Raw genomic sequence first — 61379 nt, forward strand, 5'->3', positions numbered from 1 at the left:
GTTGTGCATCTACGCTAAGGACAGCTTATTTTTAGTCACCATTCCAATACTGCATTCATAGTAGCATTCACAACTCTGTTCTGTAAGGTTGTTGGGCTTTTTCCAGCAAAGCTGGCTTTGAATCTTGGAGTGATTGGCGGAGTCATTATTCAACACTATTCACAGTTGAAAAGCTCAAGAGACACAGAAAAAGTCTAGGGCATGTAATCAAGGATTAATTGTTGCCAGCTTTCGAAGAAAGGAAAGGGTGATTAAAAAAAAAAAAAAAAAGAACAGGAATACAAAAACAGTTGTTTGAAAACAGAATGGAGAATCTCCGGGGAAAATTATTATTTCTGTAGCTGTTTAAAGTGTCACTGCGTTTACAAGTGAGTCCTTACAAGGAGTAGCGGTTCCCCAGCGTCCGAAAAGGCAGCGCAGGTACTATCTATTGCCAACCCAGTTCCTCAAAATCTCCGAGCTTTATTTGATGATGCTTCTTAAAAAGTTTCAAGAGCTTTCAGGTCTCAATCCAGCTATAGTACTGGGTTAAGAAGGTTAATCAGAATCAGCTGTGCAAAATAGTCCTTTTGTGTACCAAAAAACCAACCAACCACCCTCTTGTTCCAATATAAAAATACTGCGAGACACCAGTAACAGAAATATTCTCTCTCCCCTTCCTGGCCTTAATTTGGAGCCATATATACTCCTAAGTACCTTAGGCAAATCAGTACCTGTGCAGTAATTACTTTGCTTCTGTAATCACACATACAATTCAGTCCCCTTGTCTTTTCTGTGTGCTAGCCTCTGCTGAAAGTGAGCGGCCTAAATCTTAAAGACCAAACGACGTTATAAACTGAGCTACGCAGAAATGCATAGTAAACATAATTTGACGAATGTTTAGACATGAAGGAGAGTCTCTGCGGTTTGTAGCTCATAGTGAAAGGTTGGGGGGGGGGGGCGGGCAGCAAAACCAGCATGTAAGTCAATCACAAGTTTCTTAACTACGATCTGCATATTTTTTACAACTATTAAAAACCTAAGTTTAAAAATGCTTGGATCTTTACAAAAATGTCTCTAAATTCAATTTTATTACCACATTCACATGTAGTATATGCATCAGTTTATATTTAGGATTCAGCGGTCACTTACCAAAAAGTGTGCTAGGAATAATGGTCAGGAGTCGGTCCAAGGGCCTGATCTTCCGACTTGCGCTAGTAGTGACAGAAAAGCCCGAAGACCAACAGGGACGATAAATATCCATAGGAGATTTCCCCCGATTACTTCATAAACTCTAGACTACATCTTAGTGGCATGAGGAAGACAAACCATACCTGACCTACGAAGGTCACATTGCTTTCAGATTTTAGTGGGGTATCTAAACAATGGTTTATAATTTCGTTTTTAAGTACACCACAGGCTTAATCCTGCACGCACTGAACTTGCATGAATTTAAATATGGATGTGAATAAATAGCGCAGTACCTAGTACGTGTTCCAGCCTGATCTGTTACTTTTTGCAGAACCCTCGCTTTACACTGCACATGGAGTTTATTTTTGCTCGTTTTAGCATTGAGGATATTGCTCTGGTTTTCCACAAAGAGGGGTGTTTGGAAACAGCCCTAAATCGCACACTGAAGGATTCCTGTTTTGTAAACAGGTGCTCCACAAAAGCAAACGGGCCCATCAGTTGCTTATGACCACGCTTCTAACTCCTGTAATGGCCTTCTTGAAGAAGGGGATTCATCTTTCAGGGGAACCTGGAACCAACAGACTAGGAATACACCATACTGGACATAATTTAGGTGAAATAATCTGCTTTACAGTTTTTTGTTTGTTTGTTGGTTGGTTTATTTATTCTCTTCAGATTAAGGAAAAAAAATGGCTCCCTGGCAGCAGTGGAGTTAAAACTATTTCCAACGACACCACCAGGGGTTATTCTCACTCACTCTTTTAATGTCAGACAAAGAAATGATCAAATACTCCTGCGTCTAGAACACATACTGCTCAGGTAATCACAGCTTAACCCTTTAAGAACAAAGTATGATTCAAAATCCTGGCGGACGTGTTCTGGTGTAATTAAACAGCTGTAAAAGTTTGGCTCGGCGTCGCGAGGCCGTACCTGCTCTAGCCAGCGTGGTCAGGCGCGGGACCCCCTCAGCCAGGTGCACCGGGCTGCGCAGCTTGGGGATCACACTTGGACGTCACCGCGCCAGGTGCCGGGGAAGCAAAAGCGGGAATAAATAATGCTTCGGCGCTAAGCAGAAGTACATCTCATCTTCAGAGCACCCATGTCTGCCTTCGTCTTTGCGGAGTAAGACTCATACACCCTGGGTGAAATGAGTTTGAGTTCCTTGCTAGAGAGGAATCTCTATCTTGTAATAAAAAGGCTGCTCATTTCTTGAAGATTTCTGATCTAGTAGAACGTGGTAATTTTACAAATGCATTACAGTCTCTCTGGCTAAACAAGTTAACACCTGGGACGTGCACAGGGGGAAGTCTTTTCAAATATTTCGCTCCCATATATGCTTGGAACCATTGGTGAAAGTTTGATGTCCATGCCATTTTAATTGACAATTTTGAAACAACAACAAAAAAACCCCAAAGTCACACACACATTATGGACTATTTACCTGCTAATTCTTTCTTTCATTGAAGCTGCTCCTGCATTACAAAAGCATAATAAAAATCCCCATACTGGTAAGAACTAGTAAACATTTTTCTTCATTTGCATAAACAAGAAAACCCAAACAAATAAAAAGGCCGAGGATTGTCCCTGGCCAAGAACTGGTTAATGAAAACGTATTTGTCTTTCAGCCAAACAATACTGTTAATGTTAAAGTAGTGAAAATGCTTTGCTTTAAAAATGTGCTTTTTCAGTTCACAGAGAATAGTAGTGTAAAAATAAATCATCCATGAAGTATATTCTGATTTTTAATTTTATCCCTTGATAGATCAGTTGTTTCAAAATCCCCTAACAACCAAGGGAAAAAAAAAAAAAGTTACAGGCTTCACACTTTAAAAGATTGTCGATTGTGTAGACCAAATGTTGCTAACCCATAGAAAGATTTATGGGCGACTTCTGTCACGACCTGAAAACTCTGGATTCTATTAACATGAAGTCAGTATCTTTATAGTAGTCTACAAGCTCGGTAAGGCATTTCACCGCTTTCTCGCACTTTGCTTTTCTCTGGCAAAACCAGCTGTGATCACTCAGCAGGTCCTAAAGAACTAAGTCACAAAAAAGGAACAGATTTTTATATTTCCAGGTGACAAGAATGAACAAATACCATGATTTGGGCAATCACTTAAAAGCACATTAGTGCCCATTTCACTACACTTTACACTGGATGATCACGTTACTTTAGGACTTAAAAATTAAACAACCCAAAACCTATTCGAAGGAGGTTAGCAAGGGAGGGAGGGGGAAAGGAATCCACACGGCGTTCGAGTTTGGCAAAACCAACCTGCTTTACTCTTCAGCTACACTGAGCAGTAAAGAGCGAAGTGTATTCAGCACAAGGCTGATGACTTGATCATTTGCACGCTACAATTAAACCTGCATTTTCATGGATATGCTCTGTTTTTAGGAGGTGGTGAGAGTTTGAATTTATTATTAAGGAAACCAAAACATTTCACTTAATTGTTTAACATGCGAGATTTTCATGAGGGAACGAAGATCAGTTACATTTCCAACAGGATTTCAAAACTACATTTTGCCTATTCAACTCTAAAAACTAAGCTGAATAGAAGGCTGAAAGGTTTAAAAGACTAATCAAAGTAACAGAAGTGAGAAAGACAATAACAATACAGTACCTAAAAATGGGTAATTCACACATTTTTGACATTTATGTCTTGCATAGACAAATACTTATTCATTTTTTCTCCCAAGACAACTCAGCTTCAGAAAATAAATCTTAAATCAACTTTAATTACAATTAAATGCATGTGTTCCAATTTTTCAAAATACCAGGGTGTTTTGAGTTTTTGTTTGTTTGTTTAAGTGCTACAAGTCTAATGGTTTTATGAAGCTATCATCCCTTGGAAAGGCTTTGTTTCATCCTTTGGGCTGTCAGGTTCATAGAGTCGGGAAACTGAACTGCCTTCTAATTCTTTTTCCATGTGATTAAAGAAACAAATAGATATATTATTCATGCATTAAGTCTTTGTGGCCCTACTGCACTAGAATGTCCATAAACCTGAAGCAACTTTTAAAGCACAGGAACTGGGAACTCGAATTCCTCAGTGTAGGTCTGCCTTCTGGCCATATTTTGAACATCAAAACGGTATGTGGTGGACACCAGGTCAACACGAATCCCTGCACTTCTAAGCTCTTCGTCCATACCCTGGTTTCCACCGGAAGAAAACCTAGGTATGCAGGCAAGATAAAGTTGAGGGGTCTCCAAAAGGTTCCTGATAGTGATCAAGGACCAGAACAAGGTAAATGCAGCCTGACGTGCCACCTCATGGAGTCTCCCTGAAGTCAGCAGGACTCCACTTTGACCCAGTCTCCAGATCTAGGAAACTCTCTGCAGAGCCAGAGCCATGCCTGTCGATTCTACATGTTTTCCAACATGATTATTTCTTTGGAACAGTCATTTAAAAATATATCCTGATCAATTTGGAATTGATTTACTAAAACGCAATGTTTCGAAAGTTAAAAAACAACAGGAAATTGCATTGCCTGTTACAGCAATCTTGGAAAAACTGGACTGAGAACCCTGTTTTGGGTTACTGATCTAGATTACGTTGAAAAAAATTTAAAAGGTTCAATAATCATAATTGCAGAAGAATTACATTGATTTTAAAAACAAATTAGTTCTATTGCATATGAACGTGACTTTAATTGGGGGTGGGGAAGAGGAATTATAGATGGGTTTGAAGTCAGGTCCCCTATAAAGAGTTTTTAACTAATGTAAACGTGTACCTTTCCTGAATAGTGATGCTTTGCTTAAACCAACAATCCCTCTTACACAGCAAAAAAGGAAGGACACTACTTTTTCTTTTTTTTTTTTTTTTTTTTTTTCAAATTGTGAGAAGAAAAAGCACTTCTGTGCAATTCATACCCACTACAGAATTCTCACTGACAAGGTTTGAGTTCCGTATGTTAAGCAATACCTTTGATTACATTGGTAAAGCCTTTTCAGTTTTAAGAATTCATGTCCCTTATGTTTTTATGTTTCTAATTTGACAGTAAAACTATTCCATATTCTCCCTTCCACTGTAAATTCTGTAAACTTCACTTTCCAGGTATTGATAAACTAGCTGAAAACAAGGTCGCAAATGTTTCAGAAGAATAAAACTTTGGCTGCACGTAAGGTGGGGGGAATAAAAAAGCTAACCAGATAACAGTTTCTTTCTGAAAAATAAACTTTCAGAAGTTTGCAAACCCTGATGCCTGGTTGTTTCCCATTGAGTTCCAAGTGGCACATAAACTACATATGCCTGAACCCTCTTCCGGCCAGCTGTATAGATATTAAAGTGTTTTAATACCCTCTCTCTTTTTAAGATCTCAGTTCTCATAGTTTTGAAGTGTGGGCAAATGCCCATTGCCACATTAACTCCAAACCACAGAAGGTTTTTGCCCATTTTGGTTTACCCTTCCTTTCACTGCTGGCTACTAGCCACCCCAACAGATCTGCCGGCTGAGCTGCTTCCTAGACTACCTTCAAGCCGGCTGGGGAAGGCTCTGCTGGGAGATCTGAAGCAGCAACAACTGGTCAGGGACGGAAAGGAGATGAAGAGAAAGGGCCTGTTCCTCCAGCATAGGTTGATTTGGAAAAGCACGTATTTGTCCATAGGCCTGTACACACTGAGAAGTAGACTATTCATCTGCCTCTAACGCACTGTTAAATAGGAACAAGGGTATCTGAATAAAAACCTCAAACAAAGCAACAAATATAACCTACTATATAATGGAAACTGTGGGGGTGATGAAGCACTTACAGAGTGAAATCAAAACCTAAGAAAAATACTGAATCTGTTTCTCAGTTTTAGTCATCTCAGTTATCCTTTGTAAGAGCAGTAGGTCGAATGTTTCCAAAGCAGCATGAAGTTGTACACGATATCGGTCTTATTTATATGTTTTGGGGTCAAACTGGATTTGACAATAGCCTTTGAGACAGTTATGCTGTGTCACAGCTCTCCTAATTAAATCTTCCATTATTCATTTACTATGTTCTTTAACAAACATGGCGCATTAGTGGCAAAGCAGAGAAATTAAAAGAAAACAAATTCTTTAGAAATTACTACTCCAGCTAGAGTAGATCATTACAGCATTTGAACTAAGAAGCAAGATCCTCGGATAGGAATAAGCAAAAGATCATAGCAGAAACATCACTTGCGTTGAGTAAAACCCAACACCAATTCTTCAAAACAGCTACTAGTCATTGAAAACTAGTATTATTCTCCGTGTATGTATGCCAATGCTACTGACAGTTCTTTCTGAAATTTTTTTTCATACCAACTTATAATTGCCTTGGAAGACAATCTTTAAAGACCAGCTTCCAACCAATTCAGCATGTCAAAAAGTACATGCGTTAATCCTACTGAAATCAATATGACCTAAGCACATGCCTGAGTGTTTTGTGAAGCAGAAATTGAGTATTCAATTAAATATTTGCATCTGTCAAAGGGCTTTGCTCAAATACAATGTCTAAAGATTCTAAAAGTTAACATCTTTCTCCCTGTCGCGTTAGAAATGCGACTAGATTTGGTCTAAATCAGAAGGAAGTTCTGGCTTTGACCTAACCCAACATTGTGACAAATGGACAGGGGGAAAAGAGGATGTTGATCTTACCATGAGACTTTTGGAGTCTGTTATTTGTACTTAACAATGGGAAATACAAAGTTCCAAAAGTAAGTGTTCATGGATAGACAGACACAGACTCCAAACTTCCAAACTTAGGGGAAAAAAAGAAATGAACTGTTACCACAAAAAAAAAAAAAAAAAAAAAAAAGAGGCATTTTCATAACTAGCTCTTCATTTTTAAATGACACACAAGGATTTTCTACTCTAATAAAGCCTGCTGTATATTCTGGTAGTAACCTTCAGATTTGAAGAAATTTTATATAAATCCATAAGTTATATTTCTTTTTGTATTAGGGGAAAATATTTCAAATGCAATAAAATAGCAGAGTGACAGCAGAATTCATGACTGTATAATAGGCAACTTTTCATTTTTCAGATTCAGTTGTACAAACTATAAACTGTTAAATTTCTCTAATAACTGGAAAAGTTGTGGGTATTTGAATTTACTTACCTGAATACTCATTTAGCAAATATCTTCAGATACAAGTCTAGATACAGAGTTAATGTAATTTGACTATTAGTTTACACATAATATAAATCAATGTTTGACAATATCAAAACCCCATCAAACAGTGGGCCCTTCTTATGCTATTATCAAATATAGTATATCACTGTGGGATAGCTGAGAATCATAGAATGCTAGCATAGGCTTGTTTATTAAATTTGGTCAGCTTTCAGACCTTCCAAATAGGAATACTAAACATTTATTTTTCCCCTCTGGAAATTCTTTTTTTTTTTTTTTTTTTTCCCCTCTTGCTTAATACAGTCATCATCCCAATTCCTAGTGAATTTATAAAAATATTTTTTATCCAATAACCCCGGCAAGGTAAAAATAGGAGTTTTTATAGCAAATGATAAACAGGCTCACGGACTATGAGAGAAACTAAACTTATTTAAATTGCCATACATTCGCTACTGAATCACACATCAACATTTTCTTTTTATGTGTGTTGCTGTCCACCTCAGACTAGCAGTTTTTAAGGTGCAGAAGCATCTTTCAAATATATGCATCTAACTTAATGGTCAAGTTCCACACACTAGTGTCACATGCTTTAAATTTACATCACCTGCCCATCAAGAGCTGTGTTAAATAACAGCACTCATTGAAACTGCATCATTCTTTAGAAATTGCAGCACTTCCAATTCATAGAACAAAGGGGTGCTAATGTGGTTCTTTATATTACTGGATATAATTTTCTGAAATAAAAGGAAAAAAAATGAAAAAACACATTTGAAAGAAGTTGCTGCACCTGCAAAAACACTCTTTAAGCTTACTATGAAATACAAAAAAGTGCACCCTTCTATATCTACATATAAAACATATTAGAAATAAAACTTGTGTAAAATGTTTGCTGTGCAAACTATAAAAACAGTCAGTCAGTCCATTCTTTTTCCTAAACATTTTGTCACACTCTCTTGCTTCCTACTGCAGAGAATCGCTGTTATCCAAGACCAGCCCACTGATATTTGTTGTTGAGAGATCTCCTCCATCATCTTCACCGCTGTCTACAGACTCATCCTCACTTTGCCCTGCCATCATAACTTGCTGAACAGCCAAAGTAGCACCATCGGATGACAAAGACTGGAGACTGTCTACATTCATGTTGACTGGAGCTGTAATTGTTACGACAGCACCTGCAGAAGCACAATTGTAGTACTTTAGCATCTTTCTTGGTTTCTAATTTTAAGTAATACCTATTTATATATAACAGAGTTTGTTTCTAATCAACAGGAAGAAAACCTAAGGAACTAAATTAAAATAAAAGCTAAGTTGTCAAACACTTAAATATCAGAAAATGCCAGAATTAAGTTGGCCAGAAGTCTTAAACTTAGCTGTGTTATGGACACCCATTACAGCAATTCTCCAATCAAGTCATCACAAGACCATTTCTGCAAAGCATTCCGGCCTAATTAATTGCAAAAAAAATGGAGTGTTTACACAGAGATTCAAGGTGACTTAAATAGATAAAGCTGTTGTCAGATCCAGCAGAGGTTGAGGGAAAAGTTGCTACAAACTGGAAAAGAATAAAGCAGCAGGTGGTAGGTCAGAAAGGATGGTCCTGAGATTAAGGCAGTTATTTATCTTTCTTAAATTGAGTCTATTTGTTTGATCTGATGCTAAGGAAGTTACTTCAGTCCAAGTCTTTGGAGGCTCCATTACATTTCTCTGCTTCTCAATGCTCAACTTGAAACACACGAGGCATATAGAATTGCAGACGCTCAGTCCCTCTAGCAACAGTGAAAGGAATGTGAAGAGGATGGAGAGTCATGAAACTGAAACTGCAGTCCAACACTGCTAATCAAACCGAATGCAACTGACATGCATACACACACTGAGGGAACTTAGTTGCACATCTAATCTTTGTTCTGTTGTTTCATAACTTCTGAAACAAAAGCAACAGTCTCTCAACATAAATTCCAATTGAATAACCCCCAAAACACAGAAAAATTTTAAGGAGGGAAAGATTGACACATTTCTGTTATGTTTTTCCAGATTAAACACACATTTATATTGAAATATCAGAAAGTTCCCCTCCCTCCAAAGGCATCAAACCCTTCACTTTCCTGTTACAGAGGAATTAACCTTATAATCTGTGGTTTAGCCAGTTCTCCTTACCATCTGACATTGTGAGCTCGTTAGATTGCTGCTGAGCAACTCCTGAGGCAATGGAGTCAGGCCAGAACCTCTGAACCGGTCGGTTCTGAGCTGTTTTCTTCTTTGTTTTCGGAGTTTCAGAACAACTGGAATCCAGCATCGGCTGAAGAATTCGCCTTCTAGCATTGATAAACCTAAACACAAGCAAAGACAAGAAGTACTTATGAGCAGTTGGCTGTAAATTCTTTCTCTCTCAGACTCACAAAGTATGCAGCGTGAAAACAGAAAATTAGGACTATAAAATCTTCTCCCTACCAGCTTGGCTTTACATTCTTTTTAACGTGTAAAACTGCTCCTAGAATACTGGCATCCTTTGATTTTGGCAAACTAGCTAAGAAAGTACTTCTATCATTTTGCTGCTAGCAGCACTTTCCCCCCCCACCTCAGATGGGGAAATTCTCCAGACAGCATGACAGATGTACATTTCAAGATCTTATTAAAAACTAAGCACCAGAAAACTTGCTGACAGCACAGCTCAGAAAGCTGATACTCCTCTCATTAGGGTTCACCTAAAATCTAGCCCCTGCCTAACCTAGTTTGTTTGGTCTGGTTTCATTTACTTCCTTAAGCTCCCACATTACTTATTTTCCAGGCTCCCTTGCTTTCCGAGGTCTGGATCCTGATCCAGGAGACAATAGCAAACACATTTTTCTGATCTTTCCCAATTCTTTTTCATTCCCTGATTTTCACTTGTTTACTTTAGCATGCTAATTGCTGCCCTTCCCTTTTCTGCTAGTGAACAAGAAAATATTTAAACCACATCTCACTTGGCTACCAGCAGTTAACTGAATCAATTTCAACATAGCTAGCTGTGGCAAGGAGCCACAACTCCTTGCCAGCCACAGCTGACTGAGGATAGCATCCCTTGCTAAATCTGACAAAACACATCCAGGACCCATCTTTACCTGCAATGGAAGGAAGCAGGGTGCAGCTGGCAGGCCCGCATGGTGTAATGCAGTGCTTTGCAGAGACATTAGTTGGTTCCCAGTACCACAGAGCTCCATTACTACTGTGTCACACAGGCAGAGTTACACTGTTCCACTTTTGGAACCAGTGTACTGCCACTATCTTGAGTATCTCCCCACTGGACCCCTCTGCAGCAATGCAGCCAGCATCATCTTTGAAATCTGAGGAAGATCCCTGTTGGACTTAGCTGCAATAATTTTAGGAACCAATCCCATAAGCAGAATAGGATGCATGTCAGCACCCTCACACCTCTCTTCTGCAGGGACAGGTGTATTATCTTAAACCTCTAGTGAAGATAAGACATGCTAAAACATGTTGAACCATGAACTAGGGTAGCTGAAGTACTGACACTCTCCATGACTGCTGAGAGGACAGCATCCTTTGAGACAAGAGCAGAATGAATGTCTGTTGACAGTAACTTCTTAAACATTTGCAACCATGATTACCAGAGAACACTTTTCAGAGCTTCAGGTCACTAAACGCCTTTAAATTTCAATTGCTTTACTTGCAGAATAGACATGAGAGTACTTCCATCTCTTTCAGCAATAGAACAGAATGTAATTCCTTAACGTTGCAAAGTTTTCTGAAGTCCTTACATAATTTAAATGGCACAAGTATTATTATACCTTACTAAAAAATAATATGATTGTGTATCAGTGTATAATTCTTGTATTTTTTATACATATTTTGTAACATATGTAGAACAGTAAGTTCAACTCAAGAGTGTAACTTGGACATCTGAACAATTTCTCTATGTTGTAAGCATGTGGAGACAATGACAGATATTTAAGTAAGAGTTTTTGCTCTTACCAGTTGTTAACCTGGAGTAGTGTCAGATTTGTTTGTGCTGCAATCTGTTTCTTCTCATCCTCTGTTGGATATGGATGCTAAATAGGACAAAAAAACAAACAAGAAAGGCATAAGCTTGTTTCATCTCCTCATCAAAAATAAGGACTCCTTTATTACAACCGATTAAAGCTGCTAGATTAAGACCATCTGACTTGTTAAAAACCAGACTTCAGAAACCTCACAAACTTTTATAGATAAAAATCATTTAACAAAGAGTGCTTTACTACACAAAAATGATTTCATCTGTGAAAATGTATATGATACCATTAAACCGCTGATGTGTAATTCAGAAGAAAAAGCTTCTCATGGCTGACAGTCTTTATTAAACAGCGTGATCCCTGGGCAACACAGCATGTGATAAGATCTGATTAGTTATGCTGTCTAAAGGCAATGTCATATGAGAGTACTGACAAGCATTTTCTAGTTACATAAAGCTACTCTGAACTAAACAGATGAAGAGAGTGTACATAACGTAAGAAGTGTACATGCAGTTTCCCTGTATCATTTGTCTGTTGTAAAATAGTTGTAAAAGACAAAATATCAATCAACTAAACATTGTGATATAACTTGAGACCCATTTTTCCTTTCAAGATAAGTATTTATGCAAAGGAAAGACGTTCTATTGAAAGTACAAGTAGAAAGCACAAGCCCAAGTGTTACCACACTTGGTACACATCAGAAGGACTGTTGGAAAGGAGATAAAGCCAGGAAATTCAAAATTCTCCTCTACAAAAAAAACCCCACAAACCACAGATGGAACTATTTTCCCTTGTGCCATGAACCAGGGTGTAGAGAGCATTAAGTTCTCCACACAATGAAATGAAGAAAGATCCCTTTTAACAATGTTTATTGAGATCATGAGGTACAAATGTAACATCCTTATTAAAATAATAATAAAATCAACTGACATTAGACTGTGGAACTACTCCAAATGACTTCAGGGAAAACTGAACTGAGATTACACAAATGACAACAGAATAAATTCACCTTCTTTATGAAGCAAAATCATAAGAGACCACATGAAAGAGTTACATAAAAACCTGTGACTCCTGATCATGTCCAGTCCTTACCCCTATGTGCTGAAAAAGCCAAGATCTCATCACATTTGTAGCGTGCTTGGGAAGAACTCCTCTCTTATTTTTTGATGAGCCATCATCTTGATGCAAGATGCCTAGATCTTGGTTTAATTGCAACTGAAGCTGCACATATAATTTTAGAAGAAATAAGGCAGTTAACATAGTAATAGCAGTATTCTGTATCAATGTATGAATAACTCGTTTATAGAAGGAATGAAAAGAAATTAGGCTTGAGGCATGCTGATTATAAAAAGCTACTTTATTTGTTAGGGAAGACTTACAATAGCAGCTTTCCTACAATAGCATTCCAAAATGTCTTTATCCAAGGAAAATGCTGTATTGGATTTCTATAGTTTTCACATTTCATGTAACTTCTGTTGTAAGAATTACAGCTGTTATCAGGCTGTGTATGTGATCCTGTGACAACAGCCAAATGCTGATTTACTATAATTTAGATTAAAATCCACCTATGATCCACTGTACTAATGATTAGTAATCCACTGTACTAATCTACACTGCCCTAGGGACCCGATTGCCTTGTCTCCCTGTGTAGTCATTTGCACATGTGAAGAGCAATTGAAAAACACAATGCTGAATATACTCACTGTGTGCAAACAAACAACTATGGAAGCTGTAAAATAGTACTGATTTAAGACTTAAACAAAGGACTTAAAGTAAAATGAATTATTATACTAGAGTTGCAAACAAAGATGCTAAAGGTCCTGCTAAATAAATTCATCTAAATTCTCAAAGAGCAAGAAAGTATATACAGTAGAACCCTTAATTCACTTTACAACTCTTACTATTTTCCTAAAGGTTCATATTTATTTCTCACTTTTGCTTTCTTTTTCACTTCCTATGGAGACATCAAATCATTTGCACATCGGTTATCTGAACATTAGGGAATATGTTCTTAAATGCTTATGCAGAGATAAGAAGAAACAGCATATAAATTGCATATGAGGTTCTATTTCAGACAATTATAACTGAAATCATTCTAAATCAGGTTTTTCAGACAATACAGAAAAATTTTGTCAAGCCGGTCATTATGTCTATGTCCTGTACGAAACAAGTTTTAAACGAGGTTTAAGCTACCAAATTACAACAAATGTATATTTGGAGCATACTTTTATTTCCAAAATAACGTTTTACATTCTAAATAATCTGCTTGTATATGGAGGTTTTATACTGAACTTTCAATAGCTCTCCTCCAGTATTTTTCCCCTACCTCCACAGCATTCTGAAACACTAAAAAGAAGAATTTGAAGAAGGATTTCCTATGGGTAACAAGGAATACAGGTTCAAACCTATGTATAGGTGGGTTTGGAGATTCCTAACATCAAGAGTAGCCACAGATACATATATAGAAGGTCAAGCCCTTTTTTTGTTTATTTTGTTGGGTTTTTTTTAATCAGAGGTATAAAAAGCATTTTTCTTCAAAAACACTTCAGTCTAGGAGAGTAATTTTACACATTGCTTTTGAAAAGGTATCTGAGGACAGAACTGCATGCATTCTAGGGAGGAATATGGGCAAGTACATACATGCTACTGCCAATAAAAAGAAGGTAAGAATACTCTAAGCATACTTTTTTGGTTGGAAGGTCAGAAGAAGGAAGAAGAGAACACAGTGAGTCAGTGATTACTAACAGATTTTATGCTGTGGAGATGGTAGCTCCTCATTCACATTTTTAATTGACTCCAGACTCCTGGAAGATTTGATTTACCACTTCCTGCTCCAAGAGAAAGCTAGCAAGGTTTTCCATAACTGAAGATGATCTAGTTTTCATGTTTGCTTTTCCTTAGTTGTTTGTTTGAGCTGTCCAGATCCGACTGTTAAGAGCCTCCCCAAAAAAAGAGTGCTGGCCCTTATCTTTTAGGTTATGATATAATGAGCCCAGTGTGAGGATCTCCCATAGTCTCAACGGAGTATTTTGAAGGTTTTATGGCAAAATGCTTCTCAACATACATAAATTCTGAAATACATACAGTTTCACAGTACTAGTGGTTGCCATCACGATAAAAAGTCAAACTTCTGACAACAGCAGTGTGGCACCATAATGCAATACAGTAAATCTATCCAGCATAAACCTAGTTCAACAATTAGAAAAGTTTTAATCATTGAAAAAGTGCCTATTTAATTCAGAGGGTTTTTTGGTTTGGTTTGGTGGTGGTGGTGGGCTTTTGTTTGTTTGTTGGGTTTGGGGGTGGGTTTTTTTTGTTGTTGTTGTGGTGGTTTTTTTTGTTTTGTTTTGTTTTATAAATCCATGTACCTATACTTTTCTGCCATCAGTAAGAAAAAGATACTTAACAGGTAGGAACTATGATGACGTATCGTGGCAAGGGAGACCTGCCTGGGACCTTATGCCACGTTATACAACTTGTAACTCCTATAGCAGTGCTTGCATTAATTTTACATTAGTTACTATGTGTGTGTACACAGAGCTCATTCTGATAGCGTGTCAAATTTAAACCAAAACTCCTAAAACCAGTGAGATTTATTTGAACGCAGAATACTATTCTGTGAAGCCCATGAAACAAACCTGAGAGTTCTGGATACGAATAGTCCCAGGTGACAGTGCCTGTGTCACCACTTGACCTTGTGGAGTGACCACAGTGACTGGCTGATACACTGTCCCCCCTTAAAACAAAACAGCAACAAAGATTATAGGTAAGTAAAAGCCCTTCAAATACTATTCTCTTTAAACAAACACACACACACATCAGCACTGCAGACAACACAACAGTTTTGATAATATATCAACTATTCGTTTCTAGTAAGCATGCAAGATGTGCTCTTTGCTACACTAAAATTTTTTCCATCCACAAAAATCAGTATGAAATTTGATTGTTTCCCTGTATTTTAGGCATTCTAAATCTATTTGCAACAGAAAATGCCATGACTATCAGGCTATAAAATAGTTCATCGTTTTAACTGAGCTAACTCTTCGGCCAACAAGGGTCACAACACCAAAACCACACCTCTGTGTGTCGACTGGTTAGGGCAGTCAGCTGGGTGACACCTAGGTGTTCAGGTCAACTTAGGTGACAGAATCTTGGTGAATGCATAGAGGGTCCTGGGCACCAAAGCCACAAAGCACATATTGTGTCTCCGGATCACCTCTCTGGAAGTATGTGCTGTAGGAGCAGACTGCATTGCTTTGTTGCATTTGTAGTCAAGCGGTTTTTTTCTGTTCGTTTGCTTTAAAACCTTGCTTAGAAGCAAGATAAAACATTTGTATGGAGATGACATTTGAACTGAATAGTAGAACAACTTGGACATCAAGGATTTCACAGACTTGTAGGTGTGGTTCCAAACTCCATAGAGCATGAGACAGCTAGCAAGTGTGATATTTTAGGTAATGCATGTTTTTGTTAAACAGAATTCCCTTTTTTTTTTTTTTTTTGGGGGGGGGGGGGGGGGGAAGAGTAAAACACCCTAGTCTCTGAAATGTCTTTTAACAAAAGTAGCATTGCACAGGAAGATCTCTTAATATTATATGTACATAACCTCCGCTCACATATGCATACTTGGTACATGTATAAATTAGGTGAACATTCAGAAACCAGCAAGGCACTTGACTGTATAACAACTTTTCAGGTATTCGAGTAAAAACACATTTTTAAAACTATTTATGTATTTTTTGTAACAACCGTAAAAGAAACCAAAATGAAGAGCAAGGTGCCAGTTTTTCTTTACTGTGTCATACCTGCTACTGTTGCCATAGTTACATTTCCCTGCTGCAATGCTGATGCTGGCACCATAATCCCTTGGGGACTGAGTGTGCCTGCAATGGCACTTGGAATTTGCTAGAAAAATAAAACAATTAGTTGCTTGCATTTTTTTTTAAAGTTTGTTGTTTTGTTTTTTTTTTTTTTTAAGGCGATAAAGCATGCTTGTGTAATTTTGGCTCTAAAAATACATTTGGAGTTTAATCACAGGATTAACTTCAAAGAGAAAGAAACTTCATTAGAGGTTCATCATTACCTACATTAACTTTCTCATTATCACCAACCATTACCTTTGAAAACCCTCATGAAAGCAACTGTTAGAAAAGACATAAAACTATCTTGAGAAATTTTAGGAGAGAAATGATTCTACGTAAATACTAAGAGAAACAGTTTCCAAAGGCACAAGGGAAAAAAGACAGATGAAATGAACCCTTGATGCTGTTATTACAAGCATCAAAGCTTTAGAATTTTAGTTATTACCTTAATTCCTTCAATTTCAAAATAATGTATTAAGTATTCAGTATGTCCAGTATGTTTTATTCTGCTCAGGATAGTTCTTACTCAACCCTGAGCATGCAAACTCTTACACATTCCTTAATATGTATGAATCATCTCTGATGTTACCAAATGCAAAATTCAGTCTCTCCTGTCTCTACAGAAGACTGTAACAGACATACAAAAAACGTCTTTTAAAAGTTGTTTTTGTCTGATTTTAGACTCTCCTTTCCACACTTCCAGACACCAAAACCTAAGTAAGGAGTCCAGACAGCAAAGTTTAGAAGTCATTGAGGCTTTTCAGAATACATAGCATCAGACACATTAGTAAGTCAGAGAAGGACCATCCCCTAAGACTAGGTATCTAGTAGGTACTCGGATGGCAGGGCTCTCTTTCCAGCATCTAACAGCAGAAGCATCAACCATAACATACTAACTGTTGTTAATTAACTGCTGTCAATTTACTACAAAAAAAAAAAAAATGCAATTGGCTATTGCATTTAGGTAATGTCAACAATTATAAACTGAGGTTCACATGTATAGAAATGGGCAGTGTTCATAACTACACAGTCACCCCAGGTGACATGCAATGACATACATCTCAAATATTGCAACTATAATCCATCAGATATTGTCTATTTGTTCCAGAATACAGATTGTGCATAAAAAGTATCAGCCACTTCAATATTTTAGTGAAGCAGACTAGACTAAGGAGACCTTCTTAACAAGGAATTTTTTTTTCCTTCTACTTTGTTTATTGTTTCCTACCCCCCTTCCAACAAAATAGCAAATCCAAGCTATTCTGAGTATCTCCATTTGCTGAACTGAGAGAAAATAATAAAAGGAAGACAGACAAAAAAAGTGACTATGTTCTGGCACATTTCAACAAATTTGTCCATCAGGCAGTGGCATACAGGTGCACAAAAAAAAATACAGCTCCTTCTACTCTAAATAACTGATTTTGAGAAAGTGAAAGAAACTGCAGGAAGTGTAGTTATAACTTCCTAAGGAAGTCTAAGCAAAAATACACTTAACTGTATTTCAAACATACCTGAGATTGCACAGGTGAATAAGGACTTCCGGGCTCTCCACTTAATAGAGTTTCACTGTTCATTTTTGTCTTCAGGCAGGCAATGTAACGACTACAGAAATCCTTGCAGAGTTCATTAACCTTTTCTAGCTCAAGCAGATGGATACGTAGAACTTGGATTGCTTTTACCATCTAGGGAGAGAATTGGAAAAAACTCAGAAACAAAATAACTGTTAATTTAAAAAATATTTAATGTGAGATTTAAGCAAACACTACTTTCCAGTAACAAAGACCATCAAATTAAAGCAGAATTACTAATTGCTAAATGCTGACTAGAGTTCTCTAGCTCTGACCATTATGCTCCCGAAATGTGAAAGGAACACGTTTACATACAAAACCTGTATCTTTCCACCGCATACGTAAACCACCATACAGGGGAAACAAAACACAGTAATCTTTGTCTCTGTCACATGTGACACATTAGGAAGACAGAGCATAGTTAATGTATACATGGAGCATAGAATGAGCCTGCATATCCATGTGATCTTTTATCCCCCTCATACAAATCTGGGTCGTACGCCACACAAGACTGAAAGTGAAGGAAAGTAATCTCATCCACACATATTATTTGGAAAGCGTGGCTGGAAGAACCTTGGCAAGCAATAGTCATCTTGAGCTACATATCAGAAGTACCAGGTTCAGTTCCACATTACACCCTGACCCAAGAACACCAAAGTGTACAGATGGATTTGAGATACACTGAGAACACCCTTCTGTGACTTCGCATAAATGTGTCACACAGATTGCAGGGGAGGGTGAAAGATACAGGAAATGGCCTGCCATCTCACCTATAACAAAAACAAAATAGCTTTTGCTTTTCTATAAAATTAGAATAAAGAGGTCCCAAAGTTTGTCACATTGTTCAACAAAGCTTAAAGCAATGAAACAGTTCTTCAGTCCTAGAGCTTTGAAATTCCTCTGCAATTGTATGTCAAAGATTAACAACTCTGGGGTAAAATCTTCTAAGAATTTTCAGGTGAGGAGAATGTTTCTGAAATATAAACCATTAAATACGAAGCACTAAACCCAGTAACAAATCCATGTTTCAACAAAAAGTACAGGAGATATGTACGTGATGGGAATACTTATCATGCTTACTGCAAGAAAAAGACTCATAAGCTTGGATAGCTAATGGTATTACATACTGCATAAAAATAGCTTAGGTGATTGTAAGGGTCATGGCAGAAGATCAAAAGCTAAAACCAAACCCAGGTAGTCTAAATTTTCATGAAGCAGTAGGAAATCCAGGACATTCAAATATGTACATAACACATTGGCAAAGTACTTACTTAATTTTTTATACAGCATGCCATCCCCAACATTTACTTGCTATGCCACATCTCCAAGAAAAATATCCTTCAGTTTTATGAAACTGAATAGATTATAGTTTTGAAACGTAGTGCAGAGCTTGATTTTAGCATTATTTCGAAAAATTTGTTCTATATGAAGGGTCATTTACCTGGCCAGAGCACTGAATCCAATGACCAGAAATGATAGCTTACTAACTAATCCACCTATGACTTCTAACTAAAGAAGCCAACTGGAAGCTGAAGTTGCCTTTGTTCAAAGCACCTGAAGGAGATCAAGGCAGGCAAACTCCTGTGTGTACTCCCCTCTCCACCGTGACAACTTCAGCTTTCATTGTGACAGATCTTTTCCCTGTTTTTTCAGTAGAAGGTATTCCAGTTGTATGACACGCACACAGTGTAGAAAATTGTATGTTAAAATAAAGAGGAGAAAAAAAAATGAAATTGTAACAAAACAGGAAATCTTATCCCTTCTCAGAGGTAAAAAGAAAAAAAAAAAAAAAACAACAACACATATATCTTTAGAAGCACAGCTGCAGAAAAATCTGAGCTGTAGACTTGAGGCAGTTGCTCCAAATTAAAATCTGGTAACTCTTACGACCTATGACACCAAAAGCCTTTGAAATAATAAGTGCAATGGCCCAGCGCTGAGGTATATAAAACAGCAGTCTTCTAAAACAGCCCTCAGCAGTGGTTGCTGTTTAAACTGTGTTTAAGTACCTTTAAACACAACCAGGTTAAACTATGCAAATTTAACTAGATTTTAATGCAAAACGAAGGTCATCTATGTTTAAAGATGTTCTGCTCCTTTCAGAATTATTAACGATTGTTCTGTAATACTGCAATACCCAAAGAGTTTCAGAGACACAAAAAGCTTAAATTATAAAATTCTTCCGGTGTGGCAGACCAACACAGAGCACATACATTAGTGAATGCCTTAAACATTCAGGTAAAACTGAGGTAACAAAAATACGCCTTTGGGCACATAATATTTGACTGTATTAGCGATTAGTTTTGCTCAGTCAGAAGGGGTTTTTTACCATAAGCCATTACCCATATTTATTTATTAGCATTTGTTTGGAGGAAAAATAAAAGTTCTTTCTTCAGCTTAGATTTAGTTTCAAATTGATGGTTGATACTTGAAGTGAAAATTGAATTAAAGTCAAAATTAACCATAAACCAAGGATCAGTAACACTGTCCAGGTTTCTGCAGAGCCACACACAGTCACACTACTCTTACAGGAAGCCGCACTACTGTGGTTAGGAAGGCAAACAAAACTTTGTAAATATGCCATGCCTGTCACCAGGACTTATTTACTCATTTACAACTACACTAATTGTGGCCATATGGCTCCTGCTCTCTTGCAGCATGGGTGAACCAAACTTAAATTTGTTGGCAGAAGTTCACTTTTTCCTTGAAACTAAAAAAGAAAAAAAAAAAACAAAAAACAACAAACAAAAAACAAAAACTCCTGATAAAATCACCCATGTTGAACAAACGTAATACAAAGAAATGTTTCCAGACAGATCACAGCAGCAATATTTCATTCCTATGTTCTTAAAAGGCACACCTTAAAAATCTACAACCACCATGTTTTTGTTATTTAGTGCTACTGAGCAGAATATGCCACAGAACAATGAATTTTTATAACCCACTTGATTCAGCCTTTTCAGCTGAAGACATAAACCTGGAGTATCATTTCAGAGAAATGCACAAAGACAGAAGTAACCATGAGATACATGTATATTGTTGAAACTGTTGTAAAGATAACTGTAAACTATTAAGCAGAGAAAGAATGATTATTGAAAAACTTCCAGTTCTTGCTAAAACTGCTATCCAGAGCATATTCACATATAAATATATCATATATTAAATTTGGAAACATCTTTAGCCCTAAAAGTGCTTTAGATTGTGCCTGTGTCCTCTCTTTTCAGCGCCTCAAGCTCGTGGTGCAAAGGGCACAAAACACACGATGCACTACCTTACTCATAATCCCCAGCTCACCTTGTTTATCTAAAACATATAGCCACAATTTTTTACAGATTTCAGGGCATTTAACATAAGCATATAGCAAATACATATGTGGACAACATATATGAAAGAATCTCCATATACTGACAAGTAATCTTCTCACTCAAATGACTTCTCATTTGCAAAAAACCAACTAAAATATGTACATTCACAGCTCACCTACCTTCCTGAGCAAATCCTTCTGGGGCAATTTAGGTCTTCAGGGGAAGAACACAAACTCTGGGAAAGGGGGTATTTTGTTTTCTTTTGTTTTCATTTGTTTTGATTTGATAACGTCTCTCTCCTATTTTGAGTCCTCAGCTATGACATAGCTAGAAAAGGTATGACTAGAGGTTTATGAGACAGCTCTGCACATTACAATAGTAAGAACACTTTTCAGATAATACAAAAGGATGGCTTGTTCACTCAAGAATACTCAAATGACATCAGCTGGCTTCACCACCACCACCACTTTTCCTGACACAACTAAAAATTCAATAGGATAGTCTTTGAGAAGAAGGTACTGAACCAAAAATCCTTACCCCAAATGAAACAAAAAACTCAGGGGTCTTCAAAAAAGGCAGTGTCCTGTTCAAATACAAAAGTGAGAGTATATTTAACACCCCATGTTTTGTATTGTTTCTAGACTTCATAAAGCCATAAGTAACCTGCTCTGCCTTCACAGCTGACCCTGTTTTGTGCAGGAGGTTGGATTACAGACCTCTCGAGCTTGGAATCCAACCTGAATCATCCTATGGTCCTATGAACGTCGGGAAATTAAAAAAGCCACTCATATACTGGAAGTTTACTCTGAACAGAAGCTATACAGGAACCATCCTGAGGCAACATGATGTTTCTGCAGTGGCTGGGTTACCAGTAAAAAACAAAGAAGCGTTAAGTACTGAATATCTTAAGACATAATGTAATCTGTGAAAGCTCTAAAAATTATCTTCAAACACTCATGCTGAACAACTTCTTAGACATGGAGGAACCTGTCCATGTAAGTCCTAAGCACAAAAGGATACTAATGGAGAACAAAGATAAGCTGGTTCATTCCAAGATCTGTTTTATCTGTGAAAATGAAATAGAGATGTCGAAGGGTAAGGAGCAAAGGGTAAGGTACTCCAACAGGTGATACTCCATGTTATGGGGATACAGCTGAGCATACTTCCAGAAAGAAGCACGTGCACTTGGGAACCTCTGGCTAGCAATACAGACCACCAAGATCTGGTTTTTAACAGCAAACACATCTCTTCTGGTACTAATGCCTGATATAAGGACTAAGGTGGATGCAAAGTAACAATCCAAAAAGACAAGAAGGAAGTTAAAGCTCCGGGAAAGAAAGCACGCTTCCAGTCTAGCAAGTAAAACATGAGCACAACCTTCAGCTTCCACTTCCTTCCCACAGGGACTAGGATTTGAAAAGTGGAGGTCTGCAGCACTTCTTGCAGCTAATCAGCACTTAACATCAAGTTCAGAGAAGACCAATGGAGACACAGATCGCATGAGTGACCAAGAATCAAAGAAAGAGAACAAAATTGTTGAAAACCAGAAGATCCCCGTGGAAGACATTCCAAGATAAAGGATAATTCTGGCTCCAATAATATGTTGGGCCATGCATATCTATGAGAGCTAGATATTTACTGCAAAAAAAATCATAAACTTGTAGCTCTTTCTTTTACCTCCCTGAATAGTCTAACCTGTGTGGTTAGTCAAGTTGGAAGGGAAAAGTTGCAAAGTTCTGTTTGCAGCCAATAGTTCCTGAAGAGCAGACATGTAACTACCACAGAAAAGCCCATTTCTTTGTGTCTTTAGGGATAGACTGGAACTCCTGAGAAAGTTTCAGTCCAAAGACAACTACCTCTTCTGACTGGAAGATGAATCTGCGTTAAAAGTAAAGACATACCTAGAATGTCAAGACTTCCTAGATCTCAGGGCAAGCTGATAAAATCTGTCCAGGAGCTAGCACCGAAGCCTCTCAGTTTTCTTTCAACAGATCTTAGTATTGAATTAGCATTTTCCCACGATACGCTCTTCCTTAGAAGGAAAAGGGGCATCTTATACACCTCTCAAAAAAAAGGAAGAGACAACAACTGAAACTTCACGCTTCAGGGAAGCCGTAACAGTTTTGTGGGTTTTTTAGTGCTGCAGGCTTTCAACACAAACCATTGCTGACTCCATTACATGAATGCACATATAGAAAAAGAATAGGAACATAGCAATAAATCAAATAAAAAACATGCTTAATTCAGGTCATTTCACAGAGTACCTTAAAAATTCATTTAAGGAAAAAAAAAAAAACACAAACCTTCCACAAGAAAGTGCCATTTTTTCCATCTCTTTCCAAATTCTTACAATCTGTTCTGAGAAATTCTTGCTCTTCTGAATATGCTGAAGCCTAATACCAAAGTTCTGACCCCATCCAGAAGCTATCAATATTTATAGAAACGTTCCCATCCATTTCACTGCAAACACCCTATTCTGACAATGCATCTGACAAAGTCAGACTTCGGAAAGACACTGCAAAAGTAAAAGGCCTAGTAAGAGTATTTCTGTGTTGACTATGACCCTTTGCCATGCCGCTTCAAGATCACCAACTGACACTGTTGGAGTGGTTAACTAGAAAGAACAGAATCCCTCCACCCAGGTAATAAAAAAGAATTGAAACTCGGTTTACAGGCCAGGCTTAGCAATATATGGATATCCTTAAAATTGAGTTTCAGGTGGATGCTACCTGTATTTCCCAATGCTGAAATCCTTTATACTACTAATGCAGGAAATCACCAATTAAATTAGAACGGGAACCATAATACCTAAGTAACAAGGTAATCTAGACTGTAGCTTACTAGGAGCTACTCAAGTTAGAACAACCTTACACTGCTCTTAATGAACCTCCTTTCTGGTCAAACTGATCTAATGCCTGTGCCATCCAGATTAACATTCTGTGGTCCTGGGGATGAAAACCAAAACTTTTCCTTTGGAATATTCAAGGCATTTGAAGTGAGTGTGCAACGTGAAACATCGCCAGGATTGTAAGAGGCCCTACAATCAGTATCTGTGACCCTTTCAATTTCTGTTATCTAGTCCATTAGCCTATAGGCAGTATGGAGCCTGAAATGATACTCTGCTGTTTTGGAGCCATTAGTTTAAGCTCCAACACAAAAACTGTGCAGTGTAGTTGAGTTCTACGTGCCACTTCCAAAAGATGGAAAAAAAAAAAAACCTGGAACAGCTGAATTAGCGGCCAATTTCCTTACTGTAGGCAGGCCCCTGGGTCTTTTCAGATAGGACCTGAATTTGGCTCTTTGTATACCAGAATGTTCAATTCATCTCAGTTTAGCTCTAGCTCCAAGTTGAATGATTGCTACTGAGCAATTACAGCCTTATTTGTTTGACTCTGCTGGGGTCAGGTAAAAGCACAGGTAGAAACTAAGTAGTTGCCTGGCCTACCTGCTCCACCCTTCTGGCTAGCTCTAATGAGCAGTCTTCACTAGTTTCTCCTTTCAAGTGAATGGTTGATTTAACATTGGAGTTAAAAAGGGAGGGACAGCAAGAACAGAAGACATAACAAAGGTGCACAATGATATTGGAATCCCCCTCTACTAAAAAGAGATTTTTAATCTCTATAAAAATGCATATATTTATGTGACACAAGGCAGAAAAAGCTGCTCAGCTACAGCCTTCTGTGTGCAAGCACCAATATTTCAAGCTGAAGAAAAGACTGAAAACCGTACAAGCTATTTCACAACTTGACAGAAACTCTTCTGTTCATTGCCCCTGACAAAATTAACAGCCTGTCAGAATGTCAGCTGTTCAGAGTCCCCAGCCTTCAGGACAGGCAGAGGACACGTCGCACTCAGGTTTCATTTGGCACCTAGTAATAGAAAGTCATAGCTAACAATACGACTACAGAACATGAGTTCAATGCCAAAGATTTTTCATTTTGCAATGTGGTTCCAGTTTAAGATAGTACTGACCTCAGCAGGTATGGAATACGAGACAAACTAATACTTCCTCATCGGTCTCAAGCAAAACCAGCCAGATTCGTGCAGCTTATCAACAAAGGTGAATACCACATAAACCAAGAGACTTCGTCACCACTAAAATCACCAACGAGTCAATTGGCAGGAAGGACTATTTGAACACAGCAGACCCATCTACAACCAAAGTAAGCTAGACCTGAGAGAATGTTTGTGTACAACCAAAAGCACGTGAAGCACACCAAGGCATGCAGGATCTTTGGGAAACCAATCTTTGAAGACTCACAGAAACCACAGAATAGTTGAGGTTGGAAGGGACCTCTGGAGATTGTTTAATCCAACCCCCCTGCTCAAAGCAAGGTCAATTAGGGCAGGTTGCTCAGGGCCACATCCAGTTGGGTTTTGACTGTCTCCAAGGATGGAGACTCCACAACCTCTCTGGGCAACCTGCTCCAGTATTCAATCACCCTTACAGTAAAAATGTTTTTCTTATGTTTTAATGGAACTTCCTGTGTTTCAGATTATGTCCATTTCCTCTTGCCCTGTCGCCGGGCACCACTGAGAAGAGTCAGAGAGTCTGTCTTCTTTATTCCCCCATTAGGTATTTAGATACATCAATAATATCTCCCCAAACCTTTACTGCTGCAGACTAAACAGTCCCAGCTTACTGAGCCTCTCTTCATATGAGAGATGCTCTAGTCCCCTAATCATCTTTTTGGTTCTTTGCCGGACTCACTCCAGTACGTCTATGTCTAGTGGTGGTGAGCCCAGAACTGTACCCAGCACTCCAGATGCGTCTCAGCAGTGCCAAGCAGAGGGAAAGGATCAGGTCCCTTGACCTGCTGACAATGCTCTTCCTAACACAGACCAAGTATGTTAAATTTCTTTGCTACAAGGATGCGTTGCTGTCTCATATTTGGCTTGGTGTCCACCAGGACTGTCACATCCTTTTCTGCAAAGCTGCTTTCCAGCTGGTTGGTCCCCACAGTGCACCGGTGCATGAGGTTACTCCTCCCAAGGTACACGACTTGGCATTTCCCTTTGTTGAATTCCATGGGATTCCTCTGGGCCTATTTCTCCAAAAGCAACAAAGTACCTCTGAATGGCAGCACAGCCATCTGGTCATCAGTCACTCCTCCCAGTTTTGCAACATCTGCAAAGGTGCCAACAGTACACTCTGTCCCATCATCCAGGTCATTAATGAAGATGTTAAACGTGGTTCCAGTATCAGTCCCTGGTGTACACCACTAATGACTAGCCTTCAACTGGACTTCGTGCTGCTGATCACAATCCTTTGAGCCCAGCAGTTCACCTAGTTTTCAGTCCATCTCAGTGCTCATTTATCTAATCTGTATTTTATCAGTTTGTCTATCACAACATTATAGGAGACAATGTCAAAAGCCTTACTAAAGTCAAGATAAACCACATCCATTGCTCTTTCCTCATCCACTGAGACAGAACTACTACATTCCAACTATTAGATTTCAGATGTGCTTCTGAAAATAAATTGGGATTAGAGAGATAAGGGAAAACAGTATATTTGTGTTGAATTCAGAGAGTTAGAAATGAAGAAAATAACCTGAGACTTAGCAAGCCAGCAGACCTGCTTCATGCAGAACAGGACTGACTCTCGTTTTTGAGTAAAGTATTGGAGGCAAGTATGTTCAAAAAAGTCTTTGAAGAAAGAGCTGTTGAAAATTTTATTGGTGTCTTCAAATTCACAGCTGATGTGCAAGCAGCACTCTGGAGGTGTCACTGATAGTAGTAACAAAACCCCCAACATATTACAGAGTGAAAGAGATAAAGAAAGAAGCAATTCCAAAATTATAAGCATTCCTGGTAGTCAACTTTCTAGATACCTGGGTCAAACTACAAAATCCTGAAACTGGTATGTTATTTGGGGAATTCTGTATGCAATTCATTCCTTAACAACGAAAAGGTCCCACAAGATTTTGTACATGTGCAAATTAGCATCCATGATGAACTGCAGTTTTTAGCCTGGATTTAGTCTTCCTCAGAAACTAATGGCTCTTTAAAGTATTTATCTCCTTCTCCCGCAATAATGCGCTTCCCCCCCCCCCATTTGCCTGAGCGCTTTCCTGTTCAAGAAAGATCTAAAAAGATGGTACCAGTGGCCCTCAATCTCCAAGGATTTCTGCACCTCAATGGAACAGCCATACTCTTCACAGACAGACCATCTCATTATAACCATTCTGAAGTACTTATTTCTGCTTACAAATGCAAGACAATCATTATATTGTGCTACAAGTATTTCATAAATGTAATATTACACCACTCACCTTTCAAATAAAAAAATAAATAAGCAAAGCACCCCACCCCACTGCTGCTCACACTAGGGCAATAACTAAAGAGAATTATCATTTATTTCTCCTTGCCTTTATTTTTCATCTTTCACATTCTATTTTTAATTCCTACAGTGACAACAATAATTTTGCTACAGGGTTTATTCATGGAACTGTTTTAGTAGGTATGTTAATGCTTCTTTCTACTTAGAAAACTAAGTTACTGTCTGTATCAATAAATATTTCTCAGGGGAGCTGCATCGAAATTTGCCCACAAAGATCTAATGATTAAGATACTAAATTGAGATTTTGAGGGTTCAATTCTGTTCTAGTAGTAACTTTGGTGAAAGTGGCCAATGCCTGTTCTTCAGTTATAAACTGAGAATCTTTACACTAATACTGAGAGTATCATTATCTATCATATTATGCATCCTCCTTTAGCTGCTTTCCCATCACTCTGAAGGGCATTGTGTTAGAAGATGTCCCAAACCAAAAACCTTATTTGAGCCTCAAAAAGTTTCCAAACTGAAAATAAAAGCTTCTTTAAGACAAATAGCTCCACAGCCAAAGCTGTAAGAGAACTTTTTGAAAGCACTCTTGCAGGTGCATTAGTGCAAACTGAATTGTGTTAACTTGATCCATCCTTGAAGAAGATTTAATCTAAGGTGACTTTATATTCACAAGGACTAAGATCATTGACACAATGTATTAAGATATTTCAATCCTGGGCACTGTAACCTACAGTTAAAAGGATATAACAAATAGCTGAAAAGGTAACTTTTTATGTCTCTTCAGCCAGAGCTGTAAAAGCTTGCCTCACTCTAGAACATACTGTCTTCTGCCTTCTTTACTCTCACACTGGTCTAAATATACATAGAGACTCTTGTAGCTTTATTTTCCATGACACTATTTAAATACTATCTTCCCAGAACTTAAGTACACTAACGATTGGTCATAAAGTGCTTGGAAAGAAATCAAGTTATGCAAAATGACTATTTAGGCTGCTTGCAAAAGCAGCCAAAATTGACCCCTTTTTTTGTGACAATACCTGCTCCTCCTAACATGCTGTTCATTGCAACACTCCTACCAATTCTCAAATTTATTTCTTGTTTAAGTCTTGGTTTTGTTTAAGAGTGTTCTCCACATACATTACCTTAGCCTCCCACACAGGATATTATTTGCCCACATAAATCTTTCTAGGTATCAGCTTTAAAATATTATAATTTCTGTTGTTTACAACCTCCCATCCATTTAGTTTTGTTTGTGAACTTCAATATTTTAAGTAGCCTTTTCTCCTATGAGGTAGACTCAAGAATGAAGACTTGTTTTATTACACTGTCCCCTTAAAAAAACAGGTTTTCAAAAAATGAAACAAAACACTTGATCCCTATAATTCTAACACTCTTGAATACGATAAACTCTAGTTGCAACATGACTCTAAAGAGAGGAAGGCAGGTAGACAGGTTAGAAACTAGCAGGCCAAGAGAGGTGTTCTCTAGAGATGTGATTCAAGAGGAAGACTAAGGGACTGAGGAAATCACAGCTTCATCACAGGAAAGACTTTCAGAAAGCCTAAGGAGACAATGACATGCAAGAAAAAATCTGTATACGTTAAAGAGTTTCTAAGCTCATCTTATAACAGCTCTTCTCCCTCATTAACTAGATGAACCCTGATTAAAAAAAAAAAAAAAACAAAAACACAGCTGGAAAAAACTTACATCGATTACATATTTTTGATAAAGATATGTTATACACTTGACACTCTAAAATTGATTTGCAGAGTCAACTTGGCTATGGCAAGCATATGTTTCTGTTCGTCTCTAATACACTGATTTCAGCCGGTTTAGAATCGGAAACAACTGTGAAGGACCCAGCGTCAGTTTACAGGTAAGAGAGGAAAAAGGGGTCAGAAGACATTTAAAAAAAAATGTTTCTTAGCATTAACATAAAGAGGAGTCTCGTGCAGGAAGAAAAATGTGAGAAGAAACTATAAGTACCGGTTAAGATCAGAAATTAGGAAGAGGCAAATGTGATTATTGTTTCAGAAATAAATGAAACAGCTTATACTTACCAAATTATCAGTTTCTGGATCTTCACAGAAAAAGGGTTTTCCTTCTTTCTCCTGCTTCCTTACAAAATTTTCAATATCTACATCAAAACTAGCTGAAGTTGTGCCTTCTGAGCCTTGTGTAGATTGTTCACATTTTTCAAATAATAGTGCTAACAAGGGAAATAGTGGGTGCCTAGAATAAAAGTTAAAATACATGAATAAGTATTTTCACTTACATGTACACCACTGAAAAGGAAGACATCTAGCTCACATAAGGTAACAGTCACTCACGTAACAAACAGAAAGACAAATCTTGGAAGAGAATGGATATAACACCAGTGGCTATGAAAGTTTGTGGGATTTTTTTTTTTTCATTTTGATTTACCGAAAACCATAGAGGCAAGTAAAGCAGTAAAATATGTATATTTAAATAAAGAGAACAATCACAAGCTAAAAAGCTATGACATACTATTTAATTCACTGCTATTGAGCGGCAAGAGGTACATTAATACAGTGCATTAGAAATGAGGATTAGGATTTACAAATAGGATGAATGCAGATTTAAATTATGAAATAAAGTCTGATAAAATTCATTTATTCTTCAATGCGGGCCTTATTTATACATCACAAATATCTTTACAGAACTGAGAATAGTATGCGGGCTGTACTCAAAGGCCTCCTACGAAATCATGCTCAGATCAGAAGATTATTTTGTTAGCCCAAGTCTGTAAATGAGTGGACCCATCTTTCTGCTTCAGGGTTTTGAGTTGTTTTTTTTTTTTTTTTTTTTTTACATGCAAACTGGTAATAATTGTGTCTTTATAAAGCACTTAAAGTGAAAGAGCACTTAACCTCATCAAAACTGAGCATATTGCTTCGCACAGCACTTAACACTGGAAAATCTCAAATTAGTATGTTTATACATCAACATTTAATCCCAGTTTGAGCTAATTACTGGGCAATAGATTGTTATCCCTAAAGAAAAGGGAGTAGAGATCAACCAAATTACAATAAAAATAAAAACACACATTAAAGATAAAAACTACAGTATAACAAATAGTGACCGTAGTTCAACAGTCTGAGTAGCTTGCTGAATTTCACTTATGCTTTAAAGGCAGCCACCTTCAGAATATCCTTTAAAACTATGCTGAAACTGAAGAATCCCACAATAAAGGGAAGGTGTTTTTTTTGTTGGCTGAAGACTGACAGTGAAGCTAATTTGATCTCATTCTTTCCCTGCAAACTACTGAGACAGTTAGCCAAGGGATCATCTGATTTTAAACTACTTAATTAAAAAAGAAAAAAATCCTCTATTCTTTACCCTTCAAAAGACAGAACACGAGTCCATTACTACCTGTAAATGGCCTGCTTGTCTGCATCCATTGGAGTCTGAGATTCTACAGGGGCAGGACTCACCCCTTCTGCATCAGTTTCAGAGCAGTTGGGATCTTGTTCAGTTTTTAACTCTGTTACCACTTGCATCTGTAGAAAAAGAGTAAGTTATAAGTAAATTTGTATGCTTGATGTAAAATAAGTGTACTGTTTTCTAAGGAAATAGCAATGCAAAGGGCTACTAAATTGCCAGAAGGTTGGTTTGACTTCCCAGTTACACAAAAAGCCATAGCAGTAACAAAAGCCCTCTTTTAATCTTTGACGATTTTTGATGGGTAAAGGTCACTTCAAGTTTCAGCACTCAGCTTTAAAATGGGAATGACAGATATTAGTAAATTGTTAAAGTATCTTGTCTCTGGAGTGGCTATTTTTGGAATAGGCTAGAGTACACTGTTCCAAAAAATTTATGGGGATGTCTGCATAAAAAGCCTTTAGGATGAAAACAAGAGAAAGGAAAGTTTCTACTCTTTTCTTTCTTATTTCTTACTGTACATTGTATCAGGATACTGAAGAAAAAGAGATCCTGAAGTTTTTCTTGTCCTTTAAAATGAACATTTTCTTACAAAGAACTGAAATATTCTGTGTCCCTCCAACATTTCAATTATCAGGAGCATAACCTCCCCTGACCTTTACCACTCAAATTTACACACTGTAATAACAAATTGTTTTAGAAATATCAAGCTACTGGAGAAAACAACAGTAACTGCTTCTACAAATCCATTTAACACACAGTTACACAATCTGCCACCACTGGAAAAACAACAGAGCCACAGCTTCTACTGAGCACCTCCAAAATTGCACTAGGTGGCTGGTAATGTCTTTGAGGTGCTTTGAAGGTGTTGAAAGTGATTTTCCCATCACCTCCAGCTAAATATCTTTCAGACTAAAAGGTCTTAAAGGAATATGACCTCTGAAAGTCATAGTTTCCACACCCCCGACCCAAACTCCTTGGTTGTCTCCCCTTTGAGCAATGGAAACATCTGTACAAAGACAAGAAATCACTCCAGACTTTTTTTTTTCTACTTTAACCCGAAGAAGTTTTATCTTGAGTAGAGGACAGACACTGTTTCAATATCACCAGGCAGCCAGAAATGACACCTGCAGAAAGGAAGCATACAGAATGCAATCCTCTGCCCTCTTGTCCCGTGAGATGTACGTATCATATAGAATCACAGAATCATTAAGGTTGGAAAAGACCTCTGAGATCATTGAGTCCAACCATTAACCTAACTACCAGGTCCACCTCTAAACCATGTCCCTAAACCATTTCACTCACAGGAACCCTCCAAGAGGAGAGCTGGCCTCCAGAAACTATTAGAGAACCTGACTCTGGCAGACTTTAATCTATTTCCACACAACATAAGCAAAAGGAATTTATACTATTCCCAACAAGAAGTCTGGGAGAACCAAAAGTTTTGTGCTTTATTACCTGTTGAGGCCAAGCCATCTCCTAGCAAAATCAGAAACTGAGAAAATGCCAGCATATCCTAACCCAACAGAGCAGCCTGCCTTGCAAAAAGCTTCCAGAATGCTTGCAAAAAAGATGCAACTAATGGACTCATTTCTTGGCTAATGACAAGAAGGAGGAGCGAAATAGAAGGGGATTACTCATACAAGTAATTATAAATGTTGAGCCATACATCTGCAGAGTTTGAAGGGAGAGAGCATGTTCATTTAGGCCTCTATCTCACTAGAAAGAGGAAATAGCTCACTTAAAACTGCAAGCTATTTTCAGTGGGCCACTTCCAAACTACAAAAGCAGCAGGCACCCAAATTACCTGTCTGTCTTGGTCACCAAGAGCTTAAAATACAAAACAAATAGAAAGAAAATGCTCTCTCCCAATCCGTTCTTTACAAAAACATGTATTACTGACGTGTCACAGGATGGCATGTATTTGCTGGGGGAATAAAGTAAAAGATGTAACGTAGGTGAAAGGAGAAAGAGAAATTAGAATTGCAATAAAAGAAGCAAACAACAACAACAGAAATCAATAACCCCAAATTGCATTCAGATAAGCATCTTTTTATAAGAGATAGGAAAAGTTGCTGTTTTTCTTCTGACTGTTCACCACTGTTGCCATCTGCTGACAGAAGTACTTGTATTTACTGCTTAGGGCTGACACATAGTAAGGTAAAAATGGGTCTTCAGAGTACAGGCCACCAGCATGCCTTGTCTCCAGTTAACAGTATTTTAATTTAGCAATTCAAATTGTTGCAATATACAGCCTGTTGTACAAAAAAGAAACATCATGACCAGACATATCTGAGTATGTTTCATTATTCTAGCTGTTTGTTAACACAAATAAGAAACTGGAAGCCCACTGACCAGCCTTCTAATTAGCAATTCTAATCATAACCTCATTAAAATGAATTCAAGTATTTTACCAGTTTTTAGCCTGCAGCAAAACTGCATCAACTTAAATGTAGTCAAAGTAGCATATAATTCTAGATAAGTAAATTTATCCTTCACTTGCTGGAGATCAAGCCTATGACTGCATAAACATCATCTATCTATTATAACTGCAGACACACAACAACACGGAAGTATCTTATACACAAAATATTACGGGTGCCCGTTTGACTTTCCTAAAAATACAAACATTACAGCACACAAAACATCTAGAGCAGACTCAGAAGTAAACCCCTTATCTAACCATTTTTCCAGAAGTTAAGCAAAGTCATACAAAGATGAGCTAAGCCTTTTATAGGTATCCAAGTATTAAAGAATAGCACCTTATTGCTTTAAAGATCTTGCTTTACAGAGAAGAACAGATATTTAAACAATGCCAAAGCAGGCATTAAGGAAAAAGTCACGACCTTTTTTCTCTTGCTAATTGTATTTTGTCCATAGAGAAAGAAAAACACACCTACCTGTTGTCCATCTTGATAGTTGTCTATACTTAATGTCTGTGTTGCCATCATGGTTAATAAAACATTAATTATGTCAAATCATCATAAGTATGAACAAATATTCTTTAAAAAAAAAAAAAAGTCAGTTACAACAGTGGCCACTTAGAATCCAGTTCAAAAAGATGAAAAAGAAAAAAAAAAAAAAAAAAAAAAAGATTTACACACACCTCTGCCCCCCAAAATCATTAAGTTTATTGACAGTTACACACATTTTCAAAAAAAAAAAAAAAAAATCGTCTTGGTGAGGAAACTGTTGCATTTTCCAACAAGTTCACTGTATCCTTTTATATTTTAACGTAAGATTTTTAATAAGAGGCTGAATTTTTTTTACATTCACAAACTTCAAGTAAACTTTTTATTTTTGCACAACTTAACTTATTCTAAGGTAATACTTAAAACCTAGAAACAATCAAAGATTTATGTGTCTGTGTTTTGAAAAGGCTAAAGACACATTGAGCATTACTGTAACTGAAATAATAATAGTCTACAATCAATGAACCAAATGTAAAAGCTGTTAAGGAATACCCTGTTTACTTAGGGGTATGAATCCCATATTCTAAAATTAGGGCCTGAAATTCCTTTTAGAAACCAAAGTCTCAAATCACTTCTGACATCAGGAATCTACCATCCAAGTCATTTAGTGCTCAACAAAGAATGGAACAATATCTATCAACTTTTAAACAACTGGGCCTATGTGATTATATAGTTTCAAAAATGATTTAAGAATTCAGAAGTCTCATTTTCATAGACATTTGATACTTTGGGAAATACTAATTTTAGTAGGATTATAACATAAGTAAATTTATGAATGTTATTCCCTCTAAGCATTAGCTGGAGTTTAGTGCCCAGATGAGTTAAATATTTTTTTTTTTTAAGTTGGACATTAAGTAAAAAACAAAACAAACCCAAAACAAAACAAAAAAAACCAAACCAAAACAAAAAAAACCAAAACAAAACAAACACACCACAATTTAGCACAGCACCAGATAGAGTTTGTCCATCAAATTACTAATTTACATTTCATTTTCTTGTCAGATTAGCAGCCATTACAACTGAAATCACATAATTCATTAAGCTATTACCATTAAATATTACCATAGAACTCAATTTTCCTTGACACACAGGAGTCCTAATGTTCAGCTACGATAAAAAATATTAATATTAAAAAAGAAGACAGAGCACGTGTCTTGAAAAAGATTACACCCAGGTATTAATTCCAGGTTTTCCGCTCTCTTCCACTTATAAAGAACTAAGTATTAGAATTTTCACCAGTTTAAGATCTGAAACAAAAACTTTTTTCCTTGTAATGTGTTCAATCACTACAAATTTTTCAACTATTTTTAAATCTTTCCTTCACCATTGCATACTCCTACAGTATATGACCATTATGAAGAGCAATTTTTACATTTCTGGGTATTTTCCACTACAGATTATAATAGCCTCAAGTAAATGTTTCATTTAGGAAACAGAGGACAAAATTTCAAGATTCCCTTCTTTGTTTACTTAACAGTTTCAGGCACAGAGAGAAACTTAACTCCTCAGGACAAACCTCAAGTGTTACTTTCCATCAAGTTCTATTCAAAGTGCGATTCCTAAGCAGTAATGTGGGGTTTTTTTGTTTGGTTGGGTTTGTTTGTTTGTTTGTTTGTTTGGTTTTTTTTCAAAAAAACACTCAGCTTTAGAGACCAGAGAAGTTCACCAGGATGATGTAAGCATGACTTCCTTTACAAACGAGGTTATTGACTTTCACTCACTCATGCTTAAATGGAGCTGTTACACACACAAAAGCATCTTGGGAAGAACAAATATGAGAAGACAGCGCAGATCTTGGTTCTGACACTGGGTCACGCGCTTGCAGAGCTGAACAAGTTTCTATCTGTAGACAACACGCACATATTATCTTAAATAGCTTGTGGAATACTAGCTAAAAGGTATACTACAGTTTGGGAACTCCTATGCTAAAGTATGTTTTTCTTAAAAATACGATTTACAGAGGAAAAGACTGCATTTAGAGTTTTTCTAATACTTTAATGAAAGTATTTTCTGGTTCTAGTTTGTCCTTCTGTCTTTATAGAATATCAGCATCTCTTTCTTGGAAACTCCAAAAATATTACTGATTTCTCCACCAAAATAGAAAAAATGGGAACGACATAAATGCACTCACTGATGGAAGTACTTGAGATCTTTTAATTTTTTTTAAAGTTATGAATCATTTAATATTAAAGTTAAATCAGCATTTGCCACAATAGCAAAGTGAGATATCTTTCAAAATACTTCAAGGGGACATACTCTAAAACATCAGCCCTGTAAGCGTTTGCCTTACATTTAAACATTTATTTTCTTTCATAAATGGTAGCTTACAACTGGGGCATTAGTGTCTTTCTGTATTTATATAGAGTGAAAGGGCACATACAAAATGCTGCTCTTCTTCCTTCTCAAAAGGCACATTTACTTTCTGTGATATCCAAAGCACAGATCAAACTACCCTCAAAATAAAAGTAGAACAGTTGAACAGATCAACAAAGAAAGAGCAAACACTATTCAGTGATTGTTTTTGAAGCTGAAGAAGTTCCTCACAAAATGCTGTTAAAGAAATTGGCCGTGGGAGAAAGATGAAGTTCTTAGTCAGAAAGGAGGAAATAAGAGGGAAAACAGTTGCAGAAGAGGAAGTGTCTTAGAGTTAAGCAAGGATGTGAGATCATATTAGTGACACAAAGAATAACATGGAGAGGGAAGCAACAAAGATAACACATGTAAACTGGTGAAGACAACAGGACATGGCAAGAATTTCTGGAGAATCAGACAAGCTGGACCAACCCTTCCTTCCAGATTTCCATAAGGAAGAGACATTCCACATCTGGAAATCCCTCAGGCCACAAGAAGGAAGAAAGAGGTGCACAGCTTTGAGCTAGATCCATAGATTATTTCATCAAGAAGGACTTTTGCCCTATCCTCTCCCAGGCGAACAGCTGGAAAGAGTTCTACATGGGTATATCCTTTATTTCCCGTAAGAGCTTCCCCTCTGACTTATAATTACAGTAGAAGATTAAGCTATTAGGCAAGATAGCAACTGATGAGATTTAGTGAAGACAACTACAGCAAATCAAGAAGAACAAATTGAGCTAATCACACACTTAAACTGAGGCAATTAACTGAGGAATTACTTTGGTTCACTAAAGAGAAACATCTTCTCATTACCCAGTAGTGGTAAGAGACAAACCATGTTAAACTTTAAGAAAAATAACTGAAAAGGTATTTACACATTTGGCTTTTATAACCTAATTCAGGATACAATATCTAGTTCTAGTTAGCAGATACACAGCCTAAGCAGATGTTCATTCTGCAAACAACGATGCTAGATAAAGCTGGTATCGCTCCCAGATGTTTATCACCACCACCCTGCCAGAGCTAATTACTTCCATAGCTCTACCACTGAGCCCACAGAACACGTGAATGATTTTTGCTCCTTTTTACATAAAGTCAGCTAGGCTAGTTCAACCCGCTGTTAAAGGTGGCTATGATGTAAACCAGCTGACTTTGAAGCACATTGCTGCACACTCATACAACCCCTGCTCTTGGCTGACCTATTAGTGTGGTAATTTCTGGCTCATGTGTGGCGATTATCAGCTCACAGCAGGACCATCTTTAACCAGCACAGCTATACCCAATACTATATGGCCTAGGGTATCTGAAGTGGGCCTAAGAACGCAGGACTTCTGGACAACTTAGCTTTAAAAATGCCAATTATTCTTTGTTAAAGAAATCAAGAGTAGAAGGAAAACTGTGCATTTGCGTTATATTCAAAGAGTTACAAATAAAAAAAAAAAAACAACCCTAGGCTGAGAGAGTCAGCCAGTCTGCTTCATGCAGAACAGAATTAACTCCCATTCTATTTATTTTGAAAACACAAGTGTGAGGAAAACCCAAGGAAATGTTTAAGGTCATGTAAACTGGAAGTTGATGCATGAACTGCAATCAGAAACTCCACTGATATCTGTGGTGAAAGGGAATTCATAAAAGCATTGTGTTCTGCAAAACAAAGCAGAGCGAAAAATATTCAAGCCTTTAATAAAAATAAGTATGAAGGTAAAACGTACAGTAGAAAGCAAGCTAAATTAAGAGGGGTAATCATAATTAGAGATTAGACTTTGTGCAGGTTAAGGAGTATCTAAGACAGGAGATTAAAGGTGAGTTGGAACATGTACACAAAGTGATCGCTTAACATACAGCACTCCTCCCTTGCTCTACTTCTTCATAATTAAGAGCAAAGAGACCACCCAGTAACGTTAACATAAGGTGCAAGTAAGCTGTTGGAGTTCAGCAATATCATTTTTAACACATACAAGCTACAACAGATGTTTGTAAGAGATATAAATAGTTATGCTTCAGGGTATAAACCAACCACTAACTGTCTTAGGGTTGTGAAGAAACTACCCAACAGACTTGTTAACAAGTAATCATTCCTTCTAATTTTCCCCTATACACGTTCCTTTGAAGTCCTTCAGAGAGAAATGGACGATTGGCAGATTCAGCATGGTAATTTGTTCAGTCTTATTTAACTTTAGTCCTGGCAGTTGCTCTATAACATAGATCCTTACATTCACATACAAAGTTTAAAAGAAACAAAAATCAAAACAGCAGGCCTGTTTGACACATGAAAAGCATCTAGAACTGGCTTCACTTTTCATCAAAATACACAATGATATTTGCTTCCAGGGCGCACTGCTTTCTAAAGGAGATAAAATATTGGCCATGAGAAAGCTGCTCACCCCTTTCCTTCAATGGGTTGAAGACGACATTATTTTGTTCCAGCAGAGTGAATCCCACTGATGTACAACGTAGAGGACAGAAACCTAAAAACCAACAGAGAAATATTCAGAAGGAGACAACAACATAGAACATACTTTCCGAGACAATACAATTGAAAATGTTTCGGTTTGTTATGTGGTTCCCTCCCCAAGTTTAAATAAACTGACAGGATTTTTTTTTTTTGCATGTTTTGCAAAATTTTTTTTTGCATTTTTAATAATCTCTAATCACACCCACTATCCCATGCTATTATTTGAACTTTCCCTCATCTTATTCCATTCATTCTTCATAATTATCTTTGTCTTTGCTGACACCTCTAACAGAAGGCTACACTTGAACTGCTAACTCGCTTGCTGTTCAACCTTTATATTTTACTCTCTGGCTCAGCGCCTGTCTGCCTAGGCTAGACAAGACACATCCCAAAAATAAAACTATGAAATGCAAATAGGAATAACTCATCAGTGTTGTAAAAATTAAGCATGAAACCAAGAAAGGTGAAAGACTTTTTTTTTTTAATTTAAATCTCCTTCATAATCGTGCTTTGATTTTACCATGGAATGTGTCCTAAGATGGCTATGATCAAGTAATCTACTACATGATAAAAACTAACAGACCATAGGGAGGGGTGCGAGCCATTGTTAGGATCACGCGTTCTGTGAAGACAGGTTCTGCTACAGGATTATTCAGCAATTTTTAAAAGCTTTCAAAACATTACCACTTAAAATTACTTTAATTGTATTTAATTTAATAGCACCTGTTTTGATATAAAGATACTTTAAAAAAGTAGTAATAATTGCGAAAGCAAAGTAGCAAAGATTGTGAAAATGTATTTAGAAAACTGCTGAAAAGAATTAAAAAAAGCCTGCAGAACTCTCTCGGGAAGTTCCAGACACTAATGTTGCACAAAGGCCACCTGAAATATGACATGACAGCTAAAATACACAGCTGAGATCTTAATCAGATTATCTCTGTTTCTCACATTGACAAAGTTTCTGTGTTCCCAGTTTTGCCAACTGCAAAAGAACTGGAATGAAAGTAATTCCAACATTTTTGAAAGTGAAATGAAGTTGGTGTTTGGATTTGAGAACCAAAATTTATCCATGTGTAGTGTAGAAGTAATGTTTTTCAGACAAGTTCAGAGAAAAACAAAATGCTAAGGGCCACTCAATGTAGATGCCATCTCTGGTTTGTGAAACCTAGCTCTAAAAGAGCCAGGAAGATACTCTGAGGAGTTATAAGGGGGTATAAGCTTCAGTCATTGGGTAGAGATGAAATACTGAGATAGTGTCATGGTTTAATCCCAGCCAGCAACTAAGCCCCACGCAGCCACTCACTCACTCCCCCCACAGTGGGATGGGGGAGAGATTCGGAAGAGTAAAAATGAGAAAACTCATGGGTTGAGATAAAGACAGTTTAATAGGTAAAGCTAAAGCTGCGCACGCAAGCAAAGCAAAACAAGGAATTCATTCACTACTTCCCATCGGCAGGCAGGAGTTCAGCTATCTCCAGGAAAGCAGGGATCCATCACGCGTTATGGTTACTTGGGAAGACAAACGCCATCACTCCAAACGTCCCCCCCTTCCTTCTTCTTCCTCCAGCTTTATAAGCTGAGCATGATGTCATGTGGTGTGGAATGGCCCTTTGGCCAGTTGGGGCCAGCTGTCCTGGCTGTGCCCCCTCCCAACTTCTTGTGCACCCCAGCCTACTCCCTGGTGGGGTGGGGTGAGAAGCAGAAAAGGCCTTGACTCTGTGTAAGCACTGCTCAGCAATAACTAAAACATCCCTGTATTATCAGCACTGTTTTCAGCACAAATCCAAAACATGGCCCCATACTAGCTATGAAGAAAATTAACTCTATCCCAGCCAAAACCAGCACAGCTAGGAGTTTCAGTCCAAACTGATACACAATGGTCTTGAAGCCTCAAGGGGTAGATGACACATTAGAAGTTCTTACCACTTTCTCTTAAACTTTCAAAGACCTCTATCCCCAAAGAATGGACTTATTTTTGTAACTTCTTAATTCCGTTCTGAGAATACAGTGTACCTCTTATTCCCTTCTTCACACGCTATTTATCTTCTATAATTTTGGTACTTATTTTCACCCACCTCAACTTACTGGGCTATTTTCCAATAGAGGACTTCTCACTATTCATAGCATCTTCTCAATGTAGGTCACTGCCAGATAAATTGGGATGACCTATTCCTTGTCTCTGCAAAGCATAATGAAGGACTGCTTCACCATTGCAAATCTGAAAAACCTGCTCCCTTCATTCAGAAACAACTGCAGCAAAGAACCGATTGTGCCACTGCTGCCAGATCTGGTCACTCAAAAATATTTCGTATATGAAGATTCAAGTAGCCCTTGCCTGCAAGGCCTTCCGCTGAAACTCTGGAAATAGGCAAATGTCTAGACAGCATATGAGATATTGAGGGCAGAAAGAAAGGGGTACTGAAGAAATGCAGGCCCAGGTGAAAGATGCTGCAGAGGAAAAGGTTTGGCTGAGAATGAGCCAGAGGACATTGCAGTCATATTGCCTTCTTCCAAGAGACACCTGACAGCAATTAAGACTAGAGTCTACCCTAAAACATATCAGAGAAGAAAATAAGAGAGATCTGAGCTTGCATGTTATGTCCTCTCGCATATCCCAGTGGGGGCAAGAATAGGGAGCAGATACACCTGTTAAAGGAGGGAGACAATACCAAGGCACTGTGGAGCTTAAACTTGGACTTGCTACTGCCAATTCGTTTTTTCCTTTTATTCCTCTTGCAGACAAGCCTTAAAGTCATGTTATCATAATAAAGATGATACTTATCTATGAAACCAAAACCAAGGGCAACTTGCTTTGTCACTTAAAAAGCGTATCACGATTGAAGTTTTTACTACAAAGTAAAATATGACCTTGTTCATTCAAGCGCAGAAGAACCCTCTGTTCAGTCATTCTCTCATTTTGCATGTCAGCTAGTAAGAAACAAAGACCTGTGCATACATTCATATATAAAAATATTAGCAGACATTAAGATCAAGATACATTTATATTTTTAAAGATTCAAATGTAGAGTATATATGACAACATGCCATCAGGAATTCATTCTACCTTTGCTGCAGTGGCTGCCTATCCCTAACCTACCTACGAAGAGACATTCAGTAAAATGAAGACAAACAGATCAATATGAAGTTGAAGAAGTTCATTAAAACTGTGCTCAATGAGAATGTACTCCTCATTCAGCAGCAAGGTGGCTTCCATTTCCTCTATCTTATGTACTTACAAAGTATAGTCATTATTTAGAGTACTATACTTTTAGAAAGATGTTGTTGCTGTTCAGGAACATAATACCAGCCTCAGGGTGTGCCACTGTGCAGATACATCTAAACTGCTATTACACAACAGCTATCCTGTCAATTACCCTGGGAGACAAGTCCTAAAAAGCCACAAAACCAATTTTCAGCTGCAGTGAAATGAGATTTACTTCGTGTCACTTTTTCCCTTTATTGTTTGGTGGTGCAATAAAGTTATTTATGTATTAAACCGGATGAATATGAGATTACATTAAAAAACTGAATGCATATTATACTTTAAGAAACTGAAAATTTAACTAAAATCTACCACTAAGGTTAAATTTCTTCAGAAATACAGGCTACACTACAAGCTATCATCAACCTTTCTTTGCCTGTAGGATTTTGAACGTATATACTATGTAACACCGACTTTATTCAGCAAGACCTCTCCAACACTATATATACTGCTTTGTTGTCCCATTAATATTTCGTAACATCCTCTTTTCATATCATCTCATTTCCGAACTTAACAAGCCATGCTAAGTATTTATATCACAGACTATCTTCCAGGCATCACCACACAATGTCACACAGCATGACAAACAACAAACCATCTCATAAAAACATCTGTGCCCCTTTAGCAATTCACTCTCTGTGTAAACTTTGCTTTTGGTATTTTAAAGGAATTCTGGAAATTCTCCTATTTGCAGGTACCAAATATGAAAGAAGTATTATAAAAAATGTTCCACTTTACAAGCTAAAATTGCATATGCAGTAACTGATAAAATGGATATTAAGGATGCGTAAGATAACATAAATTTCTCAAGGCACAACAACAAAAGCAGAATTAAGGGCATCTAGGTCTTCTGAAGAACTTCAGCTGCCTAATTCTGCATACATCCTTTGCGTTTACACCAGCATATTTCTTGGGAAGCATGCATAATCACGGTTCACATAATTGCCAATTTACAATCGTGCTTCTTAATAACAAGGAAGAGACACAGATGAGAAATCCTATCCAATCTAGTCATAAAATAACGTCACCTCAGTATGCTTAGGTATCCTGCCTCCAGGTAGCTCTTGGCATTGCAGAAGGCAATCCTCAGGTTGCTCTCCTGCCTTCTGCAAAATGAAAACATCTTTCTTCTAACTATTAAAAGATTATCAAACTCAAAAAACTTCCTGCAGCATCTCAGTTTTTCCTACCCATTTCACACTGTAATTTGACCCTGCTTTATTAGCTCCATAAAGTAAAAGTAAGGAATTAAGGGGACCAAACAGAAATTCCTTGTCACAGGACAGAGAAGTATTTCCCCCCCTCAGTATTTACCCAATGTGCTGTCATCGTAACATTTTAGACCCAAAGTCAAGAAGACAGTACGCTATCTGCCTTGCTGCTATCGTGGTAAGAGGACTGCATTAGAAAGACTACCAAAACCCCTTACATACCAGAGGACGTGTATCAGCAATTCCACAGCTGGAACTGATTCTAGTACAACTTTCCTACTTAATGATATTTAATTACTTTTTCAAACACAATTTCGTTTAAAAACAAAAAAACAGAACTCCACTCTCCACATTTCCCCAGCATTCCCCACATGGATAAACAACAGGTTTGCCTATGCGCTAGAACACAATTCCGTTCCTTTGCCACTGAAGCCTTCGGAATATCCACACAAGCGTGTAGTGAATCTCTTACTTCTGGAGACACTCATTTTATCATATCCTTCCAAGCGAATTAAACCAAAGCAACGGGAAATCCTATTTTTATCATGATTTGTATCAGCACCCAATAAACTATGACTGAAATTAATCTTGTGTTTTGTGTTTATACTTTGCGGTTTCATAAAAAAGACACAGAATAACCACCAATCTCACCATGCCTTTATTGCTATTGAATACTTTACAATGTTAGCAAGCGGTTTATGTAAGCATATGTAAGTTTTCCAACATTTTTATTAGAAAACCATAAGTTTCTAATGATTCTTTCTATGAAAGACTGAATTCCTAATGCTACTGAAGTACACTTAAAGGATGAAGAAGAGTTTTATTTAACCAATAACTGCATTTAAAATGGACTTAAGATGTTGAACGCATAAGACTATCCCCTCTCTGCATTTTTGGCATTTAAGCCCTTCATCAAAATTAAGAAGTTCCATTGTCGGTTATTTCATTTTTATGTCCTTTACTATTCCAGAAATAACGAGCCTGTCAATGAATCAAGCATTAACTTGACTAGCTGAATAAACTGAAGTGACACAAAATCCTGGTCCTGCAACTCTGTCAAATCCAGTTCCAATCATCAGTAACTTTTGCAGAATCTTCCCTCTTTTGACTCTCAACATTTGGTCGAACATGAACAACTTTGTTTTGCTGCTAAGTGAAGACCCTAAAATGAACTGTTATTTTCTCTTCAAAATGGTAATTAAATAAAAATTCTTCCTTTCCTGCTCCACTTTGTCCACAACTGTTCAGTAATGGCAAACAAGAAGCAATCAGTTCAACTAGTTTTTGCAAGGAAGATGCGCCGCGTTCTAGCCTCTTCTCTTCCTGCTGCCAACGCTATTCATGCTCCCTCACTTTCCTATCCACGTTCTTTCTGCTCTTCAGCCTCATACTACCTTTCCACATTGTTCCTTCCACACCAACGTACAGCTTGTCCTTTCTCACCTCTTGCCCTTTCTCTTGTTCCCTCCACTTCTGACCAATTGTAATTTTGCTAGCACCGTCCTTTTCAGGTTCCTGGCCCTACTGCATTTCCACCAAGCTTCAATCTCTGTTCCCCACCTCTCCCCGAACACCAGTCTTCATCCCCCCCATGAGTATGACCGCTGCCTAAGCATTCTGGGGTTGGGGGAGAAACACGGGTAAAGAAAGACTCTTTAGGATTAAACTTACCCATCACCTACTGCTGTGGGATGCATCATGCTTAACTACTTGGTCCAGATGATGACTGCACAGTCAGGTGACATGCAAGGACCAACAGACAGGAAGATACTTGTGTTACATGGAATATTCAGATAGTTTAGTTAATAAATATTTGCTGAGTAACATGCATGAACCAGTTTTTCAAGAGCTTATGATCTGCTGAAGCTTCTCAAGGAACAGCTACATGCTCCGTGTCAATGTTTATGCTCTCCTCCCCTCTCTCCCCTGCAATGCTAAATTCCCGAACTGAAGTGTTGATATGCTCATAAATAAGCCAAACAAGCATTTCCCCCCTGCCTTAAATTAACATATTTAGTTTCTCTTAAAGTCATTTTCAAAATGCCAAGTCATTTTAGCTTAAAGTTTCTGGAATAACCCTGCTCAAACATACTCATCATGGCAAATTTCAGTATGACTAAGAAATAAGCTACTGAAAACAACACCTCAAAATAAAAAAAATAACCAGGTAACCTTACTCCTGGCATCGCTACTATCATGGCCTAGCACACACATAAATGGGCTAGAACACATACAAATTAAGTGATCATAGACTGGCCTGGAAGTTCAAGTTCTTTAGTTATAAAACATACAACATAGCACACACATTTTTGTTCTCATATTCTCTAGGCATGTTAAACAAGTATAATGCTCCAATTTCTGTTTCGTAATCGCCTGTTTCCTTTGAATATAAAAGACTTGGACTTTATTTTCCAGTAGTAAGTATTATAATATCCTTTTCCCTTTGTTTGCTATGTAATTTGAAAAAAAGCTACGCAGGATGTGAAGTATAGCCACATTTCCTAGCTTCCTCTGTCCTCGAGAAAAAACACAGGCAATTCCAAAGGCTGATGTATAAATTGGAATTTGGTGGTTTAAAAAAAATGGACCCCTCTTTTAGTACACCAGCAGTAAGCCACTATATTGTACTTTTTTGCCTGAATTTACCGTCAGCTGCAGAAGATGACAGTTACAGACCCATAGGTAGGGCAGGCTAAGGCACAGTACATGATTATCACGGTCAGTTGGCTCCCACTTTCAAAAATCACCTTTTGACTAACTACTTAAATGGCCTTCCTGTTTAACAGCAAATAGCTCTTTTATACACATACATAGAAAAAAAAATGAGAACAACATGGCCTGGAGTAGTTGCTATATTAAAAACAAGCAAGCATGTTCATATGAAGGAGGATAAGCAAGCACGTGATGACAAGCAGACCTAAATTTTATTTCCACTTCTATCACCAACTTCCTTTTTGTCCTTCAATAACGTACACGACTTGGTATCCCCACGCTGCTGGCAGGGGAACCAAGGTACTGCCCTTTACCAACTTCATAAAAGCATGCCAGTGCTCCATGAACAACAAAGATTGGTATTTCCAGCTTCTTGCTGTCATCATTTTATTTTCTACCCCACTCCTAGTTCCATTTGATGATACCCGTGTTCTACAGTTCCGACATGAAACAACCTTATTGAACAAAGTGAAGAACCTGCGAACAAATGCGAATACTTCAGCATTCTGTTATCTTATGGAGAGCTGTAACGGTCACGGTAAAATACTTTGGTAACATCTGGCAGCAAGTAAGCAAAGGAAAGAACTCTATCAGCAGCTTTTTTTCCTTGCTCTTTGAATCCTCTTGCTTAGAAGAGCAATAAGTTGTTTTACATTTCGCACAGCACTGAGCTGTGGTAAAATACCACCCCCCCACCCCCCGGGACTTATAATTTGTAAACCTACAGACTCTTTTTAACAAGTGAGACTGAAGCAACCAGCTGCTGTAAGAGAGAAGTAACATTTGTGGAATTTTAAATTTCACACCAAAAAAATAATTCAGTCTTACTTACACCAAAATAAAAATATTAATCTGCTTTATTGTAAGCTTTCACATGTATGCCAGTTTTGTAGGGGTAACATTTGGCTCCCAGACCACTACATAATATTCTGAAACACAATTTGGACTGCACCTCTCTTCATTCAGGACATTAACAGAGCCATTAGAACAAGCAGTTCCACTATCACAGTAGTGGTTCTGTGGATCATTCACCCTTGGCCGTTAGCACAGGGCTTAATAATGGTAAAAGAGTTATTCTTTTCCAGGAAATTGAATTGCTCCTAAACACTTCTAAGCTTGCTGTGGTAGCAATCAGAATTATTATGACTTTATTACAGCACTGCATTTATAGTACAGGGAAAGGTATCAGAAAAATACAGTTGGAAAGCAAAATTCTGAAAAAGAAAGTACAGCTTCTAGAAGACATATTCATTTTATAAGAGTGAAGTATTTAGAATAAACACATATATTTAATTCATTCTAAACTCCTTTCAGTTGCACTAATGGAAGACTGCAAGGACTTGGTTTTAAAATATTATTTTTATATTCAAAAGATAATCCGAATCTTTAAAATTGTATCTAGATTAAGAAAGAGTACAAATGAAGGCTGTAAGTTACTTAATATTAGACTAACCTTTTTACATGCCGAAGTGAAATTTCCAAATATAAAATAAAACCCCAACCAACCGTTAACAACAACATACAAAAAATTTGAAGAAGTCATGGTTTTCCTATTAGCACATAGGAAACACTAACAAGATAAATTCCAGTCCAGCAAAGCACTTTAACTACATGATAGTAAGACCCACTTCAGATATGAGACAGGTAGTAGTATTCAGTTTATGTACAGAAGGGTACACAGGCACAGATAAAAAAAACACATGCCCCAGAATCACTCAGGAGATCAATAAGAATGAACAGTATCAGTCTTCAAAGTCTCAGTGCAGAGCAATAGCCTCTACACTACCTATCTCTACCCTGCGAATGAAGTAAGTGGAGCTATGCCTTTCACCACTTAACTGAAGCTTACGTTAAGAAAACATAGTGAAACCTACACTGAAGTTTTCCTGTGGATGACAAGAAAATATGTAAAGCAGTAACAGTCAACAGTAAAAATACACTATACACTTCATAAAATAAACTGGGGATAGAACATATATTAAAAAAAAAAAAAAAATCAGAGTTACTTATTTTGGATAGATTAAAAACAACGACATACCAAGAAGTGTGAAACTGTTTCTTCAGACTGAATAGATGTGTTTTGGGTTTTTTTTTCCTCACAAGCTTTTGACAACTTTAATGTAATGATTATATATGGCTACACAGACTCAGAAAAGGATAATTCTGCAATTTTATTTTACAGAGCTATTTACAAAATGCACTCAAAATGCATTTGCTGTTGTTTGATACTCTAGCAATGACAAGGTCTGGAAATACATAGAAGGATTTCCGATACAATCACAACAATTTGTTTCCTGGTTCAGTATAATCCATAAAATTTGACTCATTCTTAAACAAGACTTCAGCGCTTACCCAGCTGCAGAAGCGGTATCACTTTAACCACACATCTATAACTAAAGGGATATAACCCCATAGCACGGGCAGACCGTAAACCGTTTATATCCCATAGCGGAAAGCGAACAACCTGTAAGTGTATTCACAGTATGGAGAATAGCGAGGAGCATAAATTTCTTAAGCTATAGTTGTTACAATTTGCCTAATCAAACAATCTACACTGGTGAAACTTTGTGCAGAACACGCTCTAGGATAAAATTATGAACAGTATTAGGAATTAACTATATGTGCATGCTTTTGTAAAGACTAAGATAGAATTCTTTAGCTTTATTTAAAAAACTATTAGATAAGACATTTAGTATGCATTGAAAATGATCTACACCCTCCTGCTATCCTCCATAGCGTGCTGGCTCAAGTGTTTTCCAGCTTCCACAGACCAGAACATATTGTCCATGCTCCCTATTCCTGGGATCTGTTTAATGGAATGCATGCATCATATTCCAAATAGGGGCAAGGACAAAAATGAATCTTGCCTGGACAGCTCTTAACTGCATGCAACGAAAAAAAAAAAAAGTAATTCATTGCATGCCATAAAAATTCACTTTTAAGGGTATCATACCAGATCTAGAGTCTCATTCTCCCTCCCAAAACCATACTAGTCATTTGCTTAGATGTAACCGACAAAAAGGGGTCAAAAACTGCAGCAGCAGATTAAAAAAAAAAAAACAAAACCCCAAAACCATGACTGTGTCTCTAAAATTACATTATATGTTCCCATTTAGGAGAACAGAAAATATTTAAGAAATAATAATAATAAAAAGAGACAGTGATAAGCTATACTGAGAAGTATCACACAGATGCGTTAACTACTTATATTGTTACTGATGAACTCTGGGCCATACAGCTGGCATTGTGGGAATGAGGGAAAGCTGTCGACTACTCCACGGAGACCCGGGACATGTGGCTAATTGAGGCAATATTTCAGGATAAAACCAGCACTTGATTTATTATTGTTTACACACATCATAAGCAGGGCCTCTGGGCAATGTCAAGTTTTAGCTCCTAATTGCGGCTGTGCAAACACTCAGGAAGCCTCCGTCTAGGTGTCAAGAAGCGTCTCTCTACTCGTAGCCGAACCAAGAGACAATGAAGTCACATCAAAAAATATTTAAAAAAAAAAAAAAAAAAAAAAAAAAGAGGAAGAAACCACCTCAGGCCAGAACCGCGCACAGTGCCCCAAGTGCCAGCCGCTAACAGAATCTGCTTTCTATGAATACGAGGGGAGGCGGCGAGGGGGAAGCACAGCCAAAGACGCGCCGGCCCCCGCTCTCCCGGGGGCCGGGCCGGGCTCCGCCGGACCGCGCCGCCGCCGCCGCAGCAGCAGCACCGGGGCCCGGGGGTCACCACCCCGCCCCCGCCGGCGGATCCCTTTCCCCGCCCCCCCACCCCCCCCCGCCGCCCGGGGCCGCACCCGGCCGGGCCGGGGCAGGTGCGGAGGGGAGGCAGCTGCCGCGGCGGTTTGATCCCCCGCCACAGGCGAGGGTTCCCGGGCCGGCTCGGCGGGGCGGCGAGGGGAGGCGGGGGAGAGGAGGGGCGAGGAGAACCCCGGAGAGCCCGAGCCCCTGCCCCCCCCCCCCCCAAGGAACGCCTGCCAGCACGGCGCTGGCCCTTTAAGTGTCACGTCGCCTCCCCCCTCCCGTCGCCCCCTCTCCCTCCTCCTCCTCCTCCCTCCGGCCGCCGCCGCGTCCCCTCCGCGCGGCGCCGAGCGAGCGGCCCGCGCTCCCTCTCGCCCCGTCTCCCCTCCCTTCCCCTCCCCGCGCGCCCGCGCGCGCCCCCGCCGGCGCGCGCCCACAAGCGACAACGGTTACACGGCGGCCGTTCCAGAATTTTCCTCGCTCCCTCCCCTCCCTCCCCTCCCCGCGCCTGCCCGCCACCGCCCCTAACCCCCCTCTGGGCGAGTTGCGGAGTGCGGGTGCCCCCTCCCCGCTGTTCCGCGTGCCGGGCTCCCCCCTCCCCCCCACCCCGGCTCCTTCCCCAACCACCACCCCCCCCCCGGTGTGGTGGTACGCCTGGGCCCGGCCGGCGGCGGCGGCGGCGGGCGCGCCGTGATGGATGGCTGGCTGGCTGGCTGGGAGCGGGTTTGAGTGACAGCGCTTACCTGGGTGCCAATCTTCGTCACACTGACAAGCGGCTGCAGCAATCGGGACCCGCACCGCCGCGACACGCGTCACCGCGCACACACGCACCCGGCCAATCGCCGGCCGCGCCGCCCGAGACGACACCACGCCGCGCATCACGCCTCATCAATATTCACCGCGGGGGGCGGGGCGCGCGCCGGCGTGGGGCGGTGGCGCGCGGAGGCCCCGCCCCGCCGCCACAGCGGGGGGGCGGGGCCTCCGCGCGCCACCGCCCCACGCCGGCACCTCCCGGCTCGCGCTCATGAATATGGACGAAGGGGGCGGGGAAAAGCGAGCGGGCCCGGCCACGCCCCTCCCCCGGGTGGGAGGCGGGGGGTGAAACCACCTCCTCGGGGGAGGGGGGGGAGGAGGGAGATACCAAGCGGCTCCGCCACAGGGGGGCGAGGGCGGCAGCCGTGAGGCGGGGGCCGTTAACGGCCGCTTCCCGTTCTCCGTCTCCTCAGGCTGGGGGGTGCCACCCCGCTCAGGCGCCTCGGCCGCTGCCCTCCGGGAGGGTGGCGGGAGCCGGCGGGGAACCACGGTCCCGCTGCAAGGCTCTGCCTTGGGGGGGAACCCTGCACTGCAACCAGCATACCCCCGGGAGCTCAGGATCCCGCCCTGAGGTCCTGCCGTGATCCGAAATAAAGGTGCTGGGTACAGATGCCTGTCTTTTCCTGAAACTCCGCTTCTTTTCTCCCCTTGGAAGGAAACAGCACTACCACAGCTCCTGTCCCACCGCTGTTAAAGATGCCCTGTTTCCCTAAACTGTTCCTAAGTAAGGCGCAGGAGAACCGGGGAGATGTGGTTTCTGACAGACGCGTGCCTTGCAGCTTAGCCATTTTGCTGCTGGGACATTCAAAAAAGTTTCTCTCTTGTGGATACTCTGCTGTGCAAGAGGGCTTGAATGTACACGCCTGTCAATCGGGCCACTGAGATGATCTCTCTACCTTGCTCCTCATCCTTAAGACACCTGAAAGACGATCTTAGCCACCTCTCCCTCTCTGAGGGCAAAAGTTACCAAGGGGGGGAAGAAGCTGACACACGCGGAGCAAATCTCAGCTTACAAAGCTCAGCTCAAAACCAAAGCAGGTTTAGTTTCGGGTCTTGTAGTCCCTCAGCAGAACAGCAGCTGGGAATCTACTCAATTATCCTGTACCCTGGTAAACTGGGAATGCCCTACATTTTTTCACGGTCCACGCCACTCTTCCTGATGGTTTGACAGTCGCAAGCCGCCTACTTTGTTCTGAGTAACACTTTCCCGGGCCAGGCCACTGAAAGATCTGGCTAATAGACTGGTCATAGAAACGGCTACTTAAATGTTCCTGCAAGCCAGGTCTGCCTTCAGGCCTCTGAGCATAACTGCTGCGTCAAGACCCTGCTCAGCCAACACAGTTGCTCTTGGTCTTCAGGAATCTAGTCCCTCCGCGCACACTGCCACCATTTGTCCGCTAACAAAACGGTCGTTTCATCCTCTCGCTAGACCGCTTGGAGCCTTGACAGGAGTTCGTTTTCGAGCCATTTTTCCCCGTACGGTCAGAACCGTGTGGATGTCAGGTTTGTGAACAGAGAAAGAACTTGTACGCCTAGCAGAGAGAGTGGGAAAGAAAATGAACTATGCTAATCCAGAGCGCTCAGGTGTGTGAATCAGGTCTCAAAGTTCATATGAATGACTTGTATAAACAAGATTTAAAAAAAATACAGCTCCTAGTTTGTCTTACTCACAAGAGCCTCTTTCTCTATTTCTGCTCTTGCGTCGTGTAACAACACCTCCAACAGAGTTCCTGTGGCCAGGCTGGCTTCTTCTACTAGAAGTTTCATCTCTCATTATCCCTGACACATTCATTAGTGACACATTCACTAAACAGTGCTTAAACTTAACTGGTTCCCATGCTCAGACCTGCCTCTTCTTCGAATTTGATTCTCCCTGCAAACTCTTTGTTCTCCTTCTGCCTTGCCTGCACTTCTTTGGATAGAAGTTCACCGATTTCTTCTGAGAAAGTACAGATTAAATTCAAACTAATTTAGTTTCTGTTTAATCTCTTCTCCCAGTGATCTTCAAAGCCTTTCTTGATGCCTCTCCCAGCTTGAATTTTCCTTTCTCCTCCTGCTTCCCTTTGCTTTTCCTTCCCTTCCTGCCTGCCACTTGCTCTTCCCTAGCTCCCCCCTCATGCACGACAGGTGTAGAAATTCCTCATCTGCTGTCTTCCCCTCACCCCAGTAATCCCATCTCGTGGTCTCCTTCATAATTAAGGTTACTCCACCCTTTACTCTCCTCAGCCTCTTACTGAGCTTTTCATTATATCGATAAGTGTTCTAACTCCCTTGATCTTAAAGCACGTGACTCCCCAAAGCATCAGAATTAAGAAAGCCTGGTTCCCCACACATTTGTGCCTCATGGTTTGTTAACTTTAGGGCCTAAGGTGCAAGCTTTGACTGAAATCTCTTCCAATGTCGTGGTCTACATACGGTCTCTCCTTAGTCAGTGGATGCTGTTGCCTAAAAGCTCCCGCTGCAGACTTTCCATCATTCAGGAAGTACGTGATACGGCTTCCCCGCTCCACAACTTATTTTCATGAAAGTTAGAGGAACTAAATTATTCTGACAGCTTTAATCCTGTCTCCTACGGTGCTGGAGTAAGTCACTAGGTTCAAATGTTATTAAACAACATGGATACACCCCCAATTATACCTGTACCTACATGATATGACCATATAAACCTCATTCCCCTAAGAAAGTAACCTAAAAACCATCCTTGATCTAACGTGTGCCTTCCAGCTGCCCGTCTCTAAACTCACTGAATGCACTGTTCCCAACCACTGTCGAAAGGTTCCTGCTTTTCATTGTCTGTTCATTTTGTCATACAGCCTCTGCAGTCTCAAAAGCAAAGCTTAATTTTTAACATATCACAGCTGAAATGACTCCAGGAGACGAAGATTTAAGAAAAGCACTAAAAATTACAAGGCTTTTGAGAGAAGCCTGCAACATTTGGAAAACAGAAGGAACTGGGAGGAGAGGAGCAGCAGGGGAAAAGAATGAAGAAGTAACTGAGATGAGTGATTCAAAGGCAAACAAACAAACAAAAAACCAACCCCAAAGCGGAAAGGATAGGTACCCTTTTCTTTCTTTGTTTCTAGTCGTCCAAACAAACTGTGTTGTCCCTCATCGGTTCTGCAGCAGGACGAGGGCCCAATACATAGGACGGAAGGCAGCAATCATGAGGAAGCTCTCCACACTACACATTTTGTAAGGATTATTACACAACTGATGTAGTTTTACGCTATGAACTTCCATTGGTATGGGTGTACTCACTTCGATGCAATGGTGAGAGTGCTGCTTTTTTTTTTTTCTAAAAAAGCAAAAGCTACACGCCAGGGTGAATGCCATTTTAATATTTTGTAATTGCAAATTACAAGTAGTAAGTATGAGGTTCTGTAATATTTAGGCTTACAACTGCAAATAACAGAATACTCAGATCCTCAAACTTCTGTTACTTTCTTCACATTGTACGTATTAAGTATGCTCATTAAGTACAGCTCATTACTTAAAGCATGCACCGATATGTTTGTAGGGTCGGGACCTTACTTGGTTACTGAGAACAGTCCTGGATATATAAGAGCATTCCTCACCGTTGGACTAAATACTTGCAAACACTAAGCTATGAAGGTCCCGTCTCACCAAATGAGAAAAGCACTCTCCCAGATCTATTCTCTGAAACACACTTTCAGTTGCAATTTAGTGATATTAGGATCACGTAACTGTATTGGAGGGCAAAACTGGATCCTACATACAGTTGCTAGACGAATTAGGCTTACTCTGACATCCTTCAGTAATTTCCAAGTTCTAAATATTACAGCTGTGGGCACAATATAACATTCCTATGCATTTAACCTGTTCAGAAAAAGGAAACTTCTCATGGCTCTTGATTGTGTACTTTGCAGCTCTTTCATCATTAAGCTTTCAAAGGAAACATTTACATAGAGGTGAAGGGATGGGCTTCCATGCAGGTGGCAGTAATCTGTACTCATAACTTATCGGATAAAGACTCCAGTTGCAGTGATAAGACTGGAATAATCTAAACAGAGCAGGGTTTTCCCCAGATTTCCGTAAAAATCAGGTGAGTTTTTAAGTGCTGATCTCTTAACAATGGGAGGCCTCTGCGGCAAACCAGTTTCTTCTTTCGTCGCTCCAAGGGAAAAATGTATGTAATAAGACATGTTAACGGCTTAGATGTCCTCTGGCTGTTTGGAGAGCGCTCCAAAAAGCAACCTCTGTGCCCCTGTGTGCAGGCACAGCACATTCACATCTGCAGCCACGACTTTACGTGCTATAGGAGGAGCCTGGGAAAAATGTGTGACTTATTTTATAATGGATACGGCTTTTAAGATTTTAAAGCTGAAATTAATGAGTTAACTCAGTCTAAATAAATGTCAAGCTTTGCTTGAACTAGATCATGGAGATCTGTGTAACTCAGCTGGGAACGCTCCCTCTGGAGAAGCTAAGAGCTCGTGTCCCGCAGCAGGACTTGGGCTCGGCCCAAGAGCTGGCACTGCAGTGCAGTACTACTGCAAGGAGTTTCTGTGTGGGGATCAAGATGCCATCCTTTTTATGAGCTATTATTGTCTGTGTTTTTCCACCCTCTCTGTTCAGTAGAAAAACCAACGTACTTAAAGCGTCCTTCAAAAAAGGAAAAATTATAAATGTCTTATTCAACACTTCTCCTCTCGTTAAACCAAATTTGAATTTCCAGAGCTGTACATTAGCTGAGTCACTGGCTGCACACTACTCACTCCATCTGTTTATATGGTTGAGTCACTGCATTACCAATATCTTAACACGTTACTTGGAAAGAATTTTAGGCGATCTGGAGGATAAAACCCCAAAGCTCGGTAAGATAATGTTCCCTTCTGTATGTTCTGTAGTACCATACTCGACATCGCTCGCTTTCTGCTATCGGAGATGTTAATTTGAACAAACTGCTATTTTAGGAAAAAGACCTTATCATAAAAGTACAGCTTGCACTTAAAAGCTGAAGACTGAGCTGCGATGTAGAAATGCGCTGTCACCTCCCCATGTGCAATGCCTTGCCCTGGGAACCGTGCGAGGAGTTCCATGGTGATGGAACAAACAGCTTTCACAACCCAACGTATCTTTTTTTCCACTTGAGATACTATAAACAGATTACCTTCTGAGGGCAAACTGTCTGCTTTTAATGATGCCAAAAGTTGAGAGCATCTTGTTGTTTGACTGCAAAGTTTCTTCAAAAATGTGTTGTACTTCAAAAGACATTTTCATTTACCTCATTGTGGAAGGGTGGGAGGGGGCAAAAAACAGGGCAAAGGGGTAGAAAAGCAGAGTCAGAAGGACAGAAGTGAAATTGCTAATACACATCTTGATTTTTATTTTACGAAAAACACAAAAAGAGAATATTTTGTGTGAATCCCACCATGGAGGACTATGAATGCGTTCACGTTATTCTGGGAGTTGTGAAGCAGAAAGTGAAACCAATTGAAATAAAAGAAAACCAGTGAGGCTAGTTTTACCTTCCAGACCAGGGGCTAGATCCAACTCTCACAGAAGTCGGTGGAACAATTCCCACCGGCTTGAGCGGGATTTGGATTCGGCAAAGTGAAATGCAGAAAAAATAACCAGGAAGCATTAATGAGAGGTTCTCAAACACTGGTCTACAGAGCACTTTCTTCAGTCCATGGAGACCTGTCTTTCCTCTCCATTACTCATTTACTTCCAGCTGCTTTTATGGGTTTCTGCATTTTGGAGCCTAGAAGAATCGAGAGGTGTTGGTAACAGGGAATGAGAATGGCCGGCCAGCCAGCCTGCTTCCGACACTGTTTTGCAAATGGAAGGGGAAATAATTCAGTTGCTGAGCAAATAGAGAAAAAATAAAGAAGGGACTATCTGAAGGAGTAGAAGGCCATTAAGCTGAGAGGATTAGGTGGCCTTCAGCGAGGATTAGGTGCCTTGCTGCCTAATGCAACTGTCTAGCCAGGCACCTGAGCTCCTAGCACAAAGCAAAAGAGAAGCTGAGCTCCGCACAGATGCCTGCGCTGAGCTAAAAGCAAATAGGAAATGCCAAGGGGAGAAGCGTTCCACAACCATCCCCCTTCGCGTCGCCGCCAAGTTGGGATTTGTGGAAACTACAACGCACACCCACCCCTGGGCTGAAAGTAGCCAAGCCTGTCTCCGATGGTCCGCACTGCAGTACTGACACCATCTCCTCCAGGCCCGCATCCACACTTGTCATTCCAGATGCAACACACATTCCTACCGCCACACCTAGCTGAAGCCCTTCCTCTTTGGAGCAGTCAGGCATCTGGACCAGGCTCTGGATCCGCTGATGGTTGATGTTTGGGGCAGCATTCCCGTTAATGCTTTCAGGCTCTTCCTCAACACGAAGGGCTGTTGTCATCTGAGTACAAGGCTAACACACGCACGCACGGCAGCCTGGCTGGACCTAGCTGGCACCCAGTTCTTAAATGCAGGGCAATCCTTCCTTCCACATGTACATGTGGGTCCGACTACCTTGAGCCCAACAGTGGCCAGTAGTAAGTGCTTAGTGAAAGAGTGTAAGAAACATGAAAACAACTGGGTCAGCCTTCCTCTGGTGTATCTTAGGAGCTCCTGGGGTTGGTAGTTTGGCACCTTTCTGAATCAGAAGTTGCAATCAGACCATCACATTCAATGGCCACTGGCAGGCTTCTGTTAATTCCTCTATTGCCTTTTTTGAACCCATTTACAGATTGTAATTCTATAATGTCCTTTTGCCTGCCAGTGAGTCTCTCCTGGAGTTAGACTACCTAAGTCAGCCTTTCCTCACAAGAAAGAGGAGATACAGGAGACTTTCTGGACATTTTTTTCTAAGATTTATCGATAAGAAAACATTCTAGGAAAGAAAGGATATGTCAACAGCTTGCAGAGCAATAAGGTACAGAGGTCCCTATACTGGCTCTGCATGAAATAGCTTTGGATCTGGACGCAGCAGAAGTCATACCAACCTCATGCTGTGCCCAGGTTAGCTGGTGGGCTGAGAGGCAAGGCAAATTAGCTGGAGACTGAGCGCTATGCTAGCAAGGCAATACTGCTTCTGGGATCCAAGCTTGTATCGCTGCCAAGGTCTGCTCCTTCCTCCGAGAAAGACTGGCCCATTCAGACCTGGGTTGGGGATCTGCAGCACAGAGATGCATTGTGCCACGCTGGCACAATCCCGAGAGGCATGCTCCCAAATCCTTGCAATGCCTGAGGATACAGACGCACCTCCCCCATGGACATCTAACCTGGAAGCTGCAGGGCAGTGACTTTTCAGCGCTTTTCAGTTTGCAACATCCTGTTTATTTCCCAGAGCGGGTGCAGATTCCCAGGGAGAGACTTAAGCCTCCTCCCATAGAAGGGGTGCATGAAATCCCACAGATCTGAAGACCACATGCTTCATACCATTGCTGTAGGGCCTCCTGGGACAGGAGCTGCACCCATCCATTGCTGAGATTCTTCCTCATCGCACACATTTTTTACTGACCAGCACAGGCGATGATGGAACGATGCTCTGTGGGATTATTTAAGCACATCTGATCCAGAACCAGACCAGAAATACAATTTGCCCTGTACCATGCCCCGATTGCTCTCATGCCCCATGTCCAAGCCGAGTCACATCCCGCATCCATCAGAAAGCCCCATACTTCACATCGTGCTCTTAGGAAGGAGCTGAAGTGCAGCCCCTGAGGCAGGGGTTGCCCAGCAGCCTGCTGCTGTCACACGCTGCTTCCCACTGATGGGACCTTGGTGAAGTTCTCCAGCAGACCTTGGTCTGCTGACCAAGACTCATCCAGACTGAACGAGTAACCCTGGTCTAGTGAGCAGCACGCTTATCAAGGAGAGGGGAGACCTAGGTCCCAGCTCACAGCCCCAACCAACAGCCAACGCAGTCATGCTGGCTGGCTTTTTTTCTTTTATCCAAGGAATTTTGAGCCCCAGAGAAGAGAGCTGTTAGCAACTTGTTCCCTTTTACTCATGCAAGGCATAAGTCACACCAGTAAGGGCTGGAATTTTTGGTTTTTAAGTCTAATAAGTGAAGTTCATGTAGATTGCATCTCTTTTCTAATAATCTCTGTATTTTGGTAGCTTTACTTTGATAAACATGGCATTGAACAGGATCAGAAAGAACACACTGAAATCAGCAGAGGCCTTTCAAAAAGTGCCAGAAACAATACTACTTATGGCTTTGTAACTGTTGATAGAAAGAAAGAGTCAGCATTGCAGTCCATTTCATAACTAACCCATACACTCCGTAAGCAGTTCAAAGCATCAGAAAAGGCAGTGACGAAATCCACTCTTCATTGAGAGGTGACTCTTGTTCTGCTCCCTCACCATTTCAGAGATTTACAGTTCAGCTGTCTCGAGGGTTTGCTTCCCTCAGTCCTGCTTTCTGAGTATTATCACCAAACCCTGTCAAAATTGTGCTTTTGTTTTGCGCTGCCTTCTCCAGTTCTCTTCTAAGAATGATCAAGCTTCTGCTTTTCCAGTCGCACAGGAATCAAAAAGCTGTATCAAACCCAGCATGTTTATCTCAGTATGGCATCCCACGTATAAAACGTGTGCCTATTTCGGATGTCAACCTTCATTACTTGCTTTACTTCAATCAGGCCTAGGAAAACAATCACAAAACATGCAGGGGATTTTTTTTCTTCCTCAGCACTGCTTCAGAGTACTGTATGCATCTTAGGATGACTGCTAAGTAAGCATACTCCCTGACTGCACCGTCTCCACAGGCAGCAAGTAGCCGAGCTCCCATGCTGCACAGTTTGTGCAACAGACTATGTTTGCACAGTGAGATTCAATTAGGGACTGTACCTTGCTTTTTCTTTTTAAAACTCGGGAGCAAAGTTTTACATTATCAAAGGTTTGGTGTTTTGTGTTTTTTCCCCAATTAGTACAGCATAAACTGCATGTAGCCAGAATCTGTGGTGACTATAAATTCCAGCTGCTCCCCTAGTAGACCACGCTAGGTAGGATGCTACTCGTATCGTTAAACATGAAAAAAATGAAAGCTTTCCGAACCCCCATTTTCCTGTCGTACCTAGACCCAGCCTTGCCCCTTTCTCATACTCCAGTTCGGTTTCGTATCACCACCTCCGCTGCTGACAATACTTTTTTCAATGGGAATATCACAGCCGTAGCCACTGCCAGAATCTCTTGGCAAACGAGCTGCTTTCTGAGTCAGAGCCTAATGCCATTACAAGGTCTGCAACAGCTGCAGCAGTCATACATCTGCAAGTCATTTGAACATTTTATGATGAATAAAAACTATCCATTACATAGACCTATACATTATATATTAACCCTAATACTTATTCAGTTACACTAACAATAACCTTTTCCCTCTGCATGCTGTAAACTTCTTTGGCTACAGCATGTGTTAACAGAGATACTTAGAGCTCCGGTCCATGGTGGAGCAGTCCCTGTGTACATATTACCTAACTTATTCTACCTATTTAAACACGAAATGGGATGATGGAAAGAAAGAAAGAAAGTGAATGTAAAGCTATAAAAATTCATACCATGCATAAGGAAACCATTTTTATATAATTGCATGAGACTGCATACGCTCATACAAATAGAGAGGATACAAAACAATGAGAAATGCAGAGGAAGAATGAAAACATGGACTCAAAATATATAGTTAAGAGATTTGATTATGATATGCACAGATCTCAAACCCATCCAGATGTCCCCAGACGGCAACCTGATCCTCAACACCATAGCCAAGATTTGAAATCTAACAAGTCAGAATGCTGAAGACAGGGTAGCAGGGCTTACGGAAAAAGAAACGTGAGTTGTGAGTAGTTAAAAACCTTTAAAATAATAACAATAATGAAGAAACATAAATGTGGTTTCATGAAGGAAATATATACACAGCCGCAAATTACGAAGTCAGCCCTTCAGGACATTACATTCCTCATGCAAGTTGCTGAGCCCGCTCAACGTAAATAGGTGTAAAATACACTCACCGGCTTAGTGACTTCAAGGATAGAGTCCCCTATGTGATTCCCTACCAGTGAGTCTTCTACATATGTATACTTTTACAACAGTAAATGCGAACTGGGCAAGACATACCTCCCTATGAGTTTCACCATAAGAGTTTTAAAGAGACAAGGCAAAAGTCTGGCATGACAGAAATCTATCATAATTTTTCCATGAGATGCATCCAGAGCCAGACTTTTACTAGCAACCCATATGCATGTAAACAATATTTCATGTTCGTTCATTGTCTATCATTTGTAAACTCTTCCTGGATTCTCAGAAATACATCTCTATTGCTTCCCATTCACTTTTACTCTGTATTTCATGTATCAGTTTAGTGCCCTTCATAATATCAGTATCGCTTTGGAAGCAGAATGTCCATTAACTTGCACTTCCACACTGAGTTAAATGTGTGGATTAGTAAGCTACAAAATAGTGTAGGTTTTAAGTAAGAAGCAGCTATTAGAATAGTCAGAGTTAAAGAAGTGACTTTTAGGAAATGTTTTCTTGACTTGATCTGCTTCCTCTGTGCAGTCAGAGGCCAAACTGTTTATTTTACTGGCAATCCATCTTTATTGCATGTGCTGGCTTTAGTATTTCCATTCAAGCAATCCACATATTAAAAATGAAAAAGAAAATCCTAATAAGGTTACAAACAGTTCATTTAAAGGGGATTCGAAAGGCGTCCAGCAGAGATCTTTTTTTTAAGGGTCAGAAAAGCCTTACATGTCAGGGCTGAAAAACCACCTTGCCGCTGACAAATGGGACGCTTTACTCGCCACGGCCAAATCCCTGTGGTCAATCCTACCTGCCACTTAAAAAAAAAAAAAAAAAAGTGAAAATCCTGGCCCTTCTGATTGCAGAGATAACTTACCAAGCGTGACGTGACGCAATGATGTCTTTCTAAGTCAGCAGCCAGCCAGCTGTCTCTTTGCTGCTGCTCCTACTTTTCCCATGCTCCGGCAGAGCGGAGCTGAGCAGCCAGGCCAGTTGCACAGCCGCTATCGAGTCAAAGGGCAAGAGTGAAGCTTAGAATAAACACGTTGTTTTCACTCGGTTGCTTGAAGTGCTGCCAAATCTCTTAACATTAGCGCACATAAATCGGTGAGTATCATGAAGCCCGAGGCCCGAGCAGCTGGAATCTTGTAGTTGTTACCTGAAATCTTAACGTCCAAAAAAATAGCTTCCCCATTCCTCGAGGCTATGTGGAA

General features: G+C 39.7%; 1 protein-coding gene across 5 annotated transcripts; it reads right to left on the reverse strand.

Moving 5' to 3' along the window:
- Nucleotides 1-1058: 1058 nt before the first annotated feature.
- PKNOX1 (PBX/knotted 1 homeobox 1) lies at nt 1059-50264 on the reverse strand. Of its 5 annotated transcripts, XM_082304123.1 has the most exons (14): nt 50121-50264; nt 44588-44642; nt 38373-38456; nt 35358-35479; nt 33565-33666; nt 30656-30783; nt 29323-29494; nt 17612-17782; nt 16044-16143; nt 14877-14974; nt 12331-12459; nt 11222-11298; nt 9407-9579; nt 1062-8424 (listed from the first exon to the last, which is right to left on the reverse strand). In XM_082304123.1, the coding sequence occupies exons 5-14, from the start codon at nt 33613-33615 to the stop codon at nt 8213-8215; spliced, it is 1311 nt and encodes a 436-aa protein (XP_082160249.1). In that variant the 5' UTR covers nt 33616-33666; nt 35358-35479; nt 38373-38456; nt 44588-44642; nt 50121-50264; the 3' UTR covers nt 1062-8212. The 5 variants fall into 5 exon arrangements, with proteins under 5 accessions (XP_082160251.1, XP_082160250.1, XP_082160249.1 ...); XM_082304121.1 differs by lacking the exon at nt 44588-44642; XM_082304124.1 differs by lacking the exons at nt 12331-12459; nt 44588-44642 and having other exon boundaries at nt 1061-8424.
- Between the last annotated feature and the right edge of the window lie 11115 nt (nt 50265-61379).

This window comes from Platalea leucorodia (genome assembly GCF_965183815.1).
Source record: "Platalea leucorodia genome assembly, chromosome: 2".
NCBI classification, from domain to species: domain Eukaryota; kingdom Metazoa; phylum Chordata; class Aves; order Pelecaniformes; family Threskiornithidae; genus Platalea; species Platalea leucorodia.

Bases quoted from the DNA above. Each gene is read 5' to 3' on its own strand.
- PKNOX1 (XM_082304121.1), bottom strand. From the start codon at position 33,615: ATGATGGCAACACAGACATTAAGTATAGACAACTATCAAGATGGACAA. The intron at 11,299-12,330 runs GTAAGGACTGGA...TGTCCTATTTAG, and splicing joins GGCTTTTTCAGCACATAGGG to CATCCATATCCAACAGAGGA. The intron at 9,580-11,221 runs GTAAGAGCAAAA...GCTTGTGTTTAG, and splicing joins CTACTCCAGGTTAACAACTG to GTTTATCAATGCTAGAAGGC.